The 72,089-nt window shown below is 38.2% G+C and overlaps 1 protein-coding gene across 1 annotated transcript; it reads right to left on the reverse strand.

Annotated features, from left to right (window-relative positions):
* Positions 1-5,083: 5,083 nt before the first annotated feature.
* Positions 5,084-27,500, reverse strand: LOC113113007 (protein FAM83B-like). The gene is made up of 5 exons (XM_026279090.1): positions 26,720-27,500; positions 20,058-20,552; positions 13,678-13,842; positions 8,754-8,878; positions 5,084-8,399 (listed from the first exon to the last, which is right to left on the reverse strand). Exons 2-5 carry the CDS (start codon positions 20,514-20,516, stop codon positions 6,470-6,472), a joined length of 2,679 nt encoding a protein of 892 aa, XP_026134875.1. The 5' UTR covers positions 20,517-20,552; positions 26,720-27,500; the 3' UTR covers positions 5,084-6,469.
* Positions 27,501-72,089: the final 44,589 nt, after the last annotated feature.

A 72,089-nucleotide genomic window follows, 5' to 3' on the forward strand; every position in this document is an offset into this window, starting at 1 on the left:
CAACATGAGGGTGAGTAAATAATTGTTTACTTATTTATTATTTTGTTGTGTGTGTGTGTGTGTGTGTGTGTGTGTGTGTGTGTGTGTGTGTGTGTGTGTGTGTGTGTGTGTGTGCAAAACAGTGAACTCTATAGTTTCCAACTGTCCTGTTTGTTGGACAACAGCTCCAAAAATCATTGATTAAGGTAGACTGCAATTCTGTTTGATTGAGAGAAAATAATGAAAAAGATAAATAAAACAAAAATGGCACATTTAAAGAGAATAGCACATGAAAAATGCCAAAAAAAAAAAAAAACACTCTCTCTCTCTCTCTCTCTCTCTCTCTCTCTCTGAAGGCATGACATTTTGGTAAAATTGTAGATGGATTCAAGGTCCATAGTTTGAAAATGCTAATATTCTTAAATCTAAAATGATCAGAAACTGCAAATAATCAAAATGAATAAGGGCATCTCAATTAAAATTAATTTGTAGTATTAATGACTTTAAACATCTGAACTAGTTATATGTATAATGGATATCAATGTATTTTTTTTTTTTTTTTTTTTTTTTTTTTTTTTTAAGCAGAGAGGATCAACATGTTTTCTTTAATACTTTATGAATATGATCTCATCTGCAAAACAATGCAGCAAACATCATGGACAAACCTGTGAACTGTAAAAACATTTCAAAGCATTGCTGAAAGAAAAAAATCTAAGTTACTACTTTTGCGTTTCAAACTTACCCAATGTGTTTCCGACCAGAGAGACGAGGAAAACCATGATATATCCAACTATGAGCACCCATTCGTATTGTTTAGGATGCAAATATTCCCTCCAGATGTACTTGAGAAGTTCATCGTCTTCATCAATATGCGAATGGGAGTAAATGTCCGTGGAGTTCGGATGCTGCGCTGATGTTAAACAGTCATTACAAGCTTCATTAGCGGTGATCCCAGACATGTTTCGCGCGGACACGAGCTCTCTCTCCAGCATCGCGGATGACTGACACCGCGCGAGTGAGCGGAGAAAGCGTAAGAGAAGGAGGATAAAAATGTGAGTTGGATTGCGTCGTGACGCGCTGTGGACCTCGCAGCATATATCCAATTAGTTGGCAAGACAGTGAAGCGTTTTGAAGTCAGAGTATGTAGCCTACCTACAGAATCCATCAAGTGCTTGCTGCACGGTTCTTTATATCGCATGAAGATACTCGTGTTTATTCAAGTATAGCTGTTAAAGACGTTAGCCCATACAAAGTGAAACAATGTTATTTTAGTGCTCTACTGGATACAATGATGTTAAACCTCATGAAGGTTATGAAGAAGGAGAAACGACAATCATGAATCAAAAACATATTGAAGCATTCAGAAAAATCACTGGAAGACTGGCATACCTATAAAGAACTTATTAACATTGGCCTCACAAAGTTAGGCAAACAAATCCAACAAACAGGCTTACAGCATGCCTAGTCAATGTGTGTGTGTACCTGGTATTCCCATGTCATGTGCTCCAAAAGTCCCCTCAAAGATAATAATACCAGTGAATTTGAAACCTTTGGATGTTTGTTTTTTTGGTCCCCATAAAAAAAAAAAAATAATAATAAAAAAAAAAAAAAAAAAAAAAAAAACTATAGACTTGCTATAACAAGTCTCAGTTAGGTCAACACAGTACACGTAGGATGGGTTTTTAACTAATATAATAAATAAAAAGAAAACAGATTAAAAAAAAATAAAAGAATAGAGCAAGCTAGTTAGAGGTCTTTACACACACACACACACACATACATATACAATTGCATAATAAATGAAAAGAAAATAGAATACAAAAAGATTAGAAAGGTAGTTAGATTTTTTTAAAGAATGGTATTAGAATAGTGAGTGTTAAAGTTAGAGGGTCAAATAAAGATGGAAGAGATGTGTTTTAAGCCGATTCTTGAAGATGGCTAAGGACTCAGCTGCTCGGATTGAGTTGGGGAGTTCATTCCACCAGAAGGGAACATTTAATTTAAAAGTCCGTAAAAGTGACTTTGTGCTTCTTTGGGATGGCACAATCAAGCGACGTTCACTTGCAGAACACAAGCTTCTAGAGGGCACATAAGTCTGAAGTAACAAATTTAGGTAAATGGGTGCAGAGCCAGTGGTAGTTTTGTAGGCAAACATCAATACCTTGAATTTTATGCGAGCAGCTATTGGAAGCCAGTGCAAATTGATAAACAGAGGTGTGACGTGTATTCTTTTTGGCTCATTAAAAATTAATCTTGCTGCCGCGTTCTGAATTAATTGTAAATGTTTGATAGAATTGGCTGGAAGACCTGCCAAGAGGGCATTGCAATAGTCCAGCCTGGACAGAACAAGAGCTTGATCAAGGATATATATATATATATATATATATATATATATATATATATATATATATTTATTTATTTTATTTATTTATTTATTTTTTTTTTTTTTGCTAATTTTTAAATGCAGAAAGTATTGTGTGAGGGGTAGGTTTAGGGTTCAGGTTTGGGAAAGGAAAATACAATTTGAACAGTATAAAGAAACATTACGCCTATGGAATGGCTCCATACGTCTGTGTGTGTGTGTGTGTGTGTGTGTGTGTGTGTGTGTGTGTGTGTGTGTGTGTGTGTGTGTGTGTGTGTGTTTGGTAAGAAGAGAAAAGGAGGGAGACTTAGGGTTTAGTGTTCATTTACGTTGGGATTTAGCTGAGATGCAGATGTAAACGTTAATGGATTAAATCCTGTCAGGGAATCATACAAAATCACGTTGAGACATCTGAATGTAGTCACTTCAAAATAACTTAATTTGATTATGGCAGGTAATCATTTAACCATGTAAATCCAATGCACTTTGGCATGGATGCCAAACTCGGGGGAAATTTACTCTTTACACTCTGTGAAAATTATATCATGTTGATGTGTAGGTGCGTAGTGTTTCTTCACAAAGCAACATTGCCAATTAACCCAGCTGACATGAGTAATACAGTGCTTTTAGTCATATTTGTGGATCAGTGTGAACATTTTGACAACGTTCCAATTTATTTGCAAAAGTGTTTATTTAGCATTTAGTGTTTATTTGCTAATTTAAAACTTCCCATGTTTAGAAAATCATTATTGTGTAAACTTACCCTCAGTGCCTGGAGAGTTAAGCTTCAGCCCTGATTAAATGCATCTGATCCAGTTAATCAAGGCCTGGGTTATTTGAAATTTCCAGGAATTGGAGCAGGGTGGACACCAGGACCGTTGCCCTCCAGGAGATTGGCACCCTCTTTCCACTTTGTTTTTGTGTTTTGGAAAGTAAATATTTTGATTAATATTAGATGTAAATGTAAGGTTTAAACTGTAAACCATTAATATAATTTGAGAAAAAATGATGGCTGTAGCAAATGAAATCGATGTGTGTGTTATTCCCCACATATTTATAATATCTTATATTTTCTTGGTCCTCGTGAGGAAAACAGCATATAGTTAATTTAGAATTATTGATTCATTGATAATATTATTGATTGATTCATTTATTTTTAATTTGGTCTAAAGTGCTGTGTTCCTTGCATTGCTTTCTGAAAAGATGTGTTAGAATTTATAAAGCATAGGTTGTTAAAGGAGCTGTATAATTAAGGCCAACGTGAATTGTAATGTTGGTATGGATTTTTACATAAGGACCTTGATTGGCCCACTACCAGCCATATGAATTGTATGTATGTGAATACAAATTGGACTTCACACTGCAAAAAATCTTTACATTTACTACATTTACTCATAGGTCTAATAAAACAAATGTTTCATAGACAGAATTTAAGTGGCCTTACTACTATATACTTACATTTAAATTCATAATTTGATAGAATGCATTGATTGTGTACATACATGTTTTACATTGTCCTTATATTTGAAAATATCTGCATGTAATTATATCTGTAATTAATTTCTGTAATTGCATTTATGATTACACGGATGACCCATCCCTTACAACTTAACCCGCCCTTAATCCTGCCCATACCACCACACCTGTCCCTAACCTTACCCTGTATCACACCTCAATAGCAGCAACAGTGTTTTGCAAAACAATATGAACACATTTTTTTGATGTAAGTACATAGTAGTTAGGCCACTTTATATAGTGGGACCAATCATTGTCTGTGTGTGTGTGTGTGTGTGTGTGTGTGTGTATATATATATATATATATATATATATATATATATGTGTATATATATATATATATATATATATATATATATATATATATATATATATATATATATATATATATATATATATATATATATATACACATATATATATATATATATATATATATATATACACATATATATATATATATATATATATATATATATATATATATATATATATATATATATATATATATATATATATATATATATATATATATATATATATATATATATATATATATATACACACACACACACACACATATATATATATATATATATATATATATATATATATATATATATATATATATATATATATATATATATATATATATATATATATATATATATATATATATATATATATATATGTGTGTGTGTGTGTATATATATATATATATATATATATATATATATGTGTATATATATATATATATATATATATATATATATATATATATATATATATATATATACACATATATATATATATATATATATATATATACACACACACACACATATATATATATATATATATATATATATATATATATATATATATATATATATATATATATATATATATATATATATATATATATATATATTAATGCATTTTAAAATAATTAATTTTTGACATTGGCTTCGGCAAACATATTGTTACATAAGTCAGTTTGGTTAGAAAAGGTAATACTTTAGGTAATACTGCTGTAGTCCATCAGTTCAAATGCTGAAGTGCAAAACATATTAGCTATTAAGCTGTTAGCTATTAAGATAAAACAGCTAAAAACCACAGAAGCCACAAATCAGGGGTCAAGAATGCATTGACTGATTATCTAGTCAATGCGTTCATGGCCTCTTTGATACAGTAAGGTGATTATTGTAAGTGTTTATTTTTCTAGTCTGATGCTGGTAAAAATAAAATAAATCAAATACACGAGAATGACTGACATTCCCTTAATAGCACACATTTATACACTTATTTCACAGGATTTACATATGAATAAATACATTTTAAGAGGTTGTCAAATAAAATTGTGCAATAATATCAGTTCACCATGAAAGCTGCACTTACATTAAGTAGATCCGTAGAACTACTGTGATGTACTGTATGTCTTAATTTTCAAGTAAAGGCAAATTTGTCCTGATAATTATTCATATGGTTGTTATTCAAGTTGCTATTCATATGTACCATGAATTTTATACATTGGCTTACACAAACTCTCACTTTGGTACTGGATGCACATCACCTAGCTCACATAAAGGTCAACACATCTGTGCACAACACCTGCCTCTTGGTTTCCACCTGAAGCATTATTATTTTGCAAAGTAAAGGTCATGCAAAGTAAATAATAATTATGATCAGTATAATTGTCATTCTGAATGAAAATATTTTAATTTCATAAACTTATCTGAAATGATTAGCTTGGGTTAGGGATGCATAATAATGTAAACCGATCAAACAAAAACATTTAAGTGGTGACAAAAAAAAACAAAAAAAAACAGAGGTTTATTTGTGAAACTGCACTGTGAGAGTACTCCCCGAAACCAAATTCTCAGACGGGCATAAGCAGAACATACGATTGAGATTTCTTAAGAATTCATACGTATTAGAAAACAATTTCCTACAAATATGTTTTATTAACAAAGTGCATAAAGAGCATGTTCAAGTAATCTTCCCAAGCAACACAACTTAGCTCCACTTAGCTCTGTTGCACGACAGTTTTCCAGCATCCCTCCTCCACCCTAACACTTCACTCTCAATTATTCCTACCCAAGAACGGGGAAAGTACTATGGGTTCGGGTCAAATTTCGAGCTCAGAGCCCTCTCCTCAGACACCAAGATGCAAATTCTGTACTATATCTGATTATGTGCAAAATCGCAAGATCTGCTTTTTAATTAAATTAACTGAATGGCATCTTACACCAACACTTTATCTCCTGAGCCACACGTTTGTAAAAACTTTGACATTTCTTAAGAAAAAAAGATTTTTATTTTTTTTTTTTCGAATAATGTGTTAATGCTAGAACCTGCTAAAGCTGTTTCACTAACATGACTTTATATGTTGACAAAAGAAGACTGTAATTCATGAACAACAGAATAGGTGCACTTTTGTTTTACATCTTAACAAATTAATCGTACATTTAACAGATATGCTAAAACTGATGTGCACATGAGATGAGAAGTCGAGTCATGTCAGTAGCCTTACTTTGTGCAATTTTTGCAATTCCAGTTGGTCACTTTAGTGGAGCAGACACGTTCTGCTTCAACGTCCTTTCATTAATTGTTTCAGTACTTATTCTTTTGTATTAAATCTCCAACCCTTTGAATGAAACGGCCAAATCTATTGTCATTTCCCTGCGTCTGCTGGTTTGTATAACTGCTATTGTCAAATTTACTATATAGTCTGTTTGCTGATACTTGTTGCTTTGACAAGAAATCCGATTTGGGTGTTGAGTCTGTCTTCTCGTTCTGAAAAATGACCATGGGTTGTTCCTGTGTTTTGGAGGTCTCTGCACTTGCAGGGGTGTGAGAGGGATGCAGCTCTTCGGTGCTGAACCGAGGCGCAGATGTCTCTCCCGCCAGGCCAACAGAGCAATTCTCAGCTTCAGAGATCTTCCCATTAGCTTGCTTCATTATGCTGCTCTCAAAAGACTTGGTGGAATTGGCAGTGCTATCCTGGTATCTGTTGCCTTGTTCGTTGTCATTATAATCTGAGAGAATTGTATCAGTGCTGCTTCCCATTTGAAGACTTTCTGAGTTCTTTCCTTTCGGTGAGCTGTCCCCCTTTTGTGGGATGTTTAGAAGGGATTTTATTTTCTTGGTGCTCCTTTTCAGGAAGCGCTGTGATGATGCGATGTTTGGTTTTGAAGGCTGATTGCCATCTCTGTCCAGAAATGTTGCTGACACAGTTCTTGAGGGAAGCTCTTGCCATATGTTTCCTGAGGTTGATGTGGTCTCATCTGCCTTTTTGAAATCATGATGTGAGACAGACCTCTTGTCCTCTTTTAAATTTGGTGTGTATGATTGGTTTCTGGGATTCTCGTTTGCAGACATGTTGCAGATTTTCTGTCTTCTAGGTAAAGATGAATATATGTAACTAGAGGGCTCATTTAAATCACTGTTATATGTATTACACCTGGGATTAGCCACGCCGTGCCTTTTGTATTGGTCCTCTTGCTGGTAGTCATGTTCCTTGTTTTCAAATTTATTTTTGGATTCATTTAAACTTGCATATATTGGATCCCGTCCAGAGCCATTGGTTTTGTTACTTCCTGAGTTTTCTAAAATCTGTAAACTGCGCATTGTTAACATGTAGTCATCGTGCTGTGCTGTCTGATTCCACTGGCTTGAAGAATACATCTGAGCATTTGACTGAATTTTTGATGGATCGTAGTTGGAGGATGCTGAATTATTGGAGTAGTTGTTTGTCTCTGGTTGTTCTGGTATGGTGGATGTGAAAACGACCGATGACCTGATGCGGGAGTGTGGTGGAGGAGCCATTTTATTCTCCTCAAATTGGTCCAGATAATCATTGTTCTCACCGTAAGGTTCATCATTGCTGTTGTTGAGGTAAGACTCTATCCTCCATGTCCGAAGGAAAGACTTGGAAGTGTTTGCTAAACTGGGCAGGTTTTGCCTCATATTGAGAGCTTGTTTGTCATGGCCGTGGTAAGACTGGCGCATATTTGAGCCCCTGAACATTGGGTTGATGACGTAACTTTCATACTGCTTGTCAACATTGTTGGAGAAACCACCATAACAGTTGCTCTCTGCTGCCACGTTCCAATTACTAGAACCATACTTGGGCAATTTTGGCAGATACACAGGCCCCTGCCGCTCTCCTGCATAGCTGTGTCTTTTGTAATACTCTGATGTGTCTTGAAGGAATCTAGCATGGGGTGTGACAAGTGGTCTTTCTTCAACCTCTCTCAGTGCCGAAAATCCTGATCTCCTTTCGCAGGCTTGCCGGTAAACAGCGTCAAGTGTATGCCTTAAATGATCTTTCCTTTCAAAGGGTTGGCTGGCATGAATCAGATAACTATCCATTTTTCCATTGGGCTTCATCTCGCACTGGTGTCTGCTGACAGTCTGAAACTGAGCTGGGACTGTTGATCGAGCATACAATGTCCGAAATTCCTCATCATAAGTCTCCACTAATTGGCCTGTTATGACCTGAACCATGCTGAGGTTTATCTTCTCATAGGACCACATGAAGCTGTCAAAAAAAGACATAAACTTAACAGAAACATAGTTATTAAATTTCAGTCCTAGCACACACAAGTGTGTTGGAATGCAGTTTATCTTTGGTAAGTTATATACAATTTTTGAACTGTCTGTTGACAAATGTTAAATGTTTTTTGAGTTCTTGTATTAGGTGGGACAGAGAAAAAAATTAAAAAAAATTAAAACAAAAAGATTTAAGCCACTTAACATTTAATGTGACAAAAACAACTATGGTTGTATATTAGTGCACATGTATGAAGCTAAAGGAAACCCAAATGGGAATAATAATAATAATAATTATTATTATTAAATTAATAACAAAAAATAAATAAAAATGCCACCTCACCTATATGATCCAAAAAACACTTTTTGGCAGTCAACAAGAAAAAAATTCTGTCCCATTCCTCCATGGAACTTTACCCCAGTTCTGCAACAGTATTCCTGGCCTTTCACTGTGCGTATCCTCATATTCTATATCCAAGAAGAAAAAAATAAATTATATATATATATATATATATATATATATATATATATATATATATATATATTTTATATATATATTCTAGCAAGACGCCAAGTCTTATAGTCAATATAATATTATACAATATTATACAAGTCAATATAAATATCCTTGAATTTGAAACGACATTTTAACTACTTTAATTCAAATTCTTACTGTGCAGGATTCATCAGTAGACATTATTTCAAATTAAACATACAGGTGTCTCAAAAAAATCATGGAATATTCCAAGAAAGAAGAAAGAGAAGTTCTGAGAGAGAAGAGCTCCGTTAAAATAACAACAGTAACAGCATGACAAGTTTTCAGATTGCTCTTGATTTGTTTTTTTCTGGTTATACATTATGTCAGTCAATTTTTAAAACTGACATCAGCCTTAGCCATCAGCTAGGAGAATATAATTCAGATAAATGAGGAAATAGTCACACCCATGAATCAGATATATATGTATCCAGTGCTTCCCACGGGTATGAAATATACTTGCGGTGGTAGCTGGGTGGAAAATCCTCCTATTAACCACGGCAAAAAAAAAAAAAAAAAAAAAAAATGGTCTACTACATGTGACAAATAACAAATAATGTGTGATTTTTTACAATATTTAAATTAATTGAATTATATTTTAATTACATAGGCTTCTATTACATTTAAGTACATACTAATATTATGTATTAATATGCATGGTAGAGTTCTCTTTACTTTGTCATATAATGCCTCTCTCAATGTCAAATAATGTTTTTTTTTGTTTGTTTTTGTGGGGAAACATCCCAGACAGAAACTACAATATTTTACTATAAATGAAATCGAAATTAAATTAATTGTGTAACCAAAATACACAAAAATACACAAAATACAAAAAAAATACGAAAAATAAAAATAAAAACACTCTCGGACACCGAACAAGCAGACACAAAATGTGTTGGGCGAGGGGAGATTTTCTACTATTTAATCGATCACAGATGGTTTCATTATTTTGGGCAGATATAATAAAAAGTATTAAGATAAAAATAATAAAAGCAAAAATGTCTCTCTGGGTGGCCCGTCCAAGAAAAGTCTATGCGTGGGAAGCCCTGGTATCTAATAAAAATTGCATTTGATGCACTTTGGCACCTGCAATTCAAAGCTCGAAAATCACAAATGCATGATAAGTGTTCAAGTGATTTTGGCCAGTATAAAATGTTTTTCACAGGATGACAGAAAGACTTTTTAGCACGACTGTGGCAAATTTAGGTGTGTAGTTATTGTTTCATTTATTTATATTCATTCTCATGCTGCCGCAGAGAACGGGAATGCTTGTCAAAAGGGTGCAGCTTTATACTGTATTTCTTTTTCTCTTGGCTAATGCACACATGCTTGGTCGATGTGGAGCTTGAGATAAACTGTGTCTCATTCTCACAAAGTACATTTGATCGTGATGCAAAAGCCATGAGGAAATATGCTTGTGTGGGTAGTAAAAACTGAGCTTCATCTTATGGTACCGTTCCTGCCGTTACGTTTAGAGTTGCTTTTTCTTCTTCCACTGATTAATTTATTTGTTGTTTTTAGTGTGGTGATTTGATTGATCCAGCTATCCAATGCTTTGTGATTGTCCAAATACCTCAAGCGTTTGATGGGAATTTTACGCCCCTTATCATATTGTGATGCTGTGTCCCTGCACGATGAGACAAAACCAATGCCGCGTAAACATGTAACCATGTAACCATGTAACCATGTCTGCATTTGTGATCGTAGAAACGACAAACAAGCACTACTCTACACTGCTCAAAACTCGAGTATGAATTGTCAGTGACAAATTCTTTAAATATGAAAAAGTACTGAGAAAGTGAAAGTGAGTCAGAAGCACATAACTCTCCTTGCAAAGTTGGAATTGAAGCACCTTATAGAAATGGCGCAGCTGGCCTATTACTCTACCAGATTCAGAAAACAGTCCTCCGTAAAATGCGCTGCACAAATCTGAATATTTGGGTTGAGCTGTTCTTGAACAGCGTTGTAAACACAACTTAACCACTGATTTCTAGTTGTGTCCTCTTTTGGAAGGCCAAACAAAGTATTTTTGCTTTAACAATGAAACATACAGCGTCTCCATGACATGGCAGCTGCAACAATACTACAGCGAGAATCAAAGTCATGCCTTCTTTCTTTGTGTGAACACTTGGGCGATGTTATGCTAATCTCCCCACACAGTGACGTAGATATGTGGTGGTGTGTTTGAACAAGGCATTTTAGGAGGGTGTGGATAAGTCTTAACATTTATAAAAAATGTCTATTTGGGTTTGAGACTTTAGGCTTTGAACTTTATGGATCTTATCTATGCACAAACAGCCTGTAACACTCCAAAAAGATGGGAAAACTTGAATCATATGACCCCTTTAATAAAACTGTCCTTCAATCGCTGCAATGAATGCGTTTTCATTTCATTTAATGCAAGGGACCATTTAGAAATGAAACTGAACTGCACCATGTTTAAAAAAAAATGGTAGTTTATAAATAAATAAATACAGTATTGTTCAAAATAATAGCAGTACAATGTGACTAACCAGAATAATCAAGGTTTTTAGTATATGTTTTTATTGCTACGTGGCAAACAAGTTACCAGTAGGTTCAGTAGATTGTCAGAAAACAAACAAGACCCAGCATTCATGATATGCACGCTCTTAAGGCTGTGCAATTGGGCAAATAGTTGAAAGGGGTGTGTTCAAAAAAATAGCAGTGTCTACCTTTGACTGTACAAACTCAAAACTATTTTGTACAAACATTTTTTTTTTTCTGGGATTTAGCAATCCTGTGAATCACTAAACTAATATTTAGTTGTATGACCACAGTTTTTTAAAACTGCTTGACATCTGTGTGGCATGGAGTCAACCAACTTGTGGCACCTCTCAGCTGTTATTCCACTCCATGATTCTTTAACAACATTCCACAATTCATTCACATTTCTTGGTTTTGCTTCAGAAACAGCATTTTTGATATCACCCCACAAGTTCTCAATTGGATTAAGGTCTGGAGATTGGGCTGGCCACTCCATAACATTAATTTTGTTGGTTTGGAACCAAGACTTTGCCCGTTTACTAGTGTGTTTTGGGTCATTGTCTTGTTGAAACAACCATTTCAAGGGCATGTCCTCTTCAGCATAGGGCAACATGACCTCTTCAAGTATTTTAACATATGCAAACTGATCCATGATCCCTGGTATGCGATAAATAGGCCCAACACCATAGTAGGAGAAACATGCCCATATCATGATGCTTGCACCTCCATGCTTCACTGTCTTCACTGTGTACTGTGGCTTGAATTCAGAGTTTGGGGGTCGTCTCACAAACTGCCTGTGGCCCTTGGACCCAAAAAGAACAATTTTACTCTCATCAGTCCACAAAATGTTCCTCCATTTCTCTTTAGGCCAGTTGATGTGTTCTTTGGCAAATTGTAACCTCTTCTGCACATGCCTTTTTTTTAACAGAGGGACTTTGCGGGGGATTCTTGAAAATAGATTAGCTTCACACAGACGTCTTCTAACAGTCACAGTACTTACAGGTAACTCCAGACTGTCTTTGATCATCCTGGAGGTGATCATTGGCTGAGCCTTTGCCATTCTGGTTATTCTTCTATCCATTTTGATGGTTGTCTTCCGTTTTCTTCCACGTCTCTCTGGTTTTGCTCTCCATTTTAAGGCATTGGAGATCATTTTAGCTGAACAGCCTATCATTTTTTCCACCTCTTTATAGGTTTTCCCCTCTCTAATCAACTTTTTAATCAAAGTACGCTGTTCTTCTGAACAATGTCTTGAACGACCCATTTTCCTCAGCTTTCAAATGCATGTTCAACAAGTGTTGGCTTCATCCTTAAATAGGGGCCACCTGATTCACACCTGTTTCTTCACAAAATTGATGACCTCAGTGATTGAATGCCACACTGCTATTTTTTTGAACACACCCCTTTCAACTAATTCAACTAATTGCCCAATTGCACAGCCTTAAGAGCGTGCATATCATGAATGCTGGGTCTCATTTGTTTTCTGAGAATCTACTGAACCTACTGGTAACTTGTTTGCCACGTAGCAATAAAAAAATATACGAAAAACCTTGATTATTCTGGTTAGTCACATTGTACTGCTATTATTTTGAACAATACTGTACATAAACAAATCTGATGAGTATTTTCTGGTAATTGTTACTACTACTCTCTATTTGTTTGTCAATTCATTAATTTTCCCGATTTTTCCAGTACTGAGAGTATATGTTGATCCAGTACACACATTCTCTTTCCTTTAGAGCACACTCAGTCAAGAAAACCTTTTCATGCACAGGTTCATACATTAAGCAATACACTTTTCTCATGCCAGTGGTTGAGGAAATGTATTTGTTTAGAGCAGCACTGTTCTCTTGAGCAGGACAGGAAGCCTGGTCTCTCTCAGACTGGCACTGCACTTTGCTCCGCTGCTTGCTCTGCATTTCAGTGAAATCACACAATGAAACGCAACCAAATGGGCACTTTCTGATATGCAGAAGCACTGTTGGTTTATAAAAAGGTATATACAATGCAAAGCGAGAATCATATCACTGGACCAAAGCATAACATGAAGTTGTTTTTGAATATTTATCCATATCTATATTGTATGTATTTCAATTGATTCATTATTTTTTAAGTGTTTGTTTTCTATCAAACATAAGTAAAAAGGGTCATAATATAGTAAATTATGCTTTTTTGGGGATGGTATTCAATCATTGAATGCAATACACAGTAGAAAATGGACACTTACCCTGAGTTTTTGGATTTGGAAGTCTTGTTTTTCTACCATATTGAGAAAGCTTTTGAAGTTATTATGGTCAAGGAGAATGTAGACAGAAACACCTCTGACTGAGGCATCCACCACTTCTTTAAAAATGTCCACATCAGTGAAAATATCCATAGTGATTGCTATGACCTGTATAGACATAAAAATGAAAACATAAAAGAAACGTCAGCCTCAGAAGATTTTTGGGCATTCACCGTCAGAACAGGCCATCTCTGATATTCTCTTAAATCAGTGACATCCCTGTCAGTTATACAAAGCTGAACAAAGCAGAGGTGCCAGCCCAGAAGCTGCTTCAGTTTATTAAACGGCACCCTTCATTTTTCTGTGTTTCAGAAAAAAACATTTAATAACTTGAAAGATGGCTTTCATGAAACCGACAGGGGGTGATATGAATTTTCTTGGGCCTTTTGCCTAATATTAAACAGAAAGAAGTCAGGGAGAAGACTGTGCAGTTTGTATTATTTAAAGATTTAATCCTAGCATTTGTTTTTCAGGAAGACTGCAATTCCATGATTCAAGACTTGACAGGTTTAAGATGTTTCATTAATGCCAAAGGACAATGAGTCTTATTATAAGTTGTATCTCACCACACCCTGTACAACATGTACTGATTAACAAATGATTTGTATAGAATTTCTACAGAATTTGATTAGTCCTTGTTAGTATTATCTGTGTTGTACAGCATATAATCTTGTCTGACCTTTACAGTTTTTATTTCAAATTAAGCAATAGGTCATGAGAGGCGTTATGAGAGATTTCATCATGACTAAGGTAGGTACCACTCAGAGATGCATAATAGGGATAAAACAGCAATATGATAAAAGATACCAATCTGTTTTATACTATAAAGGTTGAAAATAAGGAAGCCTTCAGTTTTTCTTGTTTAGCTCATCACTTCCATGCACAATGACATTTTTAAACCGAGGATATCTTGTTTACTTAGACATAATAATAGTCCATGTGTTTTCTTACATGCTGTACTTTTCATATAGACGTCCTCATGAATTCAAAGTGTCTCCTCTCATTGTCCACCTTAAGGAGCCGTTGAGCCTTTCTAATTTAATTATTAAATCTAATTTCATGTGTAATGGAATTACAGAAAAGACTTCATTACTGCCCGGCAGAATCTAAGCTTATAATACATTTGAATTGCTTTTACAATTTATTTGTTCTGAAAACATGCTTACATGCTTAAATTAAAGAATATGCAACGCTTCATTTGAAAATAAAAGCAAACATTTATAATGGCAATTATGATTTTAAAAGCTTGCAAGAAAAAAATAGACTTTTCACACACCTGCTTCCACTCTTTTATGCAAAAATCTGTCAAAACATTTGCTAAAACAAAAAAATCCTGGGAACTTCACACAACCCACTGGCGATGTGCGGATGATATATTTTATTGCATTATGTTCTCTTGGCACAACATAAATGAAACCACTTTCAGTTCATTTGTATCTCAGCAGCGGCTAGTATATCACTCAATTTTATTAGGCACCATAGATCAGAAACCCCCCCCCCCACACACACACACACACACACACCACAACCACCACACCGCCCCCCACCACCCAAACACACCTGACAAGATACTGTATACATCGTTTAAGTGTTTCATGCTGTGAGTTGACTCTAGGGAGTACATGTAACCAGAGCACCAGAGCCACATGAGATGCAGTTCACATAGCACACTGAAATTGGTTTAGTAAATCCACGCCTTTGTGAGATGCTGTCCTAGATGGCTGCCTATGACGCCTAACTGCTCTGCTCTGAAAAAAAAAAAAAAAAAAAATCTAACGGAAATGTAATCCATGATCTATTTCTAAGATTTTTGAGAAAACGTAAATTTGTTCACATACAAAATGTCATGTTTTTTGCACTGAAAATGGAAACCTTAACATTACTGAATCATACCAACAAATATACTATTTGAAGGTTAAAGCAGGTAGTAACAGCTCTTTAAGGGAACAACTGCATTATACAAACTTGCAATAGTTATAAAGTCAGAATTGTGTGATGTAAACTTACAACTGTAAGAAAATAGTCTTTTTAAATCAGAACTGGATTTATAACTCGCAATTGCAAATTTAGATAGTCATATAGTTATATATATATATATATATATATATACATATAGTTATATATAGTTGTTAGAAAGAAAAAAAAACAGAAATGCTAGATATAAACTAACAGTTTTGAGGAAAAAATGTGAGAATTGCGAATTTATATCATGGAATAGTGAGGGAAAAAAAGACAGAATTGTAATAAAAAGTTGCAATTGCCATTTTTAGTTTTTATATAGTGGTAGAAACAGGATTCCATATTTTGAGGACAATAATTTGGAAGAAAGTAGTAATTTAGTTTTGTGTTTTTATGTAGATTGTAGATTAGAATGCTATGTTAAGTATTGATTCACATACTGTATACAGTATGTATTCATTATGAAACTTTTCAGAACTCAATGGACTTCTTCACTTCTCTATGAATTTGGAAGAAACAGAGTGTGGATATTGTTGTAACTTCCATTATATAATGCTGAATCAAATGGTATGATCACTTTCCTGTTTTGCCTTTTCTTTTTTCTTTCACAAGACTCTTGCTAACATTGAATTTATTGGAGGTTATGTTTGACGATATTGCTCTCAATCACAAGAATCTATATCAATCCATCTGTGGACAATGCAGTTGTTTAGTAGAAGCTCTTAGACATGCTGCCACATTATTATATGAACCAGTTCTTTAATCATCTATCATGATCAAAATACAAAGAAGACTGCATTGCTCAGAAAGGAGGCAATGCAAGGTCATTTGTTACTAATAAAGAGTGCTGCACACCCCAGTAGCAAGGACTTCTTTCCATGACATTTTTTTATATGGTAAATCTTGCTTCTCATGTTTATGGCACTCCTGTCTCATCATCTGTAAAGGGAGTGATCATTTTAATATTGCACAACTAGTTCTATTGTTTGCTGTGTGTTTGTTCAGTACAGTTTAGCTGCTACTGTTGCTGGGGAGATACTGCTGTATTTTGTACATGACTGATGCCTTAGGGAGAAAGTGATGTACCTGTCTTTATCACATCTTTATCAAGAGTTCAAGACGTCACAACTGTGGGGCTGCTCTCAAAAGTCATGATTTAAAGGAAATCAATCTGTAGCCTCATCTGTGATTATGAGGGAATCGCGGGGTGAACCGGCAAGGCAGTGAAAATGGTTGGCACTTTCCTATACTCGTGTGACAATGCAACAGTTTATTGCTCTGACAGACAATGCTTCTCTCATCAGTGCCTTGTGCCAAACGACTTATACAAAATTACAGAGAAAAAAACTCATTAAAAATGGTGTTCAGACACAGAAAGAAAAATAAAATCATTAACTACTAGGTACTTACATTTAAACTAAACATTTAGTATGTGTACACACATTATTACATTGTACTTGAACCCTGAACCTACCCCTAAACCTAACCCTACCCCATGTAGTTACTCTGTGTTCCCAGAACTTTCTTAGATAAATACACTGTAAGTACATTATAAGTACGTTAGTACACGTACTGTAAAATAAAGTGCAACCAAAATATCTGCATGTAATTGCATCTGTAATTAATTTCTGTAATTGCATTTATAATTACACTGTTGACCCATCCCTTACACCTTAAACCACCCTTAAACCTACCCATACCACCACACCTGTCCCTAACCTCACCCATATCCTACCTCAATAGGTATTTTTATTTTATTTTTGTATATGGTAACTGTATAACTGTAATGGATTATCAGTTCCATTCCGATACTTCACTCATATTTTGCATAGGGAAAAGCTCCTTTTTTGAAGCCTTTTTTTCAATAAAGCAGTGCATCTGCACCGCCGTTGGTTTTATCTGTAAACTTTTTTAAACCAATGACATGGTTCTGCCTGGGTAAAGCCCATGATGAGGCGGCGCTCATCGAGACCTCATGCTGCTTTTGTGAGAGCATGAGTCTTGCCTCTCTGCGGATCGCTTCATGAAAGTGAATTTCGGCATTTAATTTCTTAATCCACATTTTGAATGAATTTGGTGAACGAATTTGGTGAACGAATTTGCTGAACCTTTTGGTGCATTGAACAACTGGCATATGCATTGGCTTTGAAGTGGAGCTGCACAGACCGATCGGTGTATAACATCAAAGTACAGCAACAGCAATTCAAAAGCACAAGGAGTCATCTGCTCTTTAAAGCTCTTGCGGTACTTTGATGTCACACACCGATCGGTCTGCTGGTGATGACCTGCTTCAAGTCAAATAAGCCTATGATTCATTGAACAATTCATAAAGAACCATTTACTTTACTCCCGAATGAATCACATGAATGAATCATTAAAACATTTACCATCACCTACTACAGTTTTAGTTTATTATTTAGAGTATCATTCCATAAAAAAAATAAATACATATTTTCATAGTTATAATAATACAATTAAGAAAATAAATTATTAAAGTTATAGTTCACCTAACCAAAAAATGACAATTCTGTCATCATTTACTCACATGGTTCAAACGAGTAGGCTATATGTAATAAATTGGATCAAACAAAATATTTCTTGTTGAACCTACTTTTTGTAATGCTTGATGCTTTACACAACAATTACTTTAAATTATATTTTGTGAGTAATTTCTCCAAATTTGATGTACGATTAATTTGATTAATTAATCACCACAAGTATAATTAATTAGATTAAAAATTTTAATCGCTTTCCAGCCCTAATATATATAATTTTTAAATGATCATCCCATTAAGAATAAAAGGAATTTGAAAATATTGTTAATAATAATATGGGGAATCTCACTGAACTAAATTGGACATTATTCTTTTTATTTTTAAGTGAAATGTAAGCTGGCCATATTTTATTTCATTATCTCTTATTCTCTAACTAACAATTACATAACAGTGCTGGGCACAAAGACAACATTCAATTTAGAGTTAATTAGTTGAATGTAAGGCTTTAATTCTACAGTGTCAGGCATGTCAAACCTTAGCTAAATGTATCCAACTGAAGATAAACAAAATGACGTAACTGAAAATGGATTTTATTTCAGCCACAGAGTGTACTCTGAAAGCTTCTATGATGTTTCTTATGTAGTTGTGCTTACATAATTTATTTAGAAAGATATGTCTTTGGGGTAAATGTTCACTTAACTCTAAAGGTAGAAGCTGTCTTCAAGGCTGAACATGTGTATGATAGGTGATTCCAAATGAAGATCAAAGATAAAACTTTGGATCTCTAGATTTTAAAGATCTTCACTCATGTAGCCTCGATCTGTTACTGTTAGACCCTAATGGAAAACAGCAGGCTACAATAACAACAACTGAAAATGCCTTTAAAATACCTTTTTACTACAGAGGCCAAACTACTGACTCTGGCTTTATTTGCTAGATTTTATGCGTATTTATTTTTATATTTTATGAATATTGCATGAAACACGCCCTGTAACACATAATTGTTAAGACTAGCCTGGTGGATGCAACATTAAATATTTAGCTTTTTTTTTCTTTTCTTTTCTTTTTTGGCACAGTTTGTTAACTATTAAACATAACAAACATTCATTTGAATAATAAAAAAAAAAGTATCTGAAAACCATACACACACACATACTTACTTAAGACAAATTGCTTACTTAATACTCATTCTTATACATTCCTACTGCTTACTACATTCCACAAAGCTCTGCAGATGAAAAAGCACAAGCAAATAGCATAATCAAGAACAAATATTGATACAATATACAACTACTGAATACTGAATACTGAAGTCATTGATTAAAGAGATTACATTGAAATGAAATGTATATAGGCCTGTCTATGTTTAAACATTATTACTGGAAATCCATTATGCAGAAAATAAATGGGATCTGCAAAATCTTATCGTGCGTGCATCTATCCTGTCAGACTTTCAAAGATTTGCTCATTTATTTATCACATGCTCAAAGGGGTGACAGTGAATCTCATTTTCCCAAGAGTGACCTTATCATCATGCTACACCATCTTTGTGGAAACTGAAAGGTGTATAACAGTCTCCCTGGATCAGCCTGAGGTTAAGAGCTTTGTTCAAGGGCACAATGATGCAAGTTCATGGATCACCCCTTGTGGGTTTTTTAACCAGCAACCTTTCAGTAACCAACCAGATCTGTTACCACTAGGCTACAACACCATTCAAAAGCTGTTTTGATTCTAGGACATCCTTGAGCTAAGTGAGTATCTCTTTGTGTGCAGCTAAACTCTCAGCATAGGTCAAAAGCACATGATCTACATAGGAACTGATGTTTATTTACACCCTTTTTTTCCAGCATGCTTTTTTATCAACATTACCTGCCTGGCATCCTGTATTTGTTTGCGGATCACTTCCTTGATAGTGGGGCTGTTTTGCCTCGGCGGGTGGAAGAGCAGGTCTATGCTGGTCTTAAGCCTTCTGTGTGGGACTTCTGGCCAGCCTAAATCCAGGTTTGGTGGGTCAGTGTCCGAGTGAGTGGGCCAATATGTGCCCGTGGAGGATGTGTCATCCTGCGAACAGTCGACTACCTCTGAGTGGTTGCTGTTGGGTGGCTGCACAGCACTCTCTGTAATGTGGCAGATTTCTTCCTCAGACAGGAAACCGCATATGCCCTCTTCTTTGATGAAATTTCGATAAGAAGCTTCTCCCTCTTTGACAAGGCAGTCAATGGCTAACCGATACGCTTCCTTGTAATGCGGCTGTATGTAAGTTTCAGCCTTGAACTCCCCCTTTGAGGAGGACAGCAGTGAAAATTCGGATTCCATCACAGTGTTCATGCGGATTCCTAAAAACACTGCAAAAACTTTTGCCACCTAAGAAACAAAATACATTAACGAGAACATTAACATCAACAATATTCTATAAAAAAGCACCTATACAATAATTAATAGCATTATATGCCTGTTAGGAGTGTCTTCTTGGCTATCAGAGGCCTGGTTTGGCAAGCTTTGCACATTTTAGCTTTTTGGTTTCAGCCACAAAAATGTTTCCAATATGACCCTCAAAGAACAGCTATCACTGACTTGTATATAAATTTTATTCTACAAAACCACACAGAAAAAGCTATAGTTAAAAGCAATTGTTAAAAGCAATAGTTACAAGCTTTGAGCTTGTGGTCCTGCCATTTCCATTAACTCTGTGGCTATGATTGCAGGGACTGCTTGTTTTAGCATGCTACTTCTCCACACTCATTTGTTTTGGAATGATGGATCCCATGCATCAGTGCCATCACTCTGGACCAGCGGTCGCCAACCCATTGATCAATATCCACTGGTAGATATTTATCACTTTATCACTTATAACAGTAAAATAAGTATAAAAATGCATTACACTTTCTCTATTCTTTGTACTGTTTTTTGTACTTATTTTTTTGTTATTTTCCAAAAGAGTTGAAAATACTGTAGCAGGCAGAGAACAACAGCTGACTGTTGTTACGATGGTCGAAATATATGAAGAAAATATTGGGTATGGGGTCATATATCACTGAAAGAAACTATCTTGAGAAACATTTTGATGGCAATAATGGCATCTTCTTCTCATCATATAACACAGCTCTTCTTTGTTTACAGCGGTTACTTTGGAAACGCTATATCACCCACTGGTTCATAAGCGCCACTTGCTGTCAGAGATTGAATTTGCGTCTCATTCAGACCTGTTGTTTTTCTTTCATGCAAATGTGTTTTATGTATCAAAAAAGGCTTAAGTCTGACCATTCTGTTTTTGTTTTAAATCCTGAAATTTTACAGTCTACAGTCATGCCCACAAATATTGGCACCCTTGGCAAATATGATCAAATAAGGCTGTGAAAATCAATCTGCATTGTTAATCCTTTTGATGTTTTATTTGAAAAATTCACAAAAATGTATCCTTTCATTGGATAATAAGAATTTAAAATGGGGGGAAATATCATTATGAAATAAATGTTTTTCTCTAATACACATTGGCCACAATTAAGGACACCCTTTTATTGAATTATTTTTTAAACCTCCATTTGCCAGTTTAACAGCTCAAAACTGTGTCCTATAATGCCTGATGAGGTTAGAGAACACCTGACAAGAGATCAGAGACCATTCCTTCATCCAGAATCACTCCAGACCCTTCAGATTCCCAGCTTCTCCTCTTCAGTTCACTCCTCTCATTTTCTGTAGGGTTCAGGTCAGAGGACTGGAATGGCTATAGCAGAAGCTTGGTTTTGTGCTCAGTGAACCATTTCGGTCTTGTTTTTGAGGTTTGTGTTTGGATTATTGTACGGTTGAATGATCCAAACATGGCCCATTATAAGATTTCTAACAGAGTCAGTCATTTTTTGATTTTTTTTCTGTTGGTATTTAATAGAATCCATGATGCCATGTGTCTAAACAAGATGTCCAGGACCTCCAGCAGAAATATAGGCCCACAACATCAAAAATACAGCTGTATATTTCATTGTACACATGGGGTACTTTTTATCCCTGTTTTCACCAAACCCATCTTGAGTGTTTACTGCTAAATTTTTTAGCTCATTTTTAGTTTCATCTGATCATAGAAGCCAGTCCCATTTGAAGTTCCAGTCGTGTCTGATAACTGAATATGCTTTAGTTTGTTTTTGGATGAGCTAGGAGAATTTTTCTTGAAACCCTCCCAAACAACATGTGTTGATGTAGGTTCTGTTTGACTGTTTTTTTTAAAGGTTTTCTGAACCAGAAACTCAACTATTTTTTGCAATTCTCCAGCTGTGATCCTTGGAGAGTCTTAAGCCACTCAAACTGACCTCCTCACCATGCATTAGGACGATATAGACACACGACCTCTTCCAGGCAGTTTTCTAACATTTTCTGTTGATTAGAAATTCTTAATTATTGTCCTGATGGTGGAAATGGGAATTGTCACTGCTCTAGCTCTTTTCTTAAAGCCATTTCACCAATTTGTGAAGCTCAATCATCTTTTGCTGCACATCAGAAATATATTCTTTGGTTTTTCTTATTGTGATGGATGATTAAGGGCATTTGGGCTTGGTTTTCCCTACACTTTATATTTCTGTGAAACAGGAAGCAATGGCTGGATAATTTAATAAAGTGAAAGTGACATTCAGCCAAGTATGTTGACCCATACTCAGAATTTGTGCTCTGCATTTAACCCATCCGAAATGCACACACACAGAGCAGTGAACACACACACACACACACCCGGAGCACTGTGCAGCCATTTATGCTGCGGCGCCCGGGGAGCAGTTGGGGGTTCGATGCCTTGCTCAAGGGCACCTAAGTCGTGGTATTGAAGGTGGAGAAAGAGCTGTTCATGCACTACCGCCACCCACAATTCCTTCCGGCCCGAGACTCGAACTCACAACCCTTCGATTGGGAGTCCAACGCTCTAACCATTAGGCCACGACTTCCCATTTCATGTTTATAATCATGCTGGAGTGCTCAAAATTGTGAATATGAATGGGAATATACTTCAGAGATATTTTACTCATAAGAATTTCTAGGGGTGCCAATAATTGTGTCCAACGAGTATTTGAGAAAAACATTAATTTCATAATGATATTTCCCCTCCGTTTTAAATTCTTTTTATCCAATGAAAGGATACATTCTTGTGAATTTTTTAAATAAAAAATCAAAAGGATTAACAATGCAGATGAATTTTCACAGCCTTTTTTTATCGTATTTGCCAAGGGTGCCAATATTTGTGGGCATGACTGTATTTCAAATCAAACACAACTCCAAGTCCAACATGAGAGAATTTGCATCTCATCGAGACCTTCTGCTGTTTTTGTTTCATGCAGATGTTTTATGTAACCAAAAAAGAAAAAAAGAAAAGTAAAAAAAAAAGGCTAATGTCAGACAATTCTGTTTTTTCTTTAAATCCTTAAGCTATATAATCTAATTCAAATATATTAAAAATAAAAATAAAAAACTGCTCATGCAACGTGTGTACAGTAGAATAATAGTTATAATCGTGATTAAGATACTGTGGTTGACTATAATTTCAAATGCCAACAGATACATTTTTTAGACCAGTTTGCTTGTAATAAAGCAAAAAAGCAATAAATAAATTAAAAAAGGCGACCACTGCGCTAAAATATACTCTCATTTTTTATGAAGTGCCTTTTAAGCATAATACTATGGACCTTGTGCACATTTTTGTCCAGTAAATATATATACATATGTTATATAAATAAATACACACACACACACCCCTACACACACACACAGGTGCATCTAAATAAATTAGAATGTCATGGAAAAGTTCATCTATTTCAGTGATTCAACTAAAATTGTGAAACTTGTGTATTAAATAAATTCAGTGCATACGGACTGAAGTAGTTTAAGTCTTTGGTTCTTTTAATTGTGATGATTTTGGCTCACATTTAACAAAAACCCACCAATTAATCTCAACAAATTAGATTATGGTGACATGCCAATCAGCTAATCAACTCAAAACACCTGCAAATGTTTCCTGTGCCTTCAAAATGGTCTCTCAGTTTGGTTCACTAGGCTACACAATCATGGGGAAGACTGCTGATCTGACAGTTGTCCAGAAGGCAATCCCTGACACCTTCCACAAGGAGGGTAAGCCACAAACATTCATCGCCAGAAGCTGGCTGTTCACACAGTGCTGTATCCAAGCATGTTAACAGAAAGTTGAGTGGAAGGAAAAGTGTGGAAGAAAAAGATGCTCAACCAACCGAGAGAACCGCAGCCTTATGTCAAGCAAAATCAGTTCAAGAATCTGAGAGAACTTCACGAGGAATGGACTGAGGCTGGTGTTAAGGCATCAAGAGCCACCACATACAGAAGTGTCAAGGAATTTGCTGAACCACAGACAATGTCAGAAGTGTCTTACCTGGGCTAAGGAGAAGAAGAACTGGACTGTTCGCTGTCGTCTTTTCAGACGAGAGCCAGTTTTGTATTTTATTTGGAAACCAAGGTTCTAGAGTCTGGAGGAAGGGTGTAGTAGCTCATAGCCCGATTTGCTTCAAGTCCAGTGTTAAGTTTCCACAGTGTGATGATTTGGGGTGCAGTTTCATCTTCTGGTGTTTATCCATGATGTTTTTTGAAAACCAAAGTCACCGCACCCATTTACCAATAAATTTTGGAGCAGTTCATGCTTCCTTCTGCTGACCAGCTTTTGGAAGATGATGATTTCATTTTCCAGCAGGATTTGGCACCTGCCCATACTGCCAAAAGCACCAAAAGTTGGTTAAATGACCATGGTGTTGGTGTGCTTGACTGACCAGCAAATTTACCAGACCTGAACCCCGTAGAGAATCTGTAGAGTATTGTCAAGAGGAAAATAGGAAAAGAGAAACCAAAAAAATGCAGAGGAGCTGATGGCCACTGTCAAAGAAACTTGGTCTTCCATAACACTTCAGCAGTGCCAGAAACTAATCCCCTCCATGCCATGCCGAATTAAGGCAGTAATTAAAGCCAAAGGAGAACCTACCAAGTATTGAGTACATGTACAGTAAATTAACATATTTTCCAGAAGGCCAACAGTTCAGTTTTTTTTTATTTTTTTTATTGGTCTTATGAAGTATTCTAATTTGTTGAGATTTTGTTAAATGTGAGCCAAAATCATCACAATTAAAAGAACCAAAGAGTTAAACTACTTCAGTCTGTGTGCATTGAATTTATCTAATACATGAGTTTCACAATTTGAGTTGAATTACTGAAACTAATAAATTTTCCACAACATTCTAATTTACTTTAGATGCACCTGTGTGTACACACACACACACACACACACACACACATTATATATATTATTGTTGTTTTTTATTATAATTATTAGGTATTATTTTAGGTCAATACTATGGCATTGCAAGACACAGGTGGTCACAACCGATCTCAAAATGTACCCACTGCATATAGAGTAAACCAATTTATATTAGGTCAATGAAATTACCTCATGTAAATCTACATCATTTTAAACATAATATAGAAGTACTTCATTTTTTCTTTTCTTTTTTCTTTTTTTCTTTTTTTATGAGTGCACATTTAAAATACTGAGCAGCAGCAGTGAGCAATCACTCAGATGTATCATATTCTGCTTGGGATGAAACTGAGTGACTTGCTGTTTCTATAATGAAGAAGCTGCCCTGTAATTCAATTTTATTCAACTGAAAATGTGAGAAAATGTTATAACGTTATTGCACTGTCTAGCTAGTTACTAAGTCAGGCCTGAAGTATTAACCAGAACATTCAATTTCCAACTTAATAATATGTTCTGGGTCCAGGACAGTTTGTTTAGTTCATTAAGGTTATTTCCCAAAATCCATCAAGGTTCATCATATTTCAAATTCATTCTACCAGGCATAATTAATTTATTCAACTTTACTTGATTTGATCAGCAAGTGCTGAGATCTCCACAGGTTTACAGCATTCTCAATGGGTTGGCATTCAACACTTTAAGTCATTTGGAGCCCTCCTGCTTTGATTAATACACTGATTAAATAAAAAATGTTTTACCAGGTGTAAAAATAAAATAAAGTTATTTATTATAAACAAATCATTTCGTGGTTTTATGAGAGTTCCATGTTACTACAATAACAATATTTTTTATTGCTGTACGATTTGTTGAATTATATTGTATTTAAAAGCAACTTTATTTTATTTTTATTTTTTTCACTAAACACTTCATTCAGAAAGAAAATTTGAAAAATGACAAATTTTGAGAGATTTCAGGCAAATTTTCAAATATTGGTTAATCTTGGAGATTATAAGACATCAGTGCATTCCAAAGATAAAACTAGAACTAAAATCTATGTATAGCAAAAGATTGTTTGTGAGAACCCTATTTAGTTCATTGTACACCTTTCTCAGAAATAATCAGACATTGAAACAAATCTTTCAATATTCAGAATGAATATAGCCAAACATAGCAAAGTAACCCGTCATCTGTACTCTGCAGTTTCCTTTCACTTGCTCCAAACAATTTAGTACGTCAGTAACAATGAGTATGACATTCAATTCTTTGCCATTTGTAAAAAGTTACTTACTTAAGAGGAAATCATCATGCGGTGTCTCTTAGCATTCTTATCCTGCGTTATACGAGTATGGATGAGCTATGTTACAAGATGAAGGAGATTTGTTATTCTGTGAAAAAATAAAAAAAATAACTGAATGTGTCTGAACAGGAGAAGTGTTGAGAACTGGTGAAGGGTGGGGATTCAAGTTTTCACATGCAAATAATGAGAGCGTCTCACTGGCCAGAGGCAGTAAACCTGTCTGACATACTGAAGACACGCCTCTTCCCCTCTTTCTTTCATCCTGTGCCTTTGTCCTTTTTAGAGAGTTCATAGTTCACTCAGATAAACACGAAAGTTTCTATTTCTAACCGATTCTATCATCTTACTGACAGCAGTGATGCTTTGTAAATGTGACACGTAGAATGTTTCAATGACTTCTTTCTTTTCATACTAACTCTCAGCATGTAGGAAGGCAAAGCATGAAAATGTTGGTGTCTTACTGAGAGGAAAGGAATTCATTTATTTTTGGAGGCACCTTTTGATGTGTTCTGTTCAGTTGTTCTCAAATTATCAGGCCTCCAAAGATCAAGGAGACTGTCAGAAAGGTTCTGGGACACATGTGCTTGCCATAAATTATCACATCTCTACTTCAGTGGGGTGCACTGCCTATTTAACCATCCTTTGTGTGGAAGGAACATAGGGAGTTTTCATGTGGGCGGTTTTGTCAGTTTACCCATGTACACACTTTTGTAAGTGAGAATTTCCTATTATGATGCAGTTTTAAGATTGAGAATTGAGAACCATTTAATTTCTGAAGAAAATAACCGGATCATGAAGCTTTGTTTTGTTCTCGATGTAGACAAAGCATGTAGTAATGCTCTGACTCCTGCCCAATGTTTCTGCTTGATGGTGCCACTCAATCTCCAGTGCAATAGCAAAAGTATTTTTATTATTATTTTTTTGTATCTTGGCCAAGGCCTGTTTGGGCTGATAATTGTTGGTGTCTTTTTAAGGAATAGCCCTGTATGATAATAAATGATCTTTACCACTTTAACTATTTGAGTGCCTGGGCATGGATTTTCTTGTTCTGCAACCGGATCCACGTACTGTTTTTGATATTTTGTTCCCGTTCTGGAGCACCCAAAGTTTTGATTTTGGGTAAAAGATGTGCCCCTGGTTGAGATATTTGCTAAACAAGACTTCGCAAAGACTGAGAATCAAGACACAGTTTATATACGGGGAATGGTAATGGTGAACACCTGGCTGTAATTAGCCCTAAGAACGTGACACCAAATACATAGTTCAAAGTTCAGGTCGGAGGTGGAGCTGAGGCGGAACAGGGGGAGGAATGGAGGGAGGAGCCAGGAGGGACCTTGAGCAAGAGAAGTCCAGCTGGACCCAGGCCACAGCCTTAATGGCCTAAGGTGGAGCTGACGGTGGAAGGAGCCATGGAGGAGGAATGGCCGCAGACTCCATGGGTCCTAGCAATGGCAGCAGAGCAGGTGGAGGAGGAGCCTGGGTTAGGCACGGAGAGCAATTGAGCCAGATTGACGGGGATGGTCCGGAGGTCCTAGGCGGAACAGATGGCTTTGGTGATGGTGTAGTTGAGGGAGACTCCAGTCATGCTGGAGGATAGAAGTCAAGTCAATAGTATCCATGGCTGTGACAGGACAGGCGGTGAGTTCATGGATGGACTCCCTGGCCATGACAGGACAGACCGTGAGTTTGTGGATACTACTGACACCTCCTAAGGTTCAGCAGCAGTTGCCACCACCTCTGGAGGTTCCACAGCGGTAACAGTCTCCTTGACAGAAACACAACAGATTGAGGGAACATTGCTGGGTGTAACTGATAGGATGATACGAGGCTCTAGAAGTACAGCATTCACTTGACCTGAATCTGGAGGGTCAGCGGGGACTTGACCTGACTCTGGAAGGTCAGCGGTGACTTGACCTGACTCTGGGAGGTCAGTGGTCACTTGACCTGATTCTGGAAGGTCAGCGGTGACTTGACCTGACTCTGGAAGGTCAGAGGTGACTTAACCTGGCTCTGGGAGGTCAGCGGTAACTTGACCTGACTCTGGAGATCAACGGGGACCTGACTTGACTCTGGAAGATCAGCGGGGACCTGACTTGACTCTGGAAGACCAACGTAGACCTGACTTGACTCTGAAAGATCACCGAGGATTTGACTTGACTCTGGAAGATCAACGGGGACCTGACTGGACTCTGACAAACACTAACTGCAAGTCACATCAAAAATTTAGATTAAAAATGTAAAATTTGTTCTAGACCTCCTAACAGTGAATTTAGTTAAATGGCAAAAACATGGTGATAAGATGTATATCTGTATTTACCTTAGAAAATGTGCTCGACCACTCGAGTGACTTGCCCAGTTAGGCTAAAATGAACTGAATGCAAGCTATACTTAGCTATACTCACAATGCGATCATAACTAGGAATAGCACTGCGCAAGATCATAGATGAAGTTGTTCCTTTGTCTGAACAAAAACCAATGGTTTGTTGCATATCACATAACATAATATCAATAATTTATTCTATTCTGTTTATTTCATATTGCATTGATTATTTGCCTTTTACCTTATATTTTATATAGATTGTCACTATGTAGATCCATTATTTATCATTTGTAAATTTATTTAATTATTATTTTGTTTATTGTTTGTATTATTATTTTGATTTGATTTCTATTACATATAGAATTTTATTATAATTGTATAATTTTACATATACTTTTTTGTATAGTGGATTTCTGTTATAATAGGAACAGGTTTATATATAATCGTGGGTATTGTTATCATACTCTACTGTCTGTAATGTTTTTATACAAAGAAATATATATATATATACACACATACAGTCATGCCCACAAATATTGGCACCCTTGGCAAATATGATAAAAAAAGGCTGTGAAAATTCATCTGCATTGTTAATCCTTTTGATTTTTTATTTAAAAAATTCACAAGAATGTATCCTTTCATTGGATAATAAGAATTTAAAACGGAGGGGAAATATCATTATGAAATTAAAGAGCCACACAGATGGGAAATCAAAAAGTTTATTTTATTTTCACTGCCAAAGAATGAAGATCAGAAGAACCAATGGCTAAAATTAATTTTCACCACAATACCAGAGCAGTACAACAAATCCCTTTTGTTGTGTTCACAACATTTCACTGATGACTGCTTTTCTAATCTCGGTGAGTACAGCGGGATTTTCAAAGCGTTTGGCCATAAAAGATGGTTCATTACCAACTTTATTTAGAACAACGAGCATGTCCGAATCACAACGCGAAGTATGATTATGAAGTTATGTGTCTGTTTTCTCCCGAGCGTCTTATCAGTATGTGTGCTGTCTGCAGCCTGTCTGCGCTGATCGTCACACACAAACACGTCATTAAAATGAAGTGTAACTCCGTGAATACTCAATGAAGAGACATGAGAGAGATATCTATAGACAGCGTGACATGTCTACTTTAAAACTAAACAAGTGCTGCCGAAAACAGATATTCTGTGATAAAGTAATCCATATGAAAACAACGCAATGTCTGTTTTTCATGTCTCCCTTCTAATGTGACCACGCCCCCGTGCTGAACGCGCTATTCAGATTCAAACTGAAGCACGCGGCTTGAATACACCCACAAAGAAGAAAAAGCAGCGAGACTGTTCAAGTTTTTTATTTTACTGTTTGCTTCGCGGTGAAAGGAATAAGACATAATTCACCCCAAACAGATGCTAACGCATAGTTTACCGTGGAGGTGTGTGCGAACAACCAATCCAAACTGCTTATGTTAGTTGACCAATCAGAACAAAGTATGCTACCGAAAGGTGGGGTTTAAGGAAACTGAATCTTTTGAACAGCTTCGCGCGAACCATTTGGGGATCTCTGAGAATTGAGGTAATTTTAAAATGATATTTTGACAAAATGACAATGTTTTTTAACCTTGGATGGATTTTAACCTAATGTACAGGACTTATAAACAGTGATAGGAAGCTTCGAATTTTCATCTTCAAACTTTAATGTTTTTCTCAAATACTCGTTGGACACAATTATTGGCACCCCTAGAAATTTTTATGAGTAAAATATCTCTGAAGTATATTCCCACTCATATTCACAATTTTGAGCACTCCAGCATGATTATAAACATGAAATTATCCAGCCATTGCTTCCTGTTTCACAGAAATATAAAGTGGAGGGAAAACAAAGCCCAAATGCCCTTAATCATTTTCTGATCACAATCAGAAAAACCAAAGAATATATTTCTGATGTGCAGAAAAAGATGATTGAGCTTCACAAATTGGTGAAGTGGCTTTAAGAAAAGAGCTAGAGCAGTGGCAATTCCCATTTCCATCATCAGGACAATAATTAAGAATTTCTAATCAACAGAAAATGTTAGAAAACTGCCTGGAAGAGGTTGTGTGTCTATATCGTCCTAATGCATGGTGAGGAGGTCAGTTTGAGTGGCTAAAGACTCTCCAAGGATCACAGCTGGAGAATTGCAGAAAATAGTTGAGTTTCTGGTTCAGAAAACCTTTAAAAATATAGTCAAACAGAACCTACATCAACACATGTTGTTTGAGAGGGTTTCAAGAAAAATTCTCCTAGCTCATCCAAAAACAAACTAAAGCATATTCAGTTATCAGACACGACTGGAACTTCAAATGGGACTGGCTTCTATGATCAGATGAAACTAACAATGAGCTTTTTAGCAATAAACACTCAAGATGGGTTCGGTGAAAACAGGGATTAAAAGTACCCCATGTGTACAATGAAATATACAGCTGTATTTTTGATGTTGTGGGCCTATATTTCTGCTGGAGGTCCTGGACATCTTGTTTAGACACATGGCATCATGGATTCTATTAAATACCAACAGAAAAAAAATCTGTGAAAGTGACTGACTCTGTTAGAAATCTTATAATGGGCCATGTTTGGATCATTCAACCATACAATAATCCAAACACAAACCTCAAAAACAACACCGAAATGGGTCACTGAGCTCAAAACCAAGCTTCTGCTATAGCCATTCCACTCCTCTGACCTGAACCCTACAGAAAATGAGAGGAGTGAACTGAGGAGGAGAAGCTGGGAATCTGAAGGGTCTGGAGTGATTCTGGATGAAGGAATGGTCTCTGATCTCTTGTCAGGTGTTCTCTAACCTCATCAGGCATTATAGGACACAGTTTTGAGCTGTTAAACTGGCAAATGGAGGTTTAAAAAATAATTCAATAAACACCACAACTTAATTGTGGCCAATGTGTATTAGAGAAAAACATTTATTTCATAATGATATTTCCCCCCATTTTAAATTCTTATTATCCAATGAAAGGATACATTTTTGTGAATTTTTCAAATAAAACATCAAAAGGATTAACAATGCAGATTGATTTTCACAGCCTTATTTGATCATATTTGCCAAGGGTGCCAATATTTGTGGGCATGACTGTACATATTTTCAAATGTATTTCTTAGTGTGACTGTTAAAGGGATGAAGTCTGACCAGACAAAACCAGCAGTTCAATTCCAGGTGGCAGCAAAGTCAGATTGGCAGAAGAATCATCTGTTTCCTGTAGTCTTGTCCTGGTGGTCATCTGAGACAAGGTCTTTACCAATCCATCTTATGAACAGCTTATAATAACGGCGGACACACTACACTTTATATTTATATACACACACACTTTATTTATCTAACACACATACTTAGTATACACTTAAATTTTGCACACAATATATATGTACATACATAACTTCATTTTGTAATATACTTGCCTACAATTGTCATTTGTATATTGTTATTCACTCTCTACTTATTTGTATTTTTTATTCTTTTATTATGTGTTTTATGTTCTGTCGCTGTCATTCTGTTGTACTGCGGAGCTTCTGTCACGAAAACAAATTCCTCGTATGTGTACATACCTGGCAATAAAGCTCATTCTGATTCTGATTCTGATTCTGATTACAGGGGATCTGTATCTGGGCCTCTAGTTGTCCTGGTCTCCGCTGTCTTTCAGGGCTGTAGAGGTCCTTTCTAGGTGCTGATCAACCATCTGGTCTAGATACGTACTGGATCCGGGTGGCTGCAATGACTCTCTGTCTTGGATATAGACTGTATCTGGTGGCTACAGTGACCTTGGAAAAAGAGAGAAACAGACTAATATTAGCGTAGATGCCATTCTTCTAATGATGTAGCAAGTACATTGGGTTTTATGGGAAGTGTTCCCGGTTCCGGTTTACCTAATTAATGCAGCCTAAAAATCCTTTGACTCATTTGGATATTAGGAAGCATATTAGTGTTATGTGTAAGCCAGTTTAAAGAGATGGGTCTTTGATCTAGATTTATACTGCAAGAGTGTATCTGCCTCCCAAACAATGTTAGGTAGGTTATTCCAGAGTTTAGGTGCCATATAAAAAAAAAAAAAAAGTATCTGTCACCCGCCGCTGATTTTGATATTCTAGGTATTTTCAAAATATTTGAGATTTGAGAGTGCAGCGGACGTGGGGGATTACAATGTAACAAGAGCTCATTCAAGTACTGAGGTGCTAAAGCACTCGGGCTTTATAAGTAATAAGCAAGATTTTAAAATCTATACAATGTTTAATAGGGAGCCAGTGCAGTGTACACAGAACAGGGCTAATATGGTCATACTCCCTGGTTCTAGTAAGAACTCTAGCTGCTGCATTTTGGACTACATGGAGTTTGTTTACCAACCATGTGTAACACCCGCGAAGAATGCACGGAAGGAAATAATTTGGTTTCACAGCTACTTCTATGTGTGTGTGGGGCCGGATCAGAAGACTACGTTCGCTCAGGAGTCAGGATTGCACCAGGAGAAAGAACACAACAACAACTTCTGGAAAAGGTAAGTATTTATGTAGATTTTGATTGTTTGAAAAAGCAAAAGAATAACAATTTGAATAGACAATGGTAAATCTCAAGTGAACCAAACACTTTCCAATTAATGGAAATAACTACTTACAGTAGTCACTTTAACTCTCACTTTATGTAGAGCTCCTAAATACCTCTTAATATGTTTATCTATTATTTGATTATATTAATTATATATTTATATTTATTTTATACTTATTTATCTATAGTTTAATGAGATTATGATATAATATATATATAACTCTTTGGTTTGATACAACTTCACACTCTTGAAAATGTAAATTCAAAGTTTCACTCTTAAAATAACCAACAATGTTTTACACTCTTTCAGAAAACTCAACAGAAAGTAAACAACAAAAATGCACAGGTAAATAACCAGATGAAAAGGTATCAGTCCAAAGCAAATGCTTAGTCCTTTGAAATAAATGTCCAACGTGGAAACAAAAATACTCAGATCCTTGAGTGAAAAGAGTTTCGATGCTTAGCAAAAAATGTGTCCAAAAAGTAAAAAACAGGTTTACACAATATTTCCTACCAGTGTGATGAACAACTTCCAGATTCTATGAAATGGGATGGCTCGCCAGTTTCTGCAACCCTGTGTCTCTCTCTCTCTCGATGGACAGCAGAAACAATTCTCCCAAACGTCAACAAAACTCCAGATCCAGAATCAGCATTGCTCTCAGGAACATCAATAAACAAAGAAGAGAGAAAGAAAAGAAAAGAAACCAACAAAAAAAAAACCCAACCTTGCAAAACAAGGCAGAAAATTACAATTAATATCAGAGCTCTCAATATCAAAAGCATATTTCAGTAACACACTGAAAAAATGTACAATTGCACTCACAATATACACATCTCTTTTCCTTTAAACACATTTCTCATTAAAATACAACAAATGATTTGCTCAACTTACTCAACCCATATAAATCAATGCGTTAGCCATTAACTAAGACCGCATGGTTAGCATAACTCCCTGTGCTTAGCATCACACTTTCAGCACATATTATTGACATAAAATAACCATTTGACCACAAATCAACATATATACACATATATTTTTCTTCTAAAACATTGAACAGAAATAAAGCATAATTTAGACGTTTGTTTTGTAGTGAAACACTACACTAACTAATTTATATAAAGGACAGACAAATACATATACATGTAATTCACTTACCAAGAAAATAGTGAGTAAACAGAACAATCCCGGATGGAAAAATAAAAATCTCTCTTTTGGTTTCTCTCGAGTGAATTAACTTTTTTCTGTTTCCTATTTTCTTCAGATCCAGTGCAATCGCGATCGTCTAATGTAAGCACCACTTTACTGCTAACGAGCGAACACTGTTCTCATATTTCAAAACACTTCTCTTACAGATCAACTTAACTTAAAACACTTTAAATCTCTGTTCAAAAGCTGTTTTTGCTAAATCGCCATGTCTCCGCTTCTCACCGTTCTCTCCCTTCTTCTGTTTGTTCTCTTTTTGACGTCAACCTTGAGGGAGGGGTTACTCTTAAACGGCCAGTTTCTAATTAGGGGTTCAAGCACGCAGTGCTGAAACCCTATTGTAATTGTTAGGATTTTTATTATTATTATTATTATTTTTCCGCCTTAAAACTGAACGGGCAGCCTAAACCGTAAGGCCTAGAGAGCTGAAACTTGGTCAAAAGGTAGTAGTCTTGCTCGCTACTCAGGCGCAAAGATCCGGCCCAATCGGCCAGTGGGGGGCGCTACAGCGATCAAAAATGCGTTTTTGCTAATAGCTCCTAAACCGCTTGTGATAGAGCCAAAAATTTAACATTTCTGGAATCCGTGGGTCATGCGAAATTAAAAACGGTCACTCTGATTTTGGGTCTAGGAGGCCTCGTTTTTTCGCAAATTTGACGTATGTCCAAAACCTACTTTTGCGAACTAGTCCTAGGTTTTTCGCCCAATCTGAACCAAACCACTGCAGAAATGTTCTCTGTCCAGTGAATATCAATAATTATCAAAAAAAAGTAGAAATTTCGACTCACTGTCGTAATGGGATGCCAAAATGTTCGAAAGTCGAGGACCAATTTTACGCAACAGGCTATAACTCATGAATGAAATGAGATATCTTAACCAAACTCGCTGAACATTTGTAGGAGCTAAAACTTTGGTCAAATAAAAAAAAATTGCACACCTCTGCCACTTGGGGGCGCTATAAAAAGAAAAAAACACATAAATGGCTATAACTAGGCAACCGTTGGCTCGATCGACTTGAAAATTGGTATGCAGTGTCTTGGTCTGAAGGGGCACAAGTACCTATGAGGACATTTGCATATCTCAAAAAACATGGCCGCCATTGGCCAAACAATTTTAAGCACATATTTGAAAGGGTTAACGGAGGTTGATCGGAACGAAACTCGCTGGGTACGTTCGACTCATGAACCTTAAGGTCTGTAAGAATTTTGAAAGAAATCGGACACTAGTTGGCGCTAACGAGTTTTATGGCTCTGTAATCACATGGTGTTTCACATATCAACACAATATGCATATCATTTGATAGATCTCCTCATAATGCACAACTTTGCCTCAAGAACCATTGCTGTCAATCAAATCGTTCATTAATTATTCACAAATATGTTAAAAACCTACTTTTGCGAACTAGTCCTAGGTTTTTTGTCCCATCGAAACCAAACCACTGCAGAAATAATCTGTGGACTCTCTAGATCAATAATTATCAAAAAAATGTTGCATTTTGTACTTTGGTTAGCGTTAAAGGGGTAATTAAGAAAAGGGGTGTGGCCAAACATACCCCAAAGCCTATAAAGCCTAAAAGAAAACTCAAAACTTTATGAAACTTGGTGAAAACATGTACCAGGTGACTCTTAACAAGCATGCAATGTTTCATGGAGATCGGACCATAGGTGGCGCTATAACAGTTGAAAAAGCCTCAAAAACACACATTTTCAATAGAAAATGATCACAATTTGTAGAACATGTTCATACATTCACACAAACACTAGATCTTCATATCATATGATAGATCTCCTCTTTGTGAACAACTTTGCCTCAAGGAGCAAAGATGTCAATCAAATCGTTCAATTGTTATTCACAAATATGTTAAAAACGTACTTTTGCGAACTAGTTCCAGGTTTTTTACCCGATCGAAACCAAACCACTGCAGTAATTTTCTCTGGACTCTCTAGATCAATAATTATCAAAAAAATGTTGAATTTTGTCCTTTGGTTAGCTATAACTGGCTAAATTAGAAAAGGGGCGTGACCAAAATACCCAAAAGCATATAAAACCTAAATGAAAACTCAAAACTTTATGAAAATTGGTGAAATCATGTAACAGGTGACTCTTAACAAGCATGCAAAGTTTCATGGAGATCGGACCATAGGTGGCGCTATAACAGTAGAAAAGGTCTCAAAACACAAGATGTATATGGTAAATGGCCTCAAATTGATTGAAAATGCTCATATTTTCACTCAAAAACACTAGATCTTCATATCATATGATAGATCTCCTCATTCTGAACAACTTTGCCTCTGGGACCAATGTTGTCAATAAAGCTGTTAATTAAATATTCAAGATTATTGCAAAAAGTTACTTTGGCAAACTAGTGATAGGGTATAAGCTGAAAATCAATAAAACCACTGAAGTACAATTCTCTAGAATCTGAAGGTCAATAATTATCAAAAACATGTTGAACAGTTGCATTTGGACAACTATAAACCAGTAATTTTTGTCCATACAGATATATCAGTTTTTACAATTTTGCCACATTGTGATTACAGTTTAACCTGAAAATGACATCTAAACTGTTAAAAACTAGTTTAATAATTTAATTTCAGTGTTTGTGTCTGTCTGCCAGCCTATTCTTCATTATGGATGTGTTTAACTGTCATCCATGCATCCAAGGTTAGCCGAAACCACCTCAGAGGCCTTAAATGCTTGAACCCCGTAAAATGCTGCTTGCAGCTTTAATTTTACTTATTTTCCTAGACATTTTCTGTTATTAATTATTTCACTTAGTATAAGTTGAGAATTCGATATATAATATGAATATGAATAAAATAATGGGATGATATTAATAAAATAGTCTTATTTTATTTACATATGTGGTAATATATATTTTTCTCTATTCACAGGTGCTGGCTCTTGTAACCTGGGTTACATCCTCCCTCACGGAATATATGCACGTCCCTGTGCATTTACACATCGATGATAGGGGGAACCACAGACTCTTCAAAGGAGCACTCGACTGCCTTACTTAAGCCTTGCAATAAAGACTGAAACACTGTGGTGAGTGGATTTCCTAATGTGGGGTATTCAAACTTTTTAGGGGGGTGTCGCTCTCTCTGTGAGCGTCTGGGAATAATATCCTCAAGATCAGCATTTTCGGTCTGTTCTTTCTGTGAAACTGCAACATGACGGTTTTCATTTGCCTCACTGCTTTTCTCCTCACTCAGTAACTCAGTACTTCCTGCATTTTCCTCCACAGGTTGCTCTTCAGGTAAGTATTCGTCCACAGGTTCCACTGAAAAATCCTCTTCGGATTCCAGGGCAGGTAAGCTCTTCCTCACAGGCTCAGGTACAGGTAAGCCAGATGTTCCTTCCAGAACACGAGGTAAGTAACTTGTAACAATCTCAATGTCAGATTCTAAGGATCTCCCTGGAACACTACATAGGATTTGTTCATCCTCAGACTCTTGGCTTTCGGCGACAGATTCTGATCCCAGCACCTCTACATCATTAGAAGAACTCCTGGTCTTAGGTTTCCTAGTAACCTTTCCCTTAGATTGTATATCAGGACTGCTTGGCTGCAAAAACCCACAGGGTAATAACAGGTCTCGATGCAAAGTCCTTAGAGAGCCTGTCTTTCCTTTTGGCTGGACAGCGTAAACCGGTAAATCACGAATCCTTTTGACAACTACATAAACTCCTTGCTCCCATTTGTCAGCCAATTTGTGTTTACCCCTTAGTCTCACATTCTTCACAAGAACTCTGTCTCCTTCTTCCAGATTAGAAGCGACCACTCTTTTGTCGAATCTCCTTTTGTTACGTCCAGCCACTTTCTCAGCATTCTTAGTAGCTATGTCATAACTTTCTCGCAATCTTGCTTTCAAATCTTGCACATATTGGGAATGTGACTTTGTAGGGGCATCCACCGGTAATCCAAAAGCCAAATCAACTGGCAACCTGGGTTGCCGTCCGAACATAAGTTCGTAAGGTGTGTATCCCGTAGTGTCGTTCCGGGTACAATTATAAGCATGTACCAGGGGCTTTACGAATTCCTTCCACTGAGATTTCTTCTCATTCTCCAGTGTTCCCAACATTTGGAGAAGTGTGCGATTAAATCGCTCCACAGGGTTCCCTCTTGGATGGTAAGGGGTGGTTCGGACTTTACGTATTCCGGCAATCTTACACAGTTCTTTTATCATTTTTGACTCAAAGTCTGCCCCCTGGTCGCTATGCAATTTTTCTGGGAACCCATAGTGTACAAAGTAATTGTCCCATAGACTTTTGGCAACAGTCTGAGCAGTTTGGTTCCTGGTTGGTATCGCAACTGCATACTTGGTGAAGTGATCTGTAATAACCAGGATGTTCTTGGTATTACTCCGATCTGGTTCCAAAGACAGAAAGTCTATGCACACCAGCTCCAGTGGCATGCTAGTTTTTATGCTCACCAAGGGTGCTGCTCTTTCCGGTGCGGTCTTTCTACGAACGCAACGTTCACATGTCCTGATCTTTTTCTCCACTGCTTGAGACATCCTTGGCCAAAAGAATCTTGATCTGACAAGATCTAAAGTTCTGTCAGTTCCCAGATGACCCATATCATCGTGGAGACTTCTCAACACTGTACTTCTAAGAAAAATGGGAAGCGCCAACTGATACAAGGGAACCCCGTGATCTTGTTTCTTTCTGTACAATATCCCATTCCTTAACTCAAGTCGATTCCATTCCTTGAACCACAACCGCAAAGTAGACGACTGATTCCCAAGATTACTGGGCTTCTTACCACTCTCCAATCCTTCTATGACAGCTTTTATCTCTGAATCTTTTCTCTGCAGGTCTGCTAAAGACAATGGAGACAGCTGAGGGAGATCTGGAAGACCATGCTCATCCTCCTGCTGGAACTCTTTGGGCAAAGCATCTTCATGGCAAGTGAGGGATTCGATCAAAGTAAGTGAAATATCAGAAGGGCTTGAATTCTCAGCTGATCCAACCACTTGATGTCTGTCACATATCGCTTTTATGGTGTCTGCAAGAACAACAGATGGCTCAGCTTCTTGCTCCATGAAATGGTGCAGAGCGAACTGTTTGATTCTTTCTCTTTCTTTCCGTGAGACCCAGTCATCAAGAAGTTCACCATGTGGTCGGCGAGAGAGCCCATCGGCATCCTGATTTTGGCTGCCAGCTCTGTACTGCAGCTTGAAGTTATAGGTTGATAAGCTGGACAACCAACGGTAACTAATGGCATCAAGCTTTGCCGAGGTAAGGATGTATGTCAGAGGATTACTATCCGTGACAACAGTGAACTCCGCTCCGTAAAGATAATCACTGAATTTGGAGGTAACTGCCCATTTCAGCGCCAGGAACTCTAATTTATGTGCAGGGTATCGGCTCTCTCCTTTCGTCAGTCCTCTGCTGGCAAAAGCTATAACTCTCTTCTGCCCTTCTTGCTCCTGATATAAAGCTGCGCCCAGCCCTGTGGTGCTGGCATCTGTGTGTAGCACATAGGGGAGCTTGGGGTTAGCGAAACCAAGTACAGGCGCAGACGTAAGCTTGTCAATGATGGAATCAAAGGCAATTTGACACTCTGGAGTCCATCGCTCATGAAACTCCTCTTTGGGATTGAAATATCCATCTTTCAACCTCTTACTCCTACTCTTTTGGAGTGGAGGGTATCCAGCCGTGAGATCTGTAAGAGGCTTCACTATCTTAGAGAAATCCCGGACGAATCTTCTGTAATACCCGGCAAACCCTAGGAAGGACTTTAACTCTTTTAGATTCGTTGGCCTCGGCCAAGTCTTCAGAGCTTCAGTTTTCGAGGGATCTGTCTCCACTCCACTCTGAGAGACAATATGGCCCAGATATTTTACAGATGTCTGGAAGAAATGGCATTTCTCAGGAGATAGCTTTAATCCATACTCCTTCAGATGATTAAAGACACGTAACAACCTTGCTTCGTGCTCTTCCAGAGTTTCTGAGAACACAATGAGATCGTCGATAAACACCAACACCTCTTTTCGATTTAGGTCTCCCATGCAACGCTCCATCAATCTTTGAAACGTGCTCGGTGCATTGGATATTCCTTGTGGCATTCGATTGAATTCCCAGAATCCAAATGGGCAAACGAACGCTGTCTTACACTTGTCTGTTTCTTCCATTTCGATCTGGTAGAATCCCGATTTTAGGTCAAGCACGGAGAACCACTTCGACCCAGTCAACGTGGAAAAGACTTCCTCCAAGTTTGGAAGCGCATAAGCATCCTTAATTGTCTGCAAATTAAGCTTCCTAAAATCGATGCACAATCTTACTCCACCATTTTTCTTACGAACCACAACAATGGGCGAGGCAAATGAGGATTCGGACTCGCGTATGATTCCAGCTGACAATAACTCTTGGAGGTGAGCTCTCACAGCATCGACGTCCTGAGGGTGAATAGGTCTAGCCCTATGCTTGAACGGTGTCTCATTGCTTAGTTTTATTTGATGTTTCACTTTTGTCGTGTGACCATAATCAAGGTCATGCTGCGAGAAGACTTCAGGCCTAGAACTCAGAAACTTTGAGATCCTCTCCTTCCATTCTGCAGATAAAGGGGAGTCTCCAAAATAAAAGGTGAGGTTGCCAGTGTTACGTTCTCTCTCCACTGGTTCCTTGCTTAAACCTTGATGCTGGCCCATGATCCTCTGGACTGCATGGATTTCCGCTAACACAGTTTTAGGAGTAAGTCGTATGTCAGTTTGTGTCTCATTCCTCAGCAGGACTGATAACTTAGTTGGATGCTTATGGGGTAGAGAGTGCAGACAGCTTGCAATCAAGATTCCATTCGGCAAAGGAATAGATGGTGGTTCAAGGGCCACCCATCCTTTCATGTAGGGCCCATTCAGATGAACTGCACCATCCAAAACTACTGTACGTTTTGCAGGTATAACTTCCACAGAGGTCCCTTTCACTTTTACACACCCAAGGTTCTCGCTGGTAGCTCGAATCCACCTGGCCTCCAACACTCTAAGTACTGCCTGATATCCACAAAGACTGGACTGAAGCTTCACTGAACTCTCTTTGGCACTCTTGCTATACAACACATCAAGGGAGTTAGTTCCAACTAGGATCTGTGGGGAACTCGTCAAGTCTGGCACCACCAACGCCAAAGTAGGAATTTCAACTTCCACCCCAATGAACGTTGCAGGAAACTTTAGGGTTAACTCAATGTATCCTAAGTATGGTACAGCCTGACCGTTAGCCCCTTCAACTTCTAACAGGTTACCCAGTGGTTTCAAGGGAGAGTCTGTCAGATTATTCTCATAAAATGATTGAGGGACCGTAGTCACTTGTGAGCCTGTATCTAGCAGACAGTTCACTTTTTTGTCTCCAATCATAACTTCTGCCGTACACTTCACTCCTACTAACCCTTTGGGCAAGCAGTTTGACGGCGGTGTGTTATGTCTATCTGTATCAATGTTCTGTTCAAAACATTCAGGGCGATAGTCTGAATGTATGGTCTTCGTATGCCCTCCTACAAAGACCTTCTTTAGTTTAAAGGCTGAGTAGGCCTTCCATACTGAGAGTCCCAAGCACGCTGCTGCTCTCTCAGCTTAGCCCTTTTCTCCGTCACCTTAGCGGGGTTCGCTGCATTTTCGCAATTAACTGCCAGGTGTCCATCTTCTCCACAGGAAAAACAATACCAAGCACGAGGCCTATCAGTCCTCAATGAGCTTTTCCTGGGGTCATTGTTCCTCACTGTATCAAGCGGTCTCTGCATATAGAATGCTTGAGGTGTCTGACGAATAGCACTCTGAGCTTGCAGTTCAGCCACTTGACTTCGCAGCTTACGAATCTCTGATTCCTCCAAATCGCTTGATTTTGAACTTTGGGCTACTGACTCCTTCACTGCCGCAACCTGGGTGCTTAACTCCTCCACCATCCCCTTCAGAGCAGTTAGCTCAACCTTCTCAGAGAAACCTTTCTTGTTCTTCTGATCTGGTGGCTGTTTCAGGGCTGTGACTTGAGCCTGAATTTCCACTACTTGCTTCCTTAACAGACTCATTTCAGAATTCTCAGAATGTGGTATATCACAAGGGCAAGCCAACATCTGATTGGAAGGTACTCGAAGCTTTGGAAAACCAGCTGAAGGTTTTGACAGTCCAAGATGTTTCTTCATACGTTCCTCCTTCGAAGCTTGTTTATCTTCTTGAGTACGTATAAGCACTGCCAACTCGGCAAAAGCAGGTGGATGCGCTTCTCTTTTTTCAAGCTGGAGATCTGCGATGAGGCTATTGTCCCAACACCCTCTGCAGAACTGTTTCAGCAAGTAGCGATCCCGCTCTGTTTCCATTATTCCGTTTCGTCTGATCGTCGTACTCAAAATGACCTGCAGCCTGTGCAAGTAACCTGATGGCTTTTCACTCTGATTCTGACAGGTACTCATGAATTTAGCCAGCAGCTCATCACCATCCTCTACAGAACCATACACAGACTCCAAGATCTCAAGATAAGCAGCAGGTAAGGCTGGAGGGTGCACATGCTTCACAACATCAGCTGCTGGAGGTAAGAGACTATCCAGAATTTTCCGGGTTCTATGCAAGTCATAAATGGAAGGGTCATTCAACAAGAAGTCGACACTCGCACGCCAAGTGTCGAAATCCGGCTCATTTGGGGGACGTGGGGACTTCCCAGAGAAGGCCCTCAGACGAATCAAAGTCTGCTGTGAAGTATTGTCGCTTTTCACTATGTGCTCAACGACCATCCTCTGGACACCGGGTGGGTCTATGATATTTACAGGAAATGTGAGACTGGTGGGTACACTAACATCCTCCGTAGTGACTCTCGAAACAGGTGGGGACACAAAGGTAATCTCACTCTTGGTTGGGTTTTTATTCTCAATATCTTGAGCATCTGTTGCAGGAGGAGGGTTGACAGAATGAGTATCTGCGATTTTCTCCAATTCTTCCTGTAGGACACTCTGAAAAGGCCTCCCACTTTCTTTGGCAATGGCTCTTAATTCTTCAAGATACCCTTCTGTGGCGGTGCGACTAGTGGGCTTAGTGTATGCAGGAGGAAGGGTACGGACACGGAAAGTGACAGCTGGGTCAGAAAGACTGCCTAGAGTCAAGGGCAGAAGGGGAAGTAACTTCTGGATCGCTGAGTTGTGGCTGTATTCAACAATAGCATTTCTATGGAACTCAGACTCTGGGTCGTCAATTATGAGATTTTTGCTAATTGAGCCAAATCTTTGCAAATATTTTTCTATTTCATTGTCAACTTCAGTTAACGTAAGGCCTTCAATCAAAAGTGCGTTCTCTACATTAACGTTTTCCTGTTTCACTATCTCCATCTTTTGCTTTTAAAGATTAAGTTTCTGAGGCTCACAGGTTTATTTTTCTCTGGTTCTTTCACAGACTCTTGTTGCAACCAAGACTCCTGGCTGGCTCGCCAAGTTTTCCCCTGTAACACCCGCGAAGAATGCACGGAAGGAAATAATTTGGTTTCACAGCTACTTCTATGTGTGTGTGGGGCCGGATCAGAAGACTACGTTCGCTCAGGAGTCAGGATTGCAGCAGGAGAAAGAACACAACAACAACTTCTGGAAAAGGTAAGTATTTATGTAGATTTTGATTGTTTGAAAAAGCAAAAGAATAACAATTTGAATAGACAATGGTAAATCTCAAGTGAACCAAACACTTTCCAATTAATGGAAATAACTACTTACAGTAGTCACTTTAACTCTCACTTTATGTAGAGCTCCTAAATACCTCTTAATATGTTTATCTATTATTTGATTATATTAATTATATATTTATATTTATTTTATACTTATTTATCTATAGTTTAATGAGATTATGATATAATATATATATAACTCTTTGGTTTGATACAACTTCACACTCTTGAAAATGTAAATTCAAAGTTTCACTCTTAAAATAACCAACAATGTTTTACACTCTTTCAGAAAACTCAACAGAAAGTAAACAACAAAAATGCACAGGTAAATAACCAGATGAAAAGGTATCAGTCCAAAGCAAATGCTTAGTCCTTTGAAATAAATGTCCAACGTGGAAACAAAAATACTCAGATCCTTGAGTGAAAAGAGTTTCGATGCTTAGCAAAAAATGTGTCCAAAAAGTAAAAAACAGGTTTACACAATATTTCCTACCAGTGTGATGAACAACTTCCAGATTCTATGAAATGGGATGGCTCGCCAGTTTCTGCAACCCTGTGTCTCTCTCTCTCTCAATGGACAGCAGAAACAATTCTCCCAAACGTCAACAAAACTCCAGATCCAGAATCAGCATTGCTCTCAGGAACATCAATAAACAAAGAAGAGAGAAAGAAAAGAAAAGAAACCAACAAAAAAAAAACCCAACCTTGCAAAACAAGGCAGAAAATTACAATTAATATCAGAGCTCTCAATATCAAAAGCATATTTCAGTAACACACTGAAAAAATGTACAATTGCACTCACAATATACACATCTCTTTTCCTTTAAACACATTTCTCATTAAAATACAACAAATGATTTGCTCAACTTACTCAACCCATATAAATCAATGCGTTAGCCATTAACTAAGACCGCATGGTTAGCATAACTCCCTGTGCTTAGCATCACACTTTCAGCACATATTATTGACATAAAATAACCATTTGACCACAAATCAACATATATACACATATATTTTTCTTCTAAAACATTGAACAGAGATAAAGCATAATTTAGACGTTTGTTTTGTAGTGAAACACTACACTAACTAATTTATATAAAGGACAGACAAATACATATACATGTAATTCACTTACCAAGAAAATAGTGAGTAAACAGAACAATCCCGGATGGAAAAATAAAAATCTCTCTTTTGGTTTCTCTCGAGTGAATTAACTTTTTTCTGTTTCCTATTTTCTTCAGATCCAGTGCAATCGCGATCGTCTAATGTAAGCACCACTTTACTGCTAACGAGCGAACACTGTTCTCATATTTCAAAACACTTCTCTTACAGATCAACTTAACTTAAAACACTTTAAATCTCTGTTCAAAAGCTGTTTTTGCTAAATCGCCATGTCTCCGCTTCTCACCGTTCTCTCCCTTCTTCTGTTTGTTCTCTTTTTGACGTCAACCTTGAGGGAGGGGTTACTCTTAAACGGCCAGTTTCTAATTTTACTTATTTTCCTAGACATTTTCTGTTATTAATTATTTCACTTAGTATAAGTTGAGAATTCGATATATAATATGAATATGAATAAAATAATGGGATGATATTAATAAAATAGTCTTATTTTATTTACATATGTGGTAATATATATTTTTCTCTATTCACAGGTGCTGGCTCTTGTAACCTGGGTTACACATGCAGAACAACCAATCCAATAAAACATTACAATCATCTAACCTCGAGGTCATAAATGCATGGATTAACATTTCTGTATTGTCATTGAGAGCATAGGCCGTAATTTAAATATATGTTTGAGATAGAAAAATGCAGTTTTACCAATGCTAGAAACATGGGTTTCTAAAGAAAGATTGCTATCAAATGGCACACCTAAGTTCCTAACTGATGACGGAAAATTTACAGAGTAGCCAGCAAGTCCTAGACAGCTTTCTAGGTTATTACATGCAAAGTTTTTAGGTCCTATAATTAACACCTCTGTTTGTTAAGAATTTAGCAGTAAGAAATTACTCATCATCCAGTGTTATCCATAAAAAAGTAACTGTAGTCTGATTATGAGTATTTTAAAAAGTAGTTTACTTTAATTACAAGTACTTGAGTTTTGGGATCTGATTATGTTCATGTCCAGATTACATGTAATCCACTACTTCACAACTCTGATACGGTTTAACATACATGTTGTTGGTTTAGATGATTTAACACGTTTATACAATTATTCTCTCCTATTGTAGAGAATGAGTGTAACTGTTCCTCATGGTATCTATAGTGTACTGTCTGATCCGATACTGTAGCTGAAGACTGAATGGTTAATTTTTTTTCTCTAATAGTATCAATTTTAGAAGTAAAGTAGTTCATAAAGTCATTACTGGTATGATGTTGGGCAATGTCAACTATTGTTGATGTTTTATTTTTTGTTAAATTAATACCTGGAGTTATGTTTGTTTTCTTCTAAAAGAGATGAAAAGTAATCAGATCTAGCAGTTTTTAATGCTTTTCTGTAGGACAAGCAATACAAAATACCTGTAGTCTTGTTTTCCTCCAGCTGTGCTCCATTCTCCGGGCATAAGCATATGCTTCCTTATGCATAAAGGCACAACTGTATTTAAAATGCTAGAAAAGAGAGAGTCCATAGTTTCTGTTACATCATCAAGTTGTTCTGAGGTTTTGAATATGCTAAGGAATTCAGATACATGGAGGAGAAGGGCAGTACTATTGGTTGTGGTGTGACAGAGGGAACTTCTGTAACATAACCCGCTCAAGGGGATAAGAGTGCTTTCGCCGTGCCGGGCACAAAGTCTAGGTAGGTAGGGGCTATCTGAAATATCTTGAATTGGCTCAAATGGAGCTTACACAGAGCCTCTAAAACCACAACCAAGTCCCAGGGGGAAAACAGGACTGTACTGGAGGACACAGCCTCAATACATCGCGGAGGAAATGTGTCACTATGGGGTTTTTACCCACTGATTGATCACCGGAAGGGACATTCACCCCCTTCAGATGTCTAGTCTTAGCTTTGATCTTTGACATACTATTGCTACTTAAAGGAGCTTAATAGTGACAAACGACAATAAATAAGACTGACAAGACAGAATGACATGCACACACAGAGCACTTAGTGAAAGACGAGAAGCTGAAGCCAGCTGCATGCCATGTGCTTTTATAGCTTCCTGATCGTTATGTCTCCCCGCCCATGACGTCATGCCCTTCCATTGGACAGATTGCACACAGTATTCAGAGTTGGTCTCGCCAAAGGCGTTCCCCAAAGCTTTCGACACAGCTCAAGTTCCTGAAGAGGAAATTAATTTTTTTGTGTATCTGGTGTAAAAGAATATGTTGACATGCTTTAATGTTCAAAAAACACTTTATTTTTCAAATACTGTACATTATTGTAGGTCCTCTGCTCCACCTCTCTCAAACGTGTTGTTTTCTACAAAGTCCCTCCTTCCAGCAAGTGCAGTCTGCTCTGATTGTCCAACTTACCCAGTGCATTGTGATTGGCTGAACACTGCGAGCACTCGTCGGAAATGTAACACTCCTTTCCATAATCACAAGCTTCATCTTTCAAAATAAATGTAAAGACAGTTAATAATGTCCTTAGTTTTACCATCAGTTCAAGCCCGTAATGGGAACAGAGTGATGTGACAGACACAGTGATAAAGCTCACAAGTGTTTGCAGAACACAAGCAATGGAGGTTAAGACAGCTGACTCCACTATGTGACCCTGTCTCTCTCTCACACACACACACACACACACACACACACACAAGCAATGCGCAATACTCCACATTTGAATATTCAATAGCAAATACTTAAACTAATAACAAAACATACTTACAGTAGCTGATTCAGAAGCGCCATGGTCTCCAGCCCGTAGTGGTGTGAGTGGTTTCGCAGACCTATTGTAGTACTTTTCCTGATATTGTTGCTTTTGTTCGCACCTTGGAGACCTGGTCATGGTTGCGGACTCCACAGCACCACGTGGGTCATGGATGCTAGGAAGAGTCTTGGAAACTTTGCCTGATAAGAGAGGTCTGGTACGTGTGGTTCGTTTGAAGACCAGGACAAACATAATTGAACGACCCATAACTAAGATATGCTTGCTTAATGAAGCTAAAGAGTAATTGGTTCCCATTCATATAAGCCATATTTTTGGGTTTTATGGCTCTTTTGAATTTGGTGTAATTGCTCTGGGAGATGCAATTAGGGGCTGGAGTGTATGAGCCATATTCATTTGGTATTGTATGTAGTTTTTTTCTGTGCCACTAGTGGGCTGGATGTGTTTTGTGGCCTAGCTGATCTCAGGTCAGCCAGGTATGTAATTTAACCCAGAGGAAACGCAGACACAGGTGTTGCTGATTTGGGAAGCAAACAGTTTTCGACTGTGCTTTTGTGTCTTGCCTTGATAGTGAAGAATACGGTTTGTTGTTTTGGTTATGTATTATGAGTCAAGATATTGCCGCTATTGTTTTGATTATATTGTATTGATATTGTATGATATACGGAGGAAAATAAATCTGCTAGATAATAGTAACATTACTGAACTCTCCGTTTGTATTATGTGAGGACGCAAGGGCACACGTCTAAACTTAATCCGTTTTATTAGCAACCAGTACTAGACTTCGTTTAGGACTTAGTCAGTACAATAAGCTTTCCATTGAAAAGCAGCGATCTGTCTTCGATGCTTGAGGCTTAGATCTTTGTAATGATACATAGTTTGTCAAGATTAAATTTGTCCCATTTCATTTAATCTATTCATATACACTGACACGAGCAAGTTGAGGGGTGTTGAGGCTAAGAGGTTAATCATGATAAGATTTTTTCTAGATCCTAGATTAAATTTATATTTTGACCTCACTATTCTGGGAACAGACATAGTCTTAATAGATTGTACAGTGCAAGTCCTTTTATAATTTAAGCGGGTGGAACAAAAGTAATCATAATAGCTATTAGAGAATTGGCTTACTAGTCGCATCTGGAAACTTACTTAATGGGTGACTTCAACATAGATTGGAATTCTTCTTACTGTCCTAAGAAAATCTAATTAATGAGCACAGCAATAGCATGTGGATTATCACAGGTAATTAATAAACCGACTAGAATATGTTTGAAAAAGGATGGTACTCGGTCTGCTTCCTGTATTGACCACATGTTTATAAATAGACTACAATTTTGCTCAAATTGTGCATCAGTGCCAGTTGGTTTTAGTGACCACAATCTTATTGCAATTGTAAGGAAAACAAAAGTTCCTAAATCGGGTCCAAAAGTAATAATGAAAAGGTCATATAAAAGATTCAATCATTTACAATATGAAGATTGGTCAGAGGTAATTCTACAAAAAGATCCATAGAAGGCATTTCAGATTTTTGATAAAACCTTAATGACTATTGTAGAAACCATGCACCAATAAAAAAGTTTACTGTTCGAAGGTCAATACTCCGTGGTTGGATCAAGAATTGAAAGATCTTATAAAAGAAAGAGATTTAACTAAACAAGCAGCAATTATATTGAAATGAAAATTGGACTGGCAAGTATATTGTAAACTTAGATATTTTGTAACTAAGGTAAATAAGAAGAAAAATAAATTGTTCTATACTAAGAAAATTATAGAAATCTAATAAATAATACAAAAACATCAGCGCACCTGCCTCTTTGTCATATATTATATTGTCAATTCAATCAATAGTTTGTCCTCCCCTTGTGCAGTCTTATCTCTAGATGCAATCTCTAGATAGCCCTGTTTCCAGCTTTCATGTTTCCGGTACTAGGCGACCAGATCACAGGTTTCTGCAGGAGCCTTCTTGATCATCAGGCCCGGCACAGCACTGCAAGGAATTTCATGGATGTCTGGCCAGGTCAGACAGCCCCTGAGGGGCTTCCTGGCTGCTTGGTTGTTGCTGACGCGGGAAGTGGAGGTTGCAGTTACATAAGTCTTCTTGTATATGCTGCCTAAGGTGATGCTCCCCTCACCAGAGGTTTGTAAATTTGAGCTTGCCTCTCCGCGATTCAGCACCTCTGTGATGCTTGGGAACCTTTAGGTACACACGCTAAGCTTTGTGTACTTTCTGAAAACACATGGTGGTAAGTGTGCACGTGAACTTTGCACACTTTTTAAAATCCATGTAAGTTGTAAGTGTGCACACAAGACTCTGCGCACTTTCTGAAATCCTGTATGGTAAGGGTTACGCGCTCAGCTTAGTTCCCTTTTTTGAGATAGTTAGACGTTGGTTTCTTGGGCTCCACTCAGCCAGTGTGTATTTATTTATACACTTCAAGCATCGCTTCCCTTAGCATGAGAGGCGATTTGGGCGGTTCTCATGGTAGTTTAGCCAAAGGAGGGTTGCTATGAGTGCGCTACTCTCTTTCTGAATTCGGAGTTCTCCTCTCATGTAAGATGAGAGCCCCCTCCTTAGAACAGTATTTAAAATCCAGTATTTAACGTTATGGTAAGTGTGCACGTGAAGTCTTTGTGCACTTTCTGAAATCCACACTGTGGTAAGTTCACATGCTAGTGCTCTGCGTTCTCTCTAAATGTCTATATGGTGAGGGCTTTGCGCGGTTACTTCGTGCCTTTTCTTGAGTTGGTAAAAGCCCCATTCTTCTTGGGCGCCACTCCTCATATGTATATTCAGATACCTATCTAAACAGGGTGTTGCTACTAGGGATCTTTTGAGACAGCTCCTTCAGCAAGCTTATGTAAGAGCAAGCGGTAGTCCCTGTGTGACAGGTAAGACTTAATATAAAATGCTAGGTTCTTAGCCGTATCCCTTTAAAGGAATCTTTCTTGATTCCAAACCTCAAGCTCAACCCTGGGCTGAGGCCCTAAAAAATAAGTTGGGTATGTAGCCTAGGCCTTTGGCCGTAAAGGGTAATGTCTCGGACAGTCGTCTAAATGTCCCAGGGGCAACTTCCATGGAAATGGTAGAGTGTTTGCCATGATTCTGGCCTGCACTCACCTCAGCATGGCACCGTGGGTATACTGTTCCCCACAGAGACCCCTAGAGGACGCAGTTCGAAGTTCCCTTGAAAGGGAACATTTCAGGTTACGGATGTAACGATGGTTCCCTGAGTAGGGAATGAGACACTGCATTCTCTAGTTCCCTAGAAGTGAATGACATGTTCTCCCGACGCCTATTTATCCATAGTCATGCCGGTAGTCATGTCAGGGGCTATTGCCGGCCAGCTTTTTTCAATGTATGCTTCAGACACGGGTCATGACGAAGTGTTCCCTATAGTGACTCCTAAAGGACACAGGGTCTCATTCCCTACTCAGGGAACCATGATTACATTCATAATGAGAGACATTTTGAAGAAGTCAAAGATAAAATGGAAGCAGCATGCAAACAGAAAAAAAATCCCTCCAAAAAAAAAAAAAAAAAAAAGATACCTCAGTCAGGATGGAGAATGACACTCTTCATCACTCACACTGAGCCGATCCACAAACACTTAATCAGCTACATACAATCTGAGAGAGATTCAAACCACTCGATATCTCACTCTCTAGTGGCCTAAGAATATCAACAGCAGACAAGGGCTGTCAGATTCATCACAACTCTATTAAACACTCTTCTGGGTGGATAATTAATGATCTGGACATTCTATTAATAAGGAAAGGGGGGGGGGGGGCAACTTTTCCTCGTAAGTCCGCAATTGTAAGTTATTCTTGAATATTGACCACCAACTTCATATAGGTAGGTATTATGAAAGCAGTGCATTTCAGTCTTCTGGCTATAAATCACTCTAATCCCTGCCTTTTCATTCATTACAGTTACCAATTTACCTGCTGTCTATTACAGTCCCTCCTGTCACATGTCATCCAAGCCATCAATTAGGTAAAATGAGATCACATCTCAACTACAGAACCTTACAGGGAGTTGAGCTCCTCTTGGTCAATTAAGGCTCTGATATTGGGAGCTTTTCATGATACAATTGCATATTGACAATGCCAATGAAAAGCAATGTTTATAGATCAGGAATAATTACTTTTAAAGGGGTCATGAACTGAGAAATCAAAATTCCATTGATCGTTTTACATATAAGAGGTCATTGTACTATAAAAAAAACCTGTAAGTTTCAGAACATAAAAACTTTCTTTTAAGTCTAAAAACCGCTTTTAGATGGCAGTCTGACCAGTTGTGGAATGTGCCACTTTATGACAGTGGGGCTAAACCCCGCCTCCGCAGAAGATGATAAATGGCAATTTATCTTAGATATTTTTCCTGCATATACTACAGAAGTTGGGTTATTTTCTGTTCATTGCCAGTTCATTCAATAAAGACAGTTAACAATCTAGCTTCTGAGTACTAAGTTATTAACTCAACAATAGCGGGCTCAGTAAAACAATTTTGCAGTGGGCCGCGCAAATATATGTGTTTGGTTGTGTAGGCTGCGAGTTAAAAAAGGTTGGGAACCACTGGCTTAGAACACTGTCTAAGACTCTATGGCTGCTCTGTTAATTCTTCATCATCAGTTAAGAACCTACTGTAGGTGTGCTACTTTATAGCAATCTTTGCTATGGAAAAGACAATTCTAGCATTTGTAAAACTGCATTCTTCCATCTAAAAATCTATATCTAAATTATGACCTATGCTCCCACTTCTGACACATACTTTTAGGGGCAGCTGTGGCCTAATCGTCAAAGAGTTGGACTTGTAACCTGAAGATCGCAGGTTCACTGGCAGGAGTTGTAGGTGGAGAGGAGTTAATGAACAGCGCTCACTTCCACCCTCATTACCCATCGCTGAGGTGCCATTGAGCAAGGCATCAAACCCCCAGTTGCCCCCCAGGAGCTGGATATATAGCTGCCCACTTGCTCCAGGTGTATGTTCATGGTGTGTTCACTTCTCACTGCTGTGAGTGTGCACTTGGATGGGTTAAATGCAGAGCACCAATTCCGAGTATGGGTTACAATACTAGGCAAATGTCACGACTTTCACTTTCAGCGTCAAATGCAGAAATGTTAATTCATGAGATCGTGACCTCAAGGTTAGATTATTGTAATTCTTTATTGGGTGGTTGTTCTACATACTTAATAAGCAAACACCAGCTGATCCAAGATGCAGCAGTTAGAGTTATTACAAGAACCAGGAGGTATGACCATATAAGCCTGTTTCTGTCAACACTGCACTGGCTCCTTATTAAACACTGTATAGATTTTAAAATCTTGCTTATTACTTATAAAAAGGCCCTGAATGGTTTAGCACCTCAGTATTTGAAAAAGCTCTTATTGCACTATAGTCCTTCACGTCCGCTGCATTCTCAAAACTTTGGCAATTTGATAGTACCTAGAATATAAAAATTGCTGCATCATTAGATGAATGGCATCTATGCTAGTACTAGTCTGTTTCTTTCTTATTCTGAGGTCACCATAGGCAAACAGATCCAGACTTTATCCTGATCAGATGATCACTGCAGTACGTATCCAGCCCAGATGGTGGATAAGAACCTGAAAGAGGACCTCTACAGATCTGAATGTCAGTGGAGACCAGGACAACTACATAAGTCACAAAGATAGATCCACAGTCAAAACCTTGTCTCCTAGATGATCAACGGGAAGAGACCACAGGAAACAGATGATTCTTCTGCACAATCTGACTTTGCTGCAGCCTAGAATTGAACTGCTGGTTTTATCTGGCCAGAGGAGAACTGGCCCCACTACTGAGCCTGGTTTCTCCAAAGGTTGTTTTCTCCATTCTGTTACCAATGGAGTTTTGGTTCCTCGCCGCTGTTGCCTCTGGCTTGCTTAGTTGACATTAAATTTCCAGTGATATCATCGACTTGATTGCATAGATATTGTTTAAACTGAACTGTGCTTGATGATCACTGAATTCAGTGTTGAACTGCCTTTTTGCATGATAGACACACTATTATCCTATTTGATGCTGTTCAGTTGCTTTGACACAATCTGTATTGTTAAAAGCACTATATAAATAAAGGTGACTTAACTTGACTATTAAAACCGAGCATTCTTATGAGGGCATCAAAACAGGACAGATAGCCTATTACTTCTATTTAAAAAAATAAATAAATAAATAAATAAAAATTCTTGTTAACATTATATAAGTGGACCTCAGATAACAGTACAAAATAAAAAATAAAAACTAAAGCAGGAAAAACAATATCATGTCTACTGAAGGCAGTGACCCCTTTGATATCAGCTACTGGAGAGAGACTGAAAGGCATACAAGCAAACTCATCACTGCTGTTATTCATTTGCAAATGTCAGTCTATCTATGTAAATGAAGTACAGCTACATTAACAGTGGTCAACATCATAGACATTCATACACACATACCTTGTCTAGTTAAGTTGTCACATTGACAGCTTCAATCCATAAGCAAACAGCTTTTATAAACTCATTTACACATTTAATGGGCCCCTTCCTTTGTCGAGATGATTTATTTCCTAGAGAATAAAGCAGACCTCTTTCACATCTAGGAAGTCATGAAGTGAATGTTGATAAGCTTTATGCAAAATAAATGACCCTGCCAAAAAAAGCATTGTAGTTTTCTTTAGATGAGAACCTTGAACAAATCAACCATTTAGCTTTTTTTTTTTTGACAAAATGCTGTATGACAGCAAGAGAACAGTAACGTTATTTATCTTTGCACCCCAAACATTAAAACAAGTTGAGCAGAATTTTCTTTATACATAACGAGCTCTTGTAGGATTAGAAAATTTGGTACAAAAATACTTTTTGGAGGGAATGTATAGTGGCCCAAAAATGTGTAATTTAAAAGGTATAATGTGCCATTTCATTGTATTAATAACATTAAAATACTTAACCGTCATCCTTTACCAAGCAAACACTGGTCCGATGGCGACGTCGTATCCCCGGCCAAAAATAGTTGCGGTAAGATGGCATAAATCTGTAAAAATATGTAACACAGAACATTTCATAAAAATGCATTCAGATTTGTTTGTACATGTCTATAGTTCTATGAGGTTGCTTGTATAATTGTTACTTTGACTTTTAGGTATGTGTAGTTTAATATATACCCTGTTGTGAATCGGTTGTGAGAGGATGTCACTAGGTGACGTCTTTTACATGTGCATTACACGTCCATCATGACCCTCTATGAAATCCTTGTGATATGCAAACGTTAAAAGTGAAAGTGAAAGTGAAAGTGAAAGTGAAGTGACATTCAGCCAAGTTTGGTTGACCCATACTCAGAATTTGTGCTCTGCATTTAACCCATCCGAAATGCACACACACAGAGCAGTGAACACACACACACACACACTGTGAGCACACACCCGGAGCAGTTGGCAGCCATTTATGCTGCGGCGCCCGGGGAGCAGTTGGGGGTTCGATGCCTTGCTCAAGGGCAGCTAAGTCGTGGTATTGAAGGTGGAGAGAGAGCTGTTCATGCACTACCCCCACCCACAATTCCATCTGGCCCGAGACTAGAACTCACAACCCTTCGATTGGGAGTCCAACCCTCTAACCATTAGGCCACGACTTCCCCAATGCTTCCACCTTGGTTAATACTGCAATAATTAATTGAAGTGCACCAAGTAGTTTTTAAGAGGTTTTAAAGAGGGTGTGAATAGTTGTCCACTGACGTCTTTTACACGTCTAGTCAAGCAAGACTAGCAGGGAAAAATCAGGAATTATCTTTATGAAATACATGATTTGTATACAAAGTAAATATATTTACTTTATCTTGTTTAAATAAATTATTATCACAAAGTGTCCAGTGCGGATACGTGATTGCAAAGCCACACTGCAATTTAGTCATTATTTCAACCTGTTTTATGTATTCCTTGTTATTATTTTAATGTAATGTATACATATGCATGTAAAACAGTTATATATCCGGTCACCATTTAGGTCTGAGTTGGATGTTATTGCCAAAACTGTGCTGCCAAGATGTAGTAAGAAAAGATAGTAATACATTTTGTGATATTACAAAGTCCCGCGATAGGATAGATTATCTCACGAGAACATTGAACAACCACGAGGAGGAGGAATCGAGGAAGGAGTTGTATCGTTATATATATTATATAAAATCTACTGTTGGGTAAGTAAATTTTGTATTATTTGTGTCACAGCCACACCTTCTACACTCCCTGAATCGGACACTTACGCCACACCCACTCGTCCCCAATCACCAGAATTCTGAACACCTGTGCATCATCACCAGTGCCACATATAAAGCCATCCGTCACCATCACCCAGTGTCTGGTCTTGCACCGATCTCCTCACCCTTACCGAAACGCCATTCGTCTGACCTACCTGATCCTCCGAACCCTCGTCATCATCATCTGTGTTCCTGTGCCCATCGTCTTTGTCTGAGTCATCACCTGTGTCACCATCACCTAAGGAAAGTTGTATTATCACTGTGTCATCTTCGTGTCAAGATTCACCTGTGTCTGAAACATCTGTGTCACATTAAATACTATTGCACTGAATCCTCTGTGTCCTCATCTGTGTCTGACAGAAGACCAGACCACATGCAGAGCTCTTCAGATACAGGCGAGGACCGTACCGCGGATCCCTTCACTGAACTGGTTCACACTGTACGGTCCTCACTCATGCAACAAGCTCAACTTTCCTCACCTGCTGTCAACAGTTCAAACACCGCTACAACTCCGGTCACTTCTTCAGTTGCCCCTGCGAGTCCCATGGCCAAACCAGCGACATACAGCGGTACGGCGGAGGATTGCAGCGGGTTTCTGCTACAGTGTTCCCTCTACATGGAGTCCAACGCTCACTTATTCACCACTGAACGCAGTCGAGTCGCATTCATCATCAACCTGCTCACAGGTAAAGCTCTCCAATGGGCTCAATCTCTCTGGGAGTCAAACTCATCTGCCACTGGATCTGTTACTGATTTCTGTTCTCAGCTAAAATCTGTCTTTGGTCAACAAACTTCTGTATTATCTGTTCATGATCAACTATTTACAATTCACCAACAGAGAAATGAATCCGTGAGTGATTATGCCGTACGCTTCCGTACACTCGCTTACATAAGCGGCTGGAATGAAACTGCCTTAATTACAGCATATCGGCATGGGTTATGTGAGAAAATACAAAGTTTGATTGTGGTATATGAAGATTTACTGGGGCTTGAGTGTCTTATTCAGAAATCCATCAGAGTCACCCAGAGACTCACTGCATGTCATCAACTCACTCCCGCTGTACTTCCTCCGCCCGCTATACCATCTGTCGCTCCTCCAGCACCTGAACCCATGCAAGTGGACTCAAACCACCTATCCACATCAGAACGTCAGCGGAGGATTAACACCGGGCTGTGTCTCTATTGTGGGGGAGATGGACACCTATTACCATCATGTCCAGTATGGCCTCCACGCCCAGCGGTGAGTACCATCCATATACCACCTCAAACTGCTCCTTTAACTAAAACCTGGGTTACTCTAAGACATCTCCACTCTTGTGTTTCAGTACAAGCCCTCATCGACTCCGGTTCGGCGGGGAACTTCATCAACCAGAAAACATTAACTCGTCTAAGTGCCAAGCATCATCGAAGCCCCGTCGAACCCAAAATAACGACGATACAGGGAAAGCCGCTGGGCAAAGGTCTTGTCCGCTATTTCTCCCCCACAATCATCCTCCGCGTGGGACTCCTGCATGAGGAAGACATCACGTTTATGGTGCTGGAGGAATCCACCGCAGACATCATCCTGGGATGCCCCTGGCTTAACCTACACCAACCACACATCCATTGGCCCACAGGTGAGATCCTGAAATGGGGAAAATCTTGTCATCCTACCTGCATCACTCCCCCAGTAAAAGTTCCCAAGGTCATTCCTTCCATCAAGAAGTCATCCCTACCGGTCCAGTCCACATCAGTGGAGAGCCCCGAAACTAAGGTGGATCATGTCATCCCTTCAGAGTATCGGGCATTCCAGGATGTGTTCAGCAAGCGGTTGGCAACGAAACTTCCACCTCATCAGCCATGGGACTGCGCCATCGACCTCCTGCCTGGAGCAACCCTTCCCAAGGGACGAGTCTATCCTCTGTCCAGAAGGCCATGGAGGAGTACGTACAGGAAGCTCTCACTCAAGGATTCATCCGACCATCTACTTCCCCTGCCGCTTCCAGCTTTTTCTTCGTGGCCAAGAAGGATGGAGGCCGTGTATCGACTATCGCCATCTCAACTCTCAAACCATCAAATTCAGTTATCCTCTTCCCCTGGTCCCAGCAGCGTTAGAACAACTACGCGGAGCCAAGATCTTCACGACTTAAGGAGCGCCTATAACTTGATCCGCATCCGGAAGGGGGACGAGTGGAAGACTGCTTTCATCACTCCTTCCGGGCACTATGAATACAGGGTCATGCCGTATGGGTTATCCAACAGTCCATCCATCTTCCAAAATTATATGAAGTCTTCAGAGAATACCTTAACCAGTTCTTAATTGTCTACATTGACGATATTCTAATTTACTCCAGATCCAAGGAGGAACACATCCAACACGTCACACTCGTACTCCGAAAACTCCGGGAACACCATCTATACCTCAAGTCGGAAAAATGTGAGTTCCACACGCCCTCAGTCCAGTTCCTGGGATACATCATCGACCCACGTGGCATGAAGATGGACCAGGGGAAGGTGGACGCCATCACACACTGGCCTCAACCTGGTTCCATTAAAGAACTCCAACGCTTCCTGGGCTTTGCCAACTTTTATATAATATTCATCAAAAATTACAGTTTACTCAGCTCACCTCTAACTTCTCTCCTCCAGAACCGGCCCAAGTCTCTGTCCTGGAACCCCATGGCCACTGAAGCTTTCCACCAACTTAAACAAGCCTTCAAGACCGCTCCGATCCTAGTTCACCCTGATCCCAACCGACAGTTCTTCATGGAAGTGGACGCCTCATCAACCGGGGTCGGAGCAGTACTTTCCCAGCGGCAGGGGGATCCTCCACGACTCCATCCATGTGCCTTCTTCTCGAAGAAGCTATCCCCGGCGGAGCAGAATTATGACATTGGTAACCTTGAACTTCTGGCCATCAAGCTGGCTCTGGAGGAGTGGCGTCATTGGCAGGAGGGAGCCCAGTTCCCTTTCGAGGTAATAACAGACCACCGGAACCTGGAATACCTCCATGAATCTAAGAGACTGAATCATCGCCAAGCTAGATGGGCCTTATTCTTCATGAGATTCGACTTTAAAGTCACTTATCGCCCTGGCTCCCAGAACAATAGAGCTGATGCTCTCTCCTGTCTTCATCAGGCAGACCCAGAACCAGAATCTCCTGAACCAATCCTCCCTCCAGCCATGATTGTAAGTCCCATTCAATGGAATATTGATCTTCTGATTGAACAGGAAAACCTTCAACACCCTGCTCTGCCAGGAGGTCCAGAAGGGAAACTCTTCGTCCCTCCTCAACATCGGATTACCCTCCTGGACTTAGCTCATACCTCTCCGGGATCTGGACATCCAGACAGGAGGTGGACCCCCTCGCTCCTACAACAACGTTACTGGTGGCCATCGATGGCTCTGGACACCGCCCGTTACCTCAAAGGATGCTCAGTCTGCACCATAGCAGACACCCCTAGGAGACTCCCGGAAGGTAAACTAGTGCCTTTGCCCATTCCAGAACGTCCATGGACCCATATAGGAGTAGATTTCATGACTGACCTCCCTCCTTCTCAAGGCAACACCTGTGTGCTGGTAGTGGTCGACAGGTTTTCGAAGTCATGCAAACTCATCCCTCTCAAAGGACTTCCCACTGCGTTTGAAGCGGCAGAGGCACTATTCCACAATGTATTCCGTCACTTTGGCATTCCAGAGGACATCGTCTCCGACAGGGGTCCCCAATTCATCTCCAGAGTCTGGTCAGCTTTCTTCCGTCTTCTAGGGGTGTCCGTCAGCCTCTCTTCGGGATATCATCCACAGACCAACGGTCAGACGGAGCGTAAGATACAAGAGATTGGGAGGTTCCTGAGGGTATAATGCCACCGCAACCAGGACTGTTGGAGCCGGTACCTACCCTGGGCAGAATACGCACAGAACTCCCTCCAGCAATCTACCACCGGGCTCACCTCCTTCCAATGTGTCCTCAGATACCAGCCTCCACTCTTCCCATGGTCGGGTGAGCCCTTGGAGGTCCCAGCGGTAGATCACTGGTTCCGACAGAGCGAGAGGGTCTGGGACTCGGCTCACGTGCACCTCCAGTGGGCAGTTCGGAGGCATAAGGAGCAAGCGGACGCTCGTCGACGACCTACGCCGCAATACCAACCTGGACAGCAAGTCTGGCTCTCGACGAGGGACATCCGCCTCCGGCTGCCCTGCCGTAAGCTGAGTCCCCGATACATCGGACCATTCATGATTGAACGGCAACTGAACGAAGTGACCTATAGACTCCAGCTCCCTGCACAGTACCGTATCTCACCTTCATTCCATGTCTCACTCCTCAAACCCTTCACTGAACCTTTGTCTCCTCCATCCACAGAGCCTGGTGATGATGCCGTACCTCCTCCTCCAGCCATCGAAGAAGACAACGACCGGGTGAGAGCTATCCTCGACGACGGGGTCCTCAACTTGATTACCTTGTGGACTGGGAGAACTACGGCCCAGAGGAGCGTTGCTGGGTTAATCGTAACGACATCCTGGACCCCAGTCTTCTCACCGACTTTCACCGAGACCATCCAGACCGCCCCGCTCCCCTTGGCCGAGGTAGACCCCGTCGTCAGGAGCCACCCATGGAGGAGGGGGTACTGTCACAGCCACACCTTTTACACTCCCTGAATCAGACACTTATGCCACACCCACTCGTCCCCAATCACCAGAATTCTGAACACCTGTGCATCATCACCAGTGCCACATATAAACCCATCCGTCACCATCACCCAGTGTCTGGTCTTGCACCGATCTCCTCACCCTTACCGAAACGCCATTCGTCTGACCTACCTGATCCTCCGAACCCTCATCATCATCATCTGTGTTCCTGTGCCCATCGTCTTCGTCTGAGTCATCATCTGTGTCACCATCACCTAAGGAAAGTTGTATTATCACTGTGTCATCTTTGTGTCAAGATTCACCTGTGTCTGAAACCTCTCTGTCACATTAAATACTATTGCACTGAATCCTCTGTGTCCTCGTCTGTGTCTGACAATTTGATTAACGTGCTTGAGTTTTACTTGTTTGACATGAAGGAGCCGAGATAAATTATGCCCACATTGTCAACTGAGTTTTACTGAGTATGGCTAAAATTAGCTAGTAGGCTAAAATTTACTTTGAATTTATACATGGTATACCATAGTATAAAGTGTTTAATGAATAAAGTCAAAGTTATCACTGTAATTTTTTTACTGTAGCCTTTGTTTCTTGTATATTGATGTAATTTTTATTGGCTTTATCTATTCATGGGAACATCACAGCCCACCTGGCTTTATCAGAAATGTCCTGTTCACTTTTACACAGTTGCACTAGTTAAGGGTCTTTCTCAAGGGCCCCCAACTGATCTAACACCCACTTAAAGCAGAACAGCTTTTACATAATACAAATAAAATCTAATGCATGTTGATTACCTATTTCTAATGTTTCATTCATGATTCATTCATCTTGTTCCATGGTTCTTTTACATTTTAGCTGTAGACCATAAAAATATTTTGAAAATAAGTGCATGTCATTTACCTCAAATTTTTCATTTTATTTATTTAAGAAATAAATATATTCTCTTCCCTTCAGATGCTGTGGAAGAGGTAGAGACTCTGAAATTGATGCAGCAATGGCAAACACCTGAAACATGCTCCAGGAAGAGCTGGGGGTGGTGGATACAAGAAATGAGCCAAACAACTGTAATGTTTATCATCCTCATGTTTCAAACGTGTATACCTTTCTGTGTTCTGCTGAACACAAAGATAATTTGAAGAAAAAATTTTGCCAAGCAGATCTTGCCTCCCATTAACTATCATAATAATTTTTCCTACAATGGCAGTTAAAAGGTTGTGAGATCTGCTTGGTTACAAACATTCTTCCAAATATCTTTGTGTTTATTAGATAACTGTGTATGTCAATGACAAGATTAATAAAGACATGATAAAAAGAAACCGTCTTTTAACATTATAGTAGAAAACACGTGAATGCCAACAGCTCTATACAGTTTAAAATTGTTTACACCACTTTGATTTTATAAATAACAATGATTTCAAACATATTTTATGATGAGGCTCTTCTATGTTTTATGATTTTCTTGTCACCAGACAACAATGGCTCCTGCAGGGTGGTTAGGCCACATGTTCAAATATTAATAATATTATTATTTAATAATTAACATTATTTTTAAATAAATATGATTAATGTATTTTAAAATAAATGCAATTAAATAAAGAATAGTGATTTATATTATATATTAAAAACATTAATTAAAAAAAATAAATACTGCGAAAATAGACATTTTTGACAATAATAACTGAGTTCAAGATTGAGTGCTTCAGCACTTTTTATTCAGTGATGACCGTCATTAAATCATATTTCTGATTTTTTTGGAAATCCAAAGTGGATACAAAGATCACATTGAAAAACTAACTTTTTAATTAGATTTTTATCATCTTGAATAGTAAAGTAAACATGAAAACAATATTGTCAGAACATAGAAAGGTATACAGTTTTGAAACATGAGGGTGAGTAAATGACAGAATTTTCATTTTTGGGTGAACTATCCCTTTATATAATAATTCAGATTTTTTTAATTGGTATTTTAGTTTGGTTAACATATGCTAAACTGTTCAAAAACAATAAATGTGCTAAATCAGATCATGCTTCTTTTTTGCCTGTATCCACAACTAAAGTGTTCTTGTTTGTGATGTAAACACAATAAAGAAATTTATGGACGTCCAGTCTGACTGGACCAATTTTGAACATTTGTCAAGATGTGTTAAACCTCAAGACATAATTGATTGCCTTTCACGATGTTACACAATGTGTAATTATTCTATATGCAGGCTTAAATATACATTTAAACTAGGGGTGGCACGGTTTGCTCAATAAAATCAGAACCTTTGGTTCACCACACATGTTTCGGCACGCGCTGGGACCATGGTTCAACTTAAATCTGAGCATCTGTAATATGGTTTGCTATAACACGTAAAACAAACAGGGTTCAGCTAATATATGATTCTGTTCATGCATGCGCATTCTGGATTCCCAGACATAAAAAACTTGGACAAACCATTCACTCTTGTTCAATGTGAATGCCTTTTATGCTGGAATATGAGCAGTCATTTATTCCGTCATCACCCGGGTGCTGATAGCACGCGTGCACAGATGAGACCTGAACTCATTTAAAGGGTAAATAACATACACACTTTCACCTAATCTCATGTTAATCTTGAGTGCCTATAGAGTAGTACTGCATCCTTCATATATCCAAAAAGTCTTTAGTTTTATCATATTTCTAAAATAAAAATACAGCTTTCCGATTCTTTCTGGAAAAAGCCGACCTCCTGGAGGCGTGCCGTGAGCAGAGCTATAATACTGATGTTTTGTGTTGTTTCCATTAACATAAGTTCACTTATGTGCTGATTTCCTACAAAATACAGAAATCTGATGCAATGTTACTTACATGAATTGGGTCTTTTATCACAGGGACGGCTCCATGTTTTAATAGCAAACAATGTGCAAATCCAGCGTCGACTTGGGCCTTGTTTATAAAACATCTGTCACTCAAATGACCAGAACACACAAACACACTTGATACACTCCACTTTCCCCTGGAAAAACAAACTGCATCCACTGTTTGTGTAACACTGGGTTCTTGGGGAAGCCGAACATGGTAAACTTTCCCTCATATCCAAAAATGCACTTATTTGGAGGCAGTCTTGAACAAATTCTATGCAGCGCTGTCGACGATTTTGAAACGAGTTGATGTGTGCGGTCTCGCTCTCCTCTGGTGAACGTGTGCGGGCACACTTTTCAGAGAGAAATGCTCATATAAGGACTTCTGTTCTCGTCTACGTAATTAGATCCACGATCGAAAAAAAAAGCCGAAACTTGTACCAACCCGGAAGTAAGATTTTTGGCACAGAAATTCTCAGTCATTCTCTAAATTATTTTTTACAACTTTGGCCATGTTTAGCATGAGAATCCATCTCTTTAACAGTATGAACAACTCTGAATACACAAAACACCATTGTACCCCCCTTTAAGCTTTGTCAGTTTAAACATTTAAGAGCCAGAGATTTGTGCATTTGCTCATCCGAAGCGTGCAAACCTGTGCCTCAGAACGCGCGCAAATATAAGGTCTCTCTGACGTATTTTGTTTAAATGGACAAATTCAGACAAAAATTTTGTTAAAATGCCCGTCTTGGTAAGTATCCTACAGCAGACATAGCCGGCTTAACATAGACCAACTGGATCAGTGCATTCTCTTAAAGTGACAGTCTTTATATTAATCGAACAGTATTTTATTTGTATCTTTACTCTATTGTATTTATTTGTGCTGTTGTTCGTAGTTAGTTAGATTTTAGAAGTATACTTTCTCCATAAACATAGCACATACCGAACCATACCGAAAACCATGACTCTAAAACCGTGAAACAAACCAAACCGTGAAAAGGTTGAACCATGCCACCCCTAATTTAAACTATGCAGCAACATATTTAAACATCCAGAAGATGGCACATTTAGACATCTAGAATCTATGCATTTAGATGTCCAGGGACGTGCAGAAAAGACGTGGAATTCACGGCCGGATGACGTCAAAGACAATCCGTTTTCATTTTGGAACTATTTTTCAACTATTACGGGACGTGTCGGAGGGATGTCTTTTCTATGATCATTATATGTCCAAATGTTTGCTGGGGTGTGGAGCAGCAAAAATTTCCCCACTGTGCTCCAAGAATTCAATAATCACTCTCTCTACTATGGCAAGCTAGGGGTAGTTGCTTCAGACACAGAAACAATATGCTATAACTTTTCCGTTTTTTTTTTTTTTTTAAATTCTTGAATGTATGCACGCAATCCATACATTATGTGTGAGCTTGTGTGCTCTGTCAATGTGCAGCAAACCATTTGCAAACTTTACAGCTAAGCCAGAGAAGCATAACATAAAAATCTGAAACTGTATTTCATGACCATTATGGCCTGTGATTGGTGTAATATGTAAGGGCTCATGTAAAGGCGTTCTTTGTGGTTTACTGCCATTTATTCATTAGTGAATCAAGCCAGTGACTGAACAATGCACTTCACAGTGTTCCTGTTAGTAGCATGACAATCATCTGTTCTCTGTATTGTGATTATTTTATATGCAGAAAGTAATTAAAGTGTTCTCTTTATGATTGCTGGAGCACTCAATTAAAAATCAGTCTATCAGGGATTTGATTTCTGCATTTTTAGCAAAACTCACATTTATAAACAATGACTTGATTGAGTTTATACTGCTCAGCAAGCCTCTTATTTGCGTAGTTTTTTTCACTATATTAGTTATGATTAAATTGTTCATGAGATTGCAGAAATTATTTTGCAGTAAGCAGATCATTGTGAGTGTCATGTGATCAGTAGACATGGCATTGTTTGGCTACAGTGCAGCACTGCTACCTTTGATGTATGGGAGTAGTTCTAGACATAATGTTATAATCAACATTTTTAATGATTATAATTATTATTGATGCTGTACGGAGCCCCTAAAGGGACCTTTGCAAAAAGTAAAAATACACAGACTTTCACATGCTCACCAGAAATGTTTGTGTGCTGATGAGACACTTTTGTGTGAGTATGTGAAACTTTTGTGTGTGTACAAGAAATGTATTGGAAACTATCTTGTGTGCACAAGAAACCTATGGCGTGCACATGCCGTTGCAATTTTTGGTTTAGGAATTTTGATTTAGCATCATTACTAATGTGGGGGTGAGAGTGTTTAGAATGTAATTTTTCAAAAGATCGCAACATTGAATAAGATTTTGTAGATTGTTTGAGGTCACAAGATATTTCTCAAGATTCAATTGAGAAAATAAAAGAGGATAAGGTAAATTGTTACAGTTAGTCTATAATTAATCCATTTGCATGCTTTGTTGCCATGACGTTGGGTGGCTTCATTTTCATAAAGAAGTATTTCACCAGAATTTCAGACAAGACATGGAGGAGGAAAGCGACATGTGACGGTTAAAAAGAACACTTTGGTTGAGGAACTGATGATGATTGGGAAGGATTCATTTTTTCCTAAAGGTATTTCTTAAAAAGGCCTAGCTGCAAGCTATACTTTTGAGATGCAAGATTTCAGCCAGACCACAATTCCATTCAGTATTACAGTGAATTCACCTTATTTTCCATGGCAACAATGGTGCCGCCATTGCGTTCATTTTGTCATCTTACTTCCGGCTGAAGGACACGACATAATGTACCTAAGCTAGTGGCTAGAAAACAGAACACAAATATATCAAGTATTATATTATATGCTCAGTTAGGGGCTGAATAACAATTGTATTAAAAAACAATTGCACCAACGATGTAACGGACACAATGTGAAGCGGTCGGAGTGTTGTGGCGCACTTTACAATTTACACCCACCACCTAAAGAAGAGAAGCACCTGAGGCATTATTTCAGAATCATTCATTATTCTGTTAGTTGATGTTTACCTTTCTTATTAATTGATTAGACTTAACGTTACACTTAGTGTACACCTACCAAATCTTACCTTTACCTTTCATTTTGCATACAATGTGCAGAATAACTAGGCAAGTTGACTTTCTGATCATATTTTTTTCCCCCAAGTATATTTTACCAATTCCAAACCACATCAATCTTAATAACTATTAATTTTGCATTTAATCTTTTATAAGTGATATATAATCTTTTTTTTTGGCTTGTTTTATCTGTAAACTAAATCTGTCTAAAAATTATGCACACCTGAATATAAGGCGTTTTCCACTTCCAAGTTCTAACCTCCTCCTTTTCTAATATGTAATTTATAAACGTTCACTTAACTTCACTTACCTCCACTGTACAATTAAGATATTACAAGATCCTTAGTCTGATGATAGTCATCAGGTCAGCAGCTGTGTATGTCACAAACATGTTAATATACTTTTAAACATTTATAACAAACTTAGTGTATGTTAACAACACAATCGCTGCAAGATATTATCATGAATAATAAATAATAATGATGTGTTTGATAGTCTTACCTTCCATAATATCCAGGCTGCGTGGTTACATGACCTTCCCATACTAGCAATGCACGAACATCCAGTAGTCTCCACCGATCCCTGTTAACTGAACAGCACCATGCCACCATGAGTGGTTTAGACTGCTCGACTGACTGGGGTGCACATTTGCTTTTAAAAAGACAAAATCAACCTCTGTGTAACAGTACACAATTTTTCCTTGCTGCTCCATCAACTACTTCTGGCAAGACGAAGTAACATTATTTAAACATATAGGTTACCTCTGGCCACTTCTTCATATCATCTACCCACATTAACAGCGACGATGGATGGAACAATTTGAGACAGTCTCATAGTCAAGTTTTCGTCATGCTCCCAATTTATAACCTTTATGGTTTTAACGTTCTTTGTCATTTCGCTACAGTTATAGATTGCTAAAGTTACTGGATGTGCCGTATCAGTTAGGCGGAAGTCGGATGACAAAATGCGTAAATGGAAAGTATTAAAAGTGGGCGGGGCAGAATAAGGTGAATAGGAGCAGAGTAAACTCAGAATGTCACGACTGTACGTATGCACGATGGAAAAGGATTTGGTCAATTCTCCCCAAGTTTCATCAGACTCGTCCTCAGATTTTGCTCTTGATGAACTGAAAAGAGAGCCAAGAGTGGTAAGTTATGGATTTAAAAAAGTAATTTATGTGCATGTCTGTTGTGAAATTTTTATAGAGAGAGAGAGAGAGAGAGAGTGGGAATGAGATCTTATGGTGTTTATATGCTTCCTGTTTTTCTATTTAGAGAGAGAGGATTAAATGGTAACGTTATAATGTACACTGTATATCTTTAGACGTTTATATGCTTTGTATTTATCTACAAACCTGATTCCAAAAAAAAGTTGTGAGTAAAAAAGGAATGAAATAATTTACACATCTCATAAACTTATATTTTATTCACAATAGAATATAAAGTAGATAACATATCAAATGTTGAAAGTGACACATTTTGAAATGTCATGCCAAATATAAGGCTCATTTTGGATTTCATGAGAGCTACACATTTAAAAAAGATGGGAAAGGTAGCAATACAAGTCCAGAAAAGTTAAATGTACATATAAGGAACAGCTGGAGGACCAATTTGCTACTTATTAGGTCAATTGGCAACATGGTTGGGTATAAAAAGAGCCTCTCATAGTGGCAGTGTCTCTCAGAAGTCAAGATGGGCAGAGGATCACCAATTCCCCCAATGCTGTGGCGAAAAATAGTGGAGCATTATCAGAAGAAGTTTATCAGAAAAAAATTGCAAAGAGTTGCACAGAGAATCTGTAACAATTTCTTTGCGTAAGGGTCAAGGACGGAAAACCATACTGGATGCCCATGATCTTCGGGCCCTTAGACAGCACTGCATCACATACAGGAATGCTACTGTAATGGAAATCATAATATGGGCTCAGGAATACTGTCTATGAACACAATCCACAGTGCCATTCACCGTTGCCGGTTAATACTCTATAGGTCAAAAAAATGAAAGTGAAAGTGATGTGACATACAGCCAAGTATGGTGACCCATACTCAGAATTTGTGCTCTGCATTTAACCTATCCAAGATGCACACACACAGCAGTGAACACACACACACACACACACACACACACACACTGTGAACACACAGCCAAAGAAGTGGTCAGTCATTTATGCTGCGGTGTCGTGGTATCACGTATATTTTGGAAGGCTTGTTTCAAATTGACTGTGGCAAAGTGGAAAACTGTTCTGTGGTCAGACAAATCAAAATTTTAAGTTATTTTTGAAAAACTGGGATAGTATGTCATCCGGACTTAAGAGGACAAGGACAACCCAAGTTGTTATCAGTGCACAGTTCAGAAGCCTGCATCTCTGATGGTATGGGGTTTCATGATTGTGTGTGGCATGGGCAGCTTGAAACATCTGGAAAGTCACCATCAATGCTGAAAGGTATATCCAAGTTCCAGAACAACATATCCTCCCTTCCAGACATCGTCGTCTTCCAACATGACAATGCCAGACCACATACTGCATCAATTACAACATCATTGATGTTGCGTAGAACTAGGGCTTACATAGAATAGTCGAGTAGTTAAGTGATCGACTACTTCAACCACTAGTCGACGCTGTCGGAAACAATCGACTACTCAAGCATGGATTAACCATAATGAGTACAAAGAGTTTTCAAGTATGACGTGAATTTTAGGATTACAATATTGCGTGGAGCTGTTACTTTCTATGACCTTACCTATGTTGCATGTAAAATCAAAATATGTAAATAGGAGTGTGCCTGAAGTCGAATAGCCTATCTTATTCCGAATGGCACGGATAATGGCTTAAAAAAGGAATAACAGACAAGGAATAATTATGCCTGTATATTTGGCTGAAACTGGCACAATCTGGAGTTTGCTAGATAACAGGTGAGCCAGGGGATTAGCACAATATTAAACAGAGACCTCTAAAGTTACAAGTGTGAAGTGAATCAATGTAAACTTTATGAGTGCAAAGAGCGCAAATCAAACACAGCATTGCTGCTGTCTCTCCGTGCATCTCTCATAAATCAGAGCTTGGCTAGAATAATATCACCAATATAATATACCTATAGTCCTATCACCTATAATAATACATAATACACATTCTATTGTATATATTTAAAATGCAATGATTTAAACCTTAGCCTACGATATGATACAAATTAATGGATTTAGCACATTACGCTCACCAGTCATGTGTGCATTGAATTGATTCAGTCGTGTTCAAATGATCAGTAAATGTTTGTCATGACATCTCTCTAATAAATATTATTTTGGAAATTAATAATTATTTTAATTTAAGACTGCATACTTGTTCAGTGATAACTATGAAAACAAATATAAAGTCATAACGGTCTTATCAAGTACTGTACGACATTGTATTTGAATGTAGATACGAAAATGTTGTGATTGTTACAGACACAAATACAAATACTGGCTGTTACATGAATATTTTTATATGTAATGTCATAATAGTTTTGACTATTTATATATGTAATTGTTGCATAAGGCTATGAATTAATTAGCGTTTATTGATTAAAAAAAAAATATGTTTTCATTTACATTTTCACTTTTCATTTAAAGTAGCATGTAGTAGTCAAGTAACTCGAGTATATTTTAAGTAAAAAATAGACTAGTAGAAATCAGTAGTCATGCAACCCCTACGTAGAACAAGTATCTGGGTGCTGAAATGGCCAGTCTGCAGTCCAGATCTTTCACCCATTTGGTGCATCATAAAGAGGAAGATGCGAGAAAGAAGACCTAAGACAGTTGAGCAACTAGAAGCCTGTATCAGACAAGAATGGGACAACATTCCTATTCCTAAACTTGAGCAACTTGTCTCCTCAGTCCCCAGACGTTTGCAGACTATTATAAAAAGAAGAGGGGATGCCACACAGTGGTAAACATGGCCTTGTAGATGTGTTGATGCCATGAAATTATTTAAAATCAACCGATTTTTTCCTAAAAAATTATACATTTTCTCAGCTTAAACATCTGATGTTTCATCTATGTTGTATTCTAAATAAAATATAGAAATTTGAAACTTCCTCATCATTGCATTCAGTTTTTATTCACAATTTGTACAGTGTCCGAAGTTGGAATCGGGTTGGTATTTAGAGAGTGAGTGTCACGGTTGGTAAACCGTGATCTCGGGTTGTGTATACTTTGTGGTGAAATCTGTGTTTCGCGTCTGCACTGATTAGCTTGTGGGCGTCTCCGTTAATTGTCATCAGCAACAGCTAGCACTCATTACTCATCCACTATATATTGGCTTGTCTCACGTCTTGTGTTGGTGAGATCGTTGTTACTTGTTTGATGTGGTTACCCTGTTCGTCTGGCTTTAGTGTTGTATGCATTTGGATGTCTGTGTTTTCCCTTGAACCTCATCCACTCTCCGCATGTTCACTCAGCCACGGACACTTACCTTCGGCTCTATTCCCCGCAGTTCCTGTGCCATCCTCTCCTGCTGCCTACACGCCGTCATCATCCGGACTATTCGCCTTCTCACCACCACCACGGAGTGTCGTCTTCTCAGCATCTTTGTTTGTTTGTGTATTTATACTCATCTCATCACCTTAAAATTGTTAACACACATCTGCTTCCAGACTTTCCTTAATCCACCACAGTGAGAGAGAGAGAGAGAATGGGTTAATAATATTATAATGTACATTGTATATCTTCTGATGTTTATATGCCTCCTTTCAACAAACAGAGAGTACTAGGAGAACCAGAAGCATGGTAATAATATTAGGACAACCACTTCTCCAAACAAGTGATCATGTGCCTGTCAGTCATTCATCAATCATTGAAGAGGAGGATAGCTTCTCTACCAATCAAAATTCAAAGAGGAAAATTGGGCATCCACTCCTGATGACCATGAATCTGATTATATGGTGTGTTTGAACAAAGAGCCAGGGTCATTCATTGCTGTGTCTTATGATCTAGAACTGGAGGACTCCGAGATCCAGAATGAAATTGCACATGATAATTTTGCCATTTTGGATTTCCTGAAATACAGA

This window comes from Carassius auratus, chromosome 13 (assembly GCF_003368295.1).
Source record: "Carassius auratus strain Wakin chromosome 13, ASM336829v1, whole genome shotgun sequence".
NCBI lineage: Eukaryota > Metazoa > Chordata > Actinopteri > Cypriniformes > Cyprinidae > Carassius > Carassius auratus.

Excerpts from the sequence above, each read along its gene's own strand:
- LOC113113007 (XM_026279090.1), bottom strand. The coding sequence starts at position 20,516 with ATGAACACTGTGATGGAATCCGAATTTTCACTGCTGTCCTCCTCAAAG. Across the intron at positions 8,879-13,677 it reads TCCAAATCCAAAAACTCAGG|AATATGAGGATACGCACAGT; the intron begins GTAAGTGTCCAT and ends TCTTGGATATAG. Across the intron at positions 8,400-8,753 it reads GTGTTTTTTGGATCATATAG|CTTCATGTGGTCCTATGAGA; the intron begins GTGAGGTGGCAT and ends TTTTTTTGACAG.